The following is a 62,062-nucleotide window of genomic DNA, read 5'->3' as shown; positions in this document are numbered from 1 at the left end:
TATGAAATAGACATCTTTGAGAGTGGGGAAAATTGGTTTTTCTAAAGAAAACTAAGCAGTAGGACTTCTGAGCAATATTACGAACTCATTTGGTGTTTGAGTTTGTCAGCTATAAAACAGAATCATGCCCTGGCTGGTTTGGCTCACTGGTGAGAGGATAGGCCTGAGGACTGCAGGGTCCTGGGTTTGTTTCTGGTCAGGAGCAAGTGGGAGGCAACCAATCGATGTCTCTCTCATATATTTATGTTTCTCTCTCTCTCTTCCACTCCCTCTGAAAAGCAGTGGAAAAAAATATTCTCAGGTGAGGATTAAAAAAACAAACACAAAAAACGAAAAAACAGAATCAACTAGGCATTCCATCACAAAAAAAAAAAAAAAGATTCAGGAAAAAAGAAAGGATTGTAATCCAGTATGTATAGACGTGGTGAGTCATGTGCACAAACTACCATAAGCCAGTCCCCAGGTCAGGCTGGGATTCACAATTTCTGCATCACCCCCAAGAGCTCTTCCCTGACCTTTGGGTTAACAGCTAACCATGTGAAGAGATTGCACTGCTCTAGAGCTCCTTCCACAGGCCCTAGCTCCTCCCACAGGCCCTACCTATTGATTATGTGTGGGTTAAGGTCTCTGTCATAAATTTTATCAAGATCATGGATTTAAAATATTTGAAGATGTTTGACTGTTCAGGTGCAGGCATAGAGAAGACAAGTTGTTGAATTTATCCTGGGTAGGAGTTTTGCCAAACAAGTACAACAGAAGGAGAAAGGACCAAGAGGGTGTTTGCAACAGTATGTTTATGATGATGTATGTGGGCTCAAAACTATATAGAAAGCAAATTTTGGTATGTGAGTGTTGATAGTGGGGATGTGAGGGGAGCCCGGAAAGGAGCCAAAGAATTAGAAGCATTGCTATCAAATAATGGTTGCAGTAGGGTACTTAAGCAAGTGAACTGGCAGTAGAGATGCTGGTGGTCTGAATGAGATATTTGGAATTGAGATTTCAGAGGTTGTGAGTTTCTGGTGATGTCAATATCCAAGGTGAGCCCTTGTAGGGTGAGACATAGGGAACAGAAGGCTGAGGCAGAATGAATGCCCTGTTGCTGGAACTGAGAGGCCAGAGTGCTAGGTTTATTATCCAAGTAGAAGCTTAAGTCAGGGAGTATTAGAGTAAAGAGAGAGACTGTGAGAGAGGAACTAAGTTGTTGAGGGCAGAGTGACAGAAGGCTGGGAAATGATGGCACATAGGAGGGGAGGATGGTGGCACAGCCTTTTGTTTGGCTACCCCCACTCTCCTTTTCCCTCCATTACACCTCTCCTCTTCCCTCACTATCTTCAGCCTCCTCCCCATCTCATTTCTTTTTCCTCTCCTCCCTACCCTCTTATTTTTCTTTGCCCCTCTTATCCTTTCCCCCTTCAGTTCCTATTTCCTTCCTTCCCACAATTTCTACCTTTTCCTTCCCACCACAGAAGAGAGAATAGAGTATCTCAGATTATCATAGCTGAAGAAATCTTATTAATAATTTATTCATATTCTTTCATGAATTCCTTTTTATTGTTTATTGAACTCTATAACTATTTTATTGACCTAGTGACATAGATGTTACTATTATGTTCATTTTGCAAATGAAACCTGAAGCCAAACGTTGTCCAAGGGCATACAGCCATTAACCAGCAGGAGTTGGAATTCAGGGCTTCTGAATTCATGTCTCATGTTACTGTTATTGTTATAGAACTAGGATTCATCTGCCCTAGCCGCAGGCCTGACATTCCCCACCCCTGGTAAATGATCTCTAGGGTCCTACCATCTTCATGTTCTTTGATGAGAAAAGGAACAGTTATACAATTCCTGCTACTAAGCCTCTTGAGGGCATGTCCCTGGTAACTAGCACAGGGATTTGTAAACTTTTTTTTGTAAAGAGCTAAATAATAAATATTTTAGGATTTGTGGGCCATATCTCTGTTGCAACTATTCAACTTTGCCACTGTAGGTACAAAAGCAGACCTAGACAATACATAAATGAATAAGTGTGGTTATATAAAACTTTTTATATATTGAAATTTGAATTACGTATAATTTTCATTTGTCTCAAAATACACTTTCTTTTACTTTTTCATCTATTTAGAAATGCAAAAACCATTTTAGCTTGCAGGCTATACCAAAACAGGTGCTCACAGGCTATAGTTTGCTGACCCCTGACCTGGCAACATGCCTAGTGTGAGAAGTCCAATCCAAGCTCAAAGAAAGGCTCCCAACCCATGCTACTCTAATGCTTGAACTATTTTTTTTTTAATGTATCTTTATTGATTTCAGAGAGAGGAAAGGGAGAGAGAGAGAAACATCAATGATGAGAGAGTCATTGATTGGCTGCCTCCTGCACACCCCCAACTGGGGATCGAGCCCGCAACCCTGGCATGTGCCCTGACCGGGAATCGAACCCCTACTGCCTGGATCTTAGGTTGACGCTCAATCCCTGAGCCATGCCTGGCCAGGGGACGCTTGAACATTTAAGCCCCTTTCTTGTCCATAGTGAAAGGTCTAAATCTTAGCATCTTGATCCTATTTTCTGCCCTCCAAAATCATTTTGTCTTCTTAGCCTTATAATAGTGTTCCTACCCCCTGGAGGTGGCAGAGAAGCAGTGAGTTCTACCTAAATGCAAACAACAGACCTTCAATAATAATATGCCTCAATAAATATATATTGAATAAGTGATGTTACCCAGTAGAGTGCCATTCATTATCTAAACCCATAGACTGAATCCACAGATTACATAAATTGGATGAATATCTATTGGATATCTACTATGTACCAGACATTTCATTTATATTTTTGTGTGTGATGATATTCAAACTTTTTAATAATCAGTATAATCAGAATATCTGTAGAGATTTCTGGGCCAAGATTTGCTATGCTAGACATCAGCCTTCTGATTTTTGGATCATGGGGAGGTCCTTGGTGTCCCAGGAGAGGGGTGAATGGTACACAAAGTGCTCAGGGGAGTAGCTATATATCAACTCATATGAAAAAAAATCAAGATTTTAACCACCAATAGAGTCTTTCCAGTTGTGTGTTGGCTAACCATCAGCCGTGCCTTATAAAATCTTCATAATGCTGTGAAGTTAGTACTGTTACTTTGCAGATGGAGAAACAAAGCCAGGAAGTGGAAATACTTGTTTAAGACCATATAATCAGTAGATAGCAAAGTGAATTTCAAACTCAGCGTGTATGGCTTCAAAATCTGCATTCTTTCTCTACAATACTAACACCTTGTGAGATAAAAAGTTCCATACTCATGAAATCCCTTCAAAGTAAGTTGTATTACAGATGAAAAGACTGATCTCAGAAAGATGTGTAACAAGAGGTATCCTCAAAACCCACTCCTACCCACATGTGTTTGTTTATCATCAAGTACATTAGTCTTTTGGGCATACATTCAGCGCATGCATACTATTCCCAGGATATAGTTAAGTTCCTAGTGAAGTCTGTAGTCGCTTCAGAAATAGGGCCCTGTCACCATTTATTTGTCTTATTGATCATAACTGCCCTTTAAAGATAGATCATCTGTTCCCATACTTTCACTTTCCCATTCTTCACCACACCTCTTTGCTGATATATGCTATTCATTTTTCAGGATTCAACTCAGATTTTACCTCCTCCAGGAAGCTCTCTCTAAATACCCAAGACTGGGTTAGGTGCCCCTCTTTTATGCTTCTACGAACACCACCTCCCCACTTACTCTGCCCTTTGTTACCTTCTGTTGTAGCACTGTGGTGTATTGTGTATCTCCACAATAGATTGAGAGTTCCTTGAAGGAAGGGACTATGCCTCATTACTCTTTATACAGCATGACAATGTATTTATTGTTGTAACATGATTCACTCTTCTAAGGGAGCTCCTGGAAGGAGGTTCCTGGAAGATTTAGACTAGAAATTAAAGAGATGTTACAACTAATACCACAGAAATACAAAATATCATAAGAGACTACTATGAACAATTATACACCAACAAAGTGGACAACCTAGAAGAAATTTATAAATTCATAGAAACATAAAACCTACCAAGACTGAATTATAATGATATAAGAAAATCTGAACAGGTAGATTACTAGCAAGGAGATGGAATCAGTAATCAAAAACCTCCCAATCTGATGTCTTCATTGGTGAATTTTACCAAACATTCAAAGGAGAACTAATACCAATCTTTCTCAACAAAGAAAAAAAAAAAAGAAAAATCAGAGAAGAGGGATCTATTCCAAACACATTTTATAGGCCAGCATTACACTGATACCAAAACCAGACAAGGATGCCACAAAAAAAGAAAACTACAGGGCAATATTGCTGATGAACATAGATATAAAAATCCTCAATAAAATATTAGCAAACTGAATTCAACAATACATTAGAAGGATCCTATACCATGATCTACTTTTATTCAACATAGTATTAGAAGTCTTAGCCAGAGCAATCAGACAAAAAAAAAAAAAAAAAAAAATAGGCATCCAAATTGGAAAGGAAGAAGTAAAACTTTCACTATTTACAGATGACATGTCATTATATATAGGAAACTGTTAGAACTAATAAGTTTCAAACTATGTTACAAAGCTATGGTAATTAAAACAGTATGGTGTTTTCATAAAAACAGACACATAGATCATGAGACAGAGTAGAAAGCCTAGAAATAAACTCATGCATATGTGGTCAGTTAATTTATGACAAAGGAGCTAGTTTCCTTGAATGCAAAATCAGGTTGATGGTACCTTAACTCAGATTAGGAAATACTTTCAGAGAATTTACTGGTGTGTGTTATTTCCTTATTTTAGTCTTTATTCCAAACAATCCAAGCTTTAAAAAATAAGTAAAATAAGTCAACATTACTTAACACATAAATTGTTATTGTTGCTTCTAATGAGAGGCTTAAGAATCTCAAAGGAATTTTATGTAAATTGACAGATTAGCAATCCCCCTTAAAAATATGATGTTCCTTAAAAGTGAAACTATAGTTATTTTTAAAAAGCAGTCAGCTTAGCTCAGAAGTGTAAATATAGGAAGGGAAAGTTGGGTGTTGGAAAAATTTAGTAAATGAGTAGCAGAATTGATAACTGATTCCAACTTCCCTGTTCCTGGTGATAACAATAGGTCTTTAATTCCCACAGCAAGCCTATTAGCAGGCACGTCAGCATTTATAACACTGAACATTTACCCAGTCTAATCATAAAGACCATGCCACGTAGACAGTTACTAAAAAGGAAAGTGAAAAAAATGAAGACAATTGATGTGTTAGGATGTAGAATTTTGGATGATTTTTTTTCATTTGCAATATTTTTCTTATAGCATTGTTTGTGCAAATTTATACATTAAAAAGTGTAACATCCTGGAAATGGTTCACTGTGAAGAAAATTACAGCACTTGCAAATTTGAAAAATAAAACTGGTAGCTTTTCTCTGTTAGGGCCAATAGCCATAACAATTCCATAGTGTCTTGAAATGACATAAATATATATAAACAGGGATTAAAGAATAACATAGTATATATTCAGTCTGTTTAAACTGGCCTGCAATCTAACAGTAACTCATATTTGCTTTGGATAATTACCTATAAAATTGTGCCTGCCTTGTTCTATGCTTGTCACGTCCTTCCAATTCTCCATTCCATCTAGCACAAAGCTTAGTGTGTAGTAGGTCCTTGTTTTAGCATTTGTAGATTTTATTTCACTAAGCTTATTCTTTTTGTAATTTAACAAATCAGTTCCCTTAATTTCTATGAATCTACAGCAATGTGTTACTCATTTATTAACACTGTCAATTCTTAGTACACCTGGAATAATAATATATGGGCAGCTTTTAATTAACTTTTACGTTCTTTATGTATTCAATCTTTTTTATGATAATGTATAATGTATCAAAAAGGAAAATCAATCTTAGATTAAATGGCAGAATTGGAGCCAGATGTCCAAAGCCAGTGCTTGTTACATTATACTATAATTTGAAAATTAATATCTAGAAAATAACCCCTTTAGGCACCTCCAAGCTGAACTAAATATAAGGCTGAGTCATTCCAGTCCTAAAATGAAGTTACTTTTTCTCTTCATTCAATTAAAAAAGCATCTACTCTATGCATAACATCAAATGTATATCCTGCTTAGAAGTCCAATAGTAATAAAATGTTTAATTGAAGTTATTTTTAGTATTTGAGTTATTATTAAGCAACAATAAGATATTTTGTTTTATTGTTGTTCAAAAAAGTAGCATATGCTTCAACTCTCCTCTAACCCCTTCCTTTTAACTTTTTAACGGACTTTACTTTTTAGAAGAGTTTTAGATTTACAGAAAAAAATGAGAATGTAGTACAAACTTCCCTATACACACAGCTTCCCCTATTATTAACATATTTAGTATGGTACACTTGTTACAATTAACAAACCAATATTGGTACAATATTATTAATTAAAGTACTTGGTTTATTTGGATTTTCTTAGTTTTTAATCTAGTTATTTTTCTGTTCCATGATCCTATTCACGATACCACATTACATTTAGTTATATTGTCTTAGGCGCCTCTTGGCTAGCTTCTCAGACTTCCCTTGCTTTTGATAACCTTGACAGTTTTGAGTTCAGGTCAGAGATTTTATAGGATTCCCCAGGATTGGAATTAGTCTGATGTTTTTCTCAGGACTGAGGTTATGCGTTATTGGAAGGAAGACTAGAGATAAAGTGACATTTTTATCACAGCATGAGCGTAGGTACTATCAGCATGACTCGTGACTATTAGTTAGCCTTGATTACGTGGAAGTGAAGTCTGTCGGTCAGATTTCTCCACTGTAAAGTTACTCTCTGGCCCCCTCCATACTGTACACTTTGCAAGGATGTCACTATGCCCAGCCCACACCTAGAGAGTGGGGAATTATGTGGTATGCTCATCCCTCCTTTTTCGTCTAATTCATATAATCTTACATTTCACTTTCCCATATCTTAAAGTAGTTATTAAAAAAACTACAAAAAAGGAAGTGGAATTTCAAATTCTGACTCTGCACTCACAAGCTGTTTGATCTTTTTAAGTTTTCTCCCTTGTTGAACAGGGTTAATACCGCTCTGCTTTGCCTGTTACGACAATTATATAAGATAATGGCGGAGAAGCCCAATTACCAACATTGGTTGTGGAGATAACTATAAATTATGACACCAATATTAATACCATATGCCATATATACACGTATGCCATATATAAATACCATATTCCACTTATATATGAAGAAACTTTTTTTAAATGTTTGTTATGGAGACGAGAGGACGCTTCTTAAGAAAGAAAGCGGAAGAAATCTAGCTCCCTCTCTATTTTGCCGGTTCAAGGAAAGGGTTTCACCCGCCTCTAGCCGCGGAGACACGACCTGAGCAGCGAGCTCTGGCTCCCTCGGCTACGCTCACTTCGTCCCGGCTGGGCTTTTCAGTGCGCGTGTGCAAAGCCCGCCCCAACCCGGAACTTAACCGTTGACGAGGAAAATAAAAAAATGAAGTGTTTTAAATCCTCGGGAACCTGATCCGGGAACGCCAGTGTCGCGCTCACGTCTCCAAAGAGGCGTGGGATTGGTCGAATGCTGCCCTGCGCGGTGTGTTGATTGGCTGGCGCGCCAGGCGCGTCGCAGAGTCTGTACGTCATGCCTCCAGCACCGCCCCTGCACCCTGGTGGGTCGGGTTTCCGACCAGTCAGCAGGCTCGGCGCGGGCTTTGGTTTGACGAGCTGGTGTTTGCCGCCTCAGTTCCCGCGACCCCAACGTCCCTGGGCGGGGTCGGTGGAGGCGTTCTTTGCAGCTGGCCTCTGTTCAAGTTCAGCTAACAGACCCGGACTCGGCGGAGGTTGCAGGGAGTCGAACTTAATGCTTCGGCTTTCACTGAAAAGCCGCTGCAGGGGCCGGCAAAGGACGGTGGGCAACGTTCAGGACCCTGTGTTGACTTCAGCAGTTCAGGAGCCTGGGCCGATGACGTGAAGGGGAACTAGTGGGAGAAATAAGCGGACCACGAATTCCTGGGGAATCATTGTCGCGTAGGTATGTGAAAGAGGTTTTCAGTTGAAATCGTGCCATTTATAGTTGTTTTCACTGTGAAATTTGCTTGAGGACTGAAACCCTGTATACTCGTTCTTGCATTTCTCACAGTATCTAGCACAGACAGCTGCTTAGTAAGGGATCGGTTAATGTTCTAAGTTCGTAGTCTACTGTAAGTTATGTGTAAAGCAAGTGTGATAGTGCTCTGTGTATGAACACGGTCGGAAATAACATCACCGTGGTGTCTAGGAGATGGTTTCATTCACAGAGGAAGTGGTGTTAGAGTTGGGTTGTGAAGCATGATGGGCGTTTACCAGGGCATTCCAAACACAAGGGACAGCCTGCGCAGACGCTCGAACTCGGGGAACCGCTAGTAGTTCAGTTGGACTGGGATGTAGGATGAGTGGATAAGGAATACAGTTGGAAAAGGTGGGCCAGATTGTGATGGTTTTTTATCCTGTATAAGAGCCGTCGACTTTTTAAAGCAGGAGAATAATTAGATCAGATTTATGTAGAAATAACTTTCCAGCAGCGCTGTGGGGACTTTACAGTAAATCTGATGAGTTGAAGTCAGGAACTAAGTGGAGATGGAAAGACAGAAGTTTTATGGGGAAGATGAAGGAGAGGTAAGGATGACTTGGTGGTTTCTATTTGATTCATGATGCCATTGTCCAAGGAGAATATGTTTTGCTAGGTATAGATGTTACGTGGTTTTCGTTTCACTAGCTTTAATTGCTTGCATGATACTGTCAGAATAAACTGTCTCATGTGTATTGTTTTAAAATGAGAAATGGATCAACATTATCTTTTTACCCTAAGTTATAAAGAAAAAAGAGGCATATATGGAGTTTTAAACCTCTTCTGTTTAATGAAAAAAAAAATGGCACTTTATATACTTCCTAGAGTTACAGTGATCAAGAAGCTAAATACTGTTATCCTTGACAACCAAGCATCATAGAAGGGCTTTAGAGTTTAAAACCTGCACCCATAGAAGCTCTGCATGATGTCCAGATACCTCCAGGAGGGACTTTTTAGTCAACCTTACAAGGGCACTTTCGGAAGGATTTTGTTCTTGTAAATATTTTCAGCCTCTGACTTTATTTAAAAAATCTCTTCTAAATGACTTCTATACCTACATTAGTAACTCTTTCCTCCCTTATCTTCACACAGTTCCTTTTGGCTAGAATTGAAATGGAGGGTATAGGGTGTAAAGAACTCGTAAGACAAAAATAAAAGAATATAGGAAATACTGAACTGCAAAGAAAGGACTTTGAGGTCTGTATTTTGCTTTGATAATATTTAGATGGAGATACCCAGTGGACAATTAGAAATATGGGTTTGAAACTCGGAAGAGAGGTGGAAGGTGGAAGTTTGCTGTATACAGTTGGGTGTGGAAGCAGTGGTAGTGGTCAGAGTACTCAGAGAGGGCGGGTGGAGCCAAAAGAGACCACTGACTTTGCACTGACACAAGTCAGTTTTTATTTTCCATCTCCACAAGATTGAATGTTCGTTGACTTCATTATAGACCCAATAAATATCTAGCCCAAATTATTCCTATATGCTGCTTTGTGTGTTTTTTTAATATTTGGGGCTTTTAGTCAAAATCTTATATATTAAATAGCACCTGCCTTACCTAGCTCACTTAATTGATACAGTGATCTTGGGGCAGAATCTGTGCTTTCTTTAATGAATAGATATACTGGTAGGTTTTGCTGCCTAGAATAAATATTAACATTAATTTATAGGCAGAATGACTATAAAGTATGAAAATGATCTGAACCCACAAGCATTTTATCTTATTAATCTATAGACGAAGACACTTTATATAAGTAGCCTAATTTTGTCTTTAATTTGTTAATAAGTGGTTAAATCATGTTTCTTATTTTTTATTTTTTTAACTCATTAGTAATATTCTCTTCTTTAGGATACTGAGCATTTGAAATTGAATAAATCATTCACCAGCTATGATGGAGCCTTCGTATCCTCTTGGAGGGTCCCAGATGAATACCAGGTATAGAAAAATCTTTATACAATTTTTTTTCACAGCTGCTCACATAACTTGGGAAGATAGGTTAGAATAGAAGGAAAAAAATAACCTTTAGAATCAGGAAAATCTGGGTCCATATCCCAGCTCTGCCACTTATTAGGTGGATGACCTTGATCAAGTTAATTAACTTCTCTAAGCCTCAGTTTTCTCATGTGTAAATTGGGGGTGGTAATTTCTTAATAACAAGATTTTTGTGAAGTGTTAAATAAGATTAAAGGGTCTGGCACATAGTAGGCTTGTGGTAAATCTTAGTCTCATTCCCTCCTCTTATTTTAGTTTCATAGAGGATCTTTTTATTGCTGGAAAATAGTACCCAAACTCTTAAGGCTAAACATTTATTTATATCCTAAACAAGTGGGAAAGTGGTTGGGTTCTTTCCCTCTTCTAAACCCTAAATCATTGATGGGAAAAATTTCACACTGGATATACCTAGTTTCCTTTAATGTCCCTAAGCCTTTTCCCACTCATGTGGAATGGGAAGGAGGAGCTTGCCACCTGTCTCCTGATTTCTCAGTCTGTCAATACTAAGAGGACCATGCAAATTGGCCGTGTTATTTGCCTCTTTGGATCGTTTATTGTCGTCCCCCCCCCCCCCCAAAGAACAATTAGTGCTGACAAGTGAAATTTTTTTTCTAAACTCGAATTGCATCCATGAGATACCTTTATTCTCTGTATTGCTTTTCTTTGTGGCAGATGTTCTTAATGAAGACAATGGGAAATGTGATCCAAAGAGGCCATCTTATTTCTTTGGCTTAATTTTGGCCCTTCTGTTCTGCTGCCACTTCTTATTGTCTGAAAATTTGTCAACAGAAGTTCTTCTCTTTGTTAGCTTATTATTGGGTCAAATTTATTCCTTATATTCTAGGTAAAAGAATATATCCATGTGATTTAAACTAATTATTCCTGACATATTCAACTCTAGTATGTGTGTGTGTATGTTTTTTAAAATCCTATTCAACTCTAGTTTTCTGCTTTGTTTCACTGAAAACTCTGGTTTTCAGTAATCTGTGAATTTTAGGGAAGCAATTTTAAATTATTTTGAGTTTATATACTGCTTCGAATATCTGGTAGCCATGAATTTCATTTCCTAAGAAAAAGTTCTTACATACATGCAAAATTTAACACCCAATTTAAAGGTGTTTTTTGTCTCCCCTGCCTCCAATGTCTACTTGTATACCTTAGATTAAGAAAAAGACTAATAACAACATTTATTAAAATCTTGCTGTGCCAGGTGCTTTGCATGCATTCTTCTTTTTAAATATGTTTTTATTGATTTCAGAGAGAGGAAGGGAGAGGGAGAAAGATAGAAACATCAGTGATGGAAGTCATTGATCCGCTGCCTTCTGCACTCCTCCTACTGGGGATCCAGCCTGCAACGCAGGCATGTGCCCTGATGGAGTAGAACCATGATCTCCTGATTCATGGATCAGCACTCAACCACTGAGCCACTCCAGCTGGGTTATATTGACTCATTTAATATTCATTATAACTCTGCCAGGAGATACTGATATTATCCTGTTTAACAGGTGAGGAAACTGAGGCACAAAGACATTAAATAACTGGATCAAATTCACACAGCTAGAAATTTTGAAGCCAGGTTTCAGACCTAAGCAGTTGATCTCCAGACTTTTTTTTTTAATCCTCACCTGAGGATATGTTTATTGATTTTAGAGAGAGAGAAACATCTATCGGTTGCATTGCCTCCTGTATGTGCCCCACTGGGGATTGAACCTGTAAGCTTTTGGTGTACAGGACAATGCTCCAACCAGCTGAGCCACCCAGCCAGGGCACTTTCCAGACTTTTTCCTTTTAACCCCTGCATCATACTGCCTTTCATCAATAGGTAAATAATAAATATATTAGTATTTGTAAAGCTAGTAAATGACAGTTTGTCATTTACTAGCTTTGTAACCATGAACAAATTTCTTAATCAGATTATGTCCTTATTTCAAAACAAGGAGATTAAACATTCTTCCTATGGATATTATGAACTAAAATTAGACAAGGATTTGAAAGCACACAGCTAGGAATGTGGTGGAGCCAGAACTTGAACCTAGGCTCTAAAGTATTACATCACTGAGCTTCTAGAACTATAAGCTTTGAAATCAGCTACACTTACATTCAAATCCCAGCTCTGCTACTTAGTTGCTATATGAAGCTAGGAAAGTTACAGTTTGTTATCAATAAAGTGGACAATAAAATGTTTCTGGAACAATTTTAGTGAGAAATATTGTATGTATGTAAAGCGTCCAGTAGGATGCCTGGTACAAAGTAGGTGATCAGTAAACTGAGGCTAGTATTTTAGTTGAGAAGCCTCATCAGATGATACATGAAAGTAAGAAGGTATTTTTAGTGCATGATGTGATGAATATTCTTTAGTTCAACCGCTTAACAGTCTGCTACTGGGTAAATGCACTGTTGTAGGTAGCTCACTAGCAGAGCTTTCTGCCTTTAATTACATGGGACTCTGGCTAATATTTTCTCCCCAGTCCTTTCTTTCCATTGTCTTTTTCTGATTGTGGTTTTATGTTACTCACTCAAATAAAAACTTTGTGATGGTACTCTGTATGATTTAATATTGAAACTTTGCTTTATACAACCCCTAGGATCTTTGTTTTGAGGAATTATTTATAATGTCCTTTTGATGCTTCAGTAATTAACTTATATGATAGGGCCCAAAATACCAAATTTGGAAACATGAAAAATAAAGACTCTTAAGTTATTGTGTTTTTTATAATTTTATTAGGTAATTATCTAGCAATTTTCTAGAAATTAGTTCTGAAGGACAGATTTTAATTTTAAATTTAAATGTAAATTCATGGCTTATGCTGTTTTTCTGTTATTTAAAGAGGACTTTATAGGATTAATACTCCTGATTCTGTTTTAAAAGCTTGCCTGCATAGAGATTTACATTTGCGTAGGAAAAAAGGACAGAAAAACAACACCTACGACTTGAGTGCTTATTCTCTTGATAGTAGAGTTACAAGTGGTTTGTTCTTAAGTTTGCTTTTCATTGTTCTTTGATTTGCAAATTTTCTTCTAAGGTTTTCTTCAAGCAGGATGGTACCTTTTTACTTCCCTCCATCAAAATGCGCGCTTTGGAACCCAACGCCAATTGGAGATTTCATCTATTTACATCTTAATTACTACAGGTATAAGATGTTTCTCATTTCAGATCAAACCAGTAAAAATGAGTCAAAAGGTTGTATAAGGAAAAATAGATTATTATGTCTATTTTTTTTTTTTTTTTACTTTTCTACTCAGAATCTTTCCTCCTTTCTGTTTCTTAAATAGTTCTTCATGCTTTTGAGAAATAATTTCATGTTTAAAATAGTCTGCAAACCTAAAGTTCTAAATGTTATAAGAATTCCAACAGAAACTAAATAAAAACTGAAAGGGTTTTTCATAATGCTTCAATTCAGCATGATGTCTTTATAGAGCATTAAAAAGATTGAGCTGATTTTGAGTGAGTAGACCATATTAGAAGGAATATATAATATTATGATTATGGCTAGGGTCTTGAAAGAAAGACATAGAAACTTAAGCTTAAAGTAAAAGAAAATAGAGATCCATCAAGATTTTTTTATATAAGGGGGGATTACTTGTTAAAAGCAGAATTCTAAGGATGAATCATAGTAGGGAAAGCTTAGAGTCAGCCTAGGTGCGAGATGGTTTTCTGTAATATAAGAAACGTAGATTTATGCCGTAGTGGTTTAAGGTGCTATAACGAGTCAGACTGCTTAGAGGGTCAAATTCTGATTCTACCATTTCTTATTTATGTGACCTCAGTAAAGTAGCCAAGGATCAGTTTCTTTATTTATAAAATGGGAATAATGATGCTTGTTTCATAGTACTCTTGTAAGGATTAAATGGGACACTCTTTAAAGGATCAGTGTGCATAGTGACTGGAACAGAGGAAGTAGTCAATAAATAGTAGCTATTATAATGGTTTAGAGCAGTATTGAAATCAAGAGGAAAGAATGAAACAAGGTGGTTTTGAAGAAACAGTTTATAGCATTTGATGATCTACTGAATAGAGGAACTAAAGGGAAGATACTAGTCAAAGAATATTTAAAAGAAGGGTGGTATCATTGACAGATACATAGTCCTGGAGAAGTTCAATTAAATATTTGTTAGACCTATTCATTCTTTTCTCCATGTCTCTCAACCTATCTTTTATATTTTATCTTTCTGTGCTACATTTTGAGTAATTTCTTTTGTTCTTCAACTCTACTAATTTTCTTTTTAGCTGTGCTTTAGTTGCCATCTAACCTGTTCATTTAGGTTTTTTAAACGTGGAAGTATACTGTATATATGAAAGACTGTTTATAATATATATGCACAGTTTATAGAATAATAAACATTTGTGTGTCCAGTTAATTATGTAATCCACTGAGTTTTTAATTGATTATATTTTTAACTCTACAAGTTTTCTGTGTTTGTTTGTTTTTCAAGTTGGCTAGTATTTTTAATAGTGTGTTGTTCCTGGCTCATATTTTAGAGTCCCTTTTATATTTCTTTAAACATTCAGGTAATATTTATTTATATTCTATATTCATTAATGCTAGACATTAAGTAATGACTGTTTCAGTCAAACTTTACAAAAGCAGGAGACTGGCCTTATAGTTTCTCAGTCCCTGTTCTGGTTCATAAAAGTAAGCAAATGCCTGGACAACAACTGTAACCTCAGTGTCTGCTTATTGTAGTTCTGATTTCCAGGCACCCCTCGATTTGCCCTGCCTTTGACCCTAGGTTTTCCTAACAGTGATCTTTCTGTGAATTTTTAAAGATGTGAGTTATATTTTAGGCAGCATTTCATGGTAGTAGGGTGTTTTAGGATATCAGATCTAGTACCTTTATAAAAGACTTGTTATTTTTCAGAAATCCAAAGCTTGTCGTAACTGAAAAGACCATCCAACTTGCTTGTCGACATGCTAAGCAGAATAAAAAGAACTTGCCATGTTTTTTACTTGGTTCTCTCACAGTAAATGAAGGTAATATACTTTTAAAAAATTATTTTTGTTACTATAATAGAGTTTATGTTTACTGATTCAGCCAATTATTCTAATGTACTTTGTGCTAATGTTCTTTGCTGTATACCAGTTACAAAAAAGAGTGAAATTTGACGTTACTCATCACAGACTTCACAATCTGGTCAGGTGGAAGAATATATGTATATGCAAGTCATTATTAAATATAAGAGTTTAGTGTGACTATTAGTATGGATACAGTGTTTTGCTATAATGTATGCTTTCTTCATTGGTTTCACATTTTTAGTTGACATTCTATATAATAATTGCTATTTTTGTTCTTATTAGATGAAGAAGGTGTGATATTAACAGTAGATCGCTTTGATCCTGGTCGAGAAGTACCTGGATGTTCTGAAAGAACCCCTACTGCTTCCCTTCCTGGGGACTTTGTGATTCCATGCAAAGTTCATACTAATGGACTTTGTTCAAGAGAAATAATAGTTCACAATGCAGATGACTTTGGTTCAGCTTTTAAGGTGAGATTTGTTGATAACTCGATTATTCTTAACACAAGAATCAAACTGTGTACTATGTTGTATTTTAATAAATCCATATTTACTAAGTATTCATAATAATATGTTGACCTAAGATGCAATTAAATGTGGTTTCTGAGGGCAAAAATCCTGGATAGGTAATATGGGTAGCATTCCAGAAGAAGCAGCAGTGTGACCAGGATAGCAAAGTGCAGTATGTGCTCAGGATGACTAATGGTTTAGATTTTTGCTAGATTTGTGTGCAGTCAGACTGGAATATTAGTTTGGCCAGATTATAGAGAACCTTGTCTACCAGGTTCTCTATATTTGAACTTTGAATTTGAACTTTGTCATATGGGTCATGTAGAGTCACTGAAAGTTTCTGAAAAGAGGAAATATTGTTAAATTGGGGATAGTTAATTTGAAACAGCAGGCTGACCTATGAAGTCAAAATAGTTAGGCCATTGCAGTAGTCAGGTGTGTGTTAAAGAGGGGTGCATTAGCCTGTAGAGTGGTGGCAGATTAGAAACGACGCAGTGAGCAAAAGCAACTAGAGGAAGAACCTACTTGACAATTTGGGGTAATAAGAAAAGAATCAAAGAGAAATGTACTTCAGGTTCTTTGGGACTGAATCAGAGTTAATTTACATCTATTTTTCCCCATGTATTATTTATTAGAACTGACATTCTCCAATAGGAATTTGAAATACTGCTGAAACATCTAAGTTGGAAATAAGTGATGGACCTTAATACAGTCAATCTTATTTGCTTTGACAAAATTATTCCTGTAACTTTCTGGTCACAAGAAGGAAATGAGATCATTGAAATGTTGCAATTCAGAAATTGTTTAATTTTGTTAGTGCAAGATATATTTGTGTATACGCACCAGTGTCAAATAAAACCTTTGGAGATGTGGACAAATTACAAATTTTTTAAATAATTGTATAATGTTGATTCCTCAGGCTCTGCAGCACCATGTATGTAGCAAAGAGTCCTTGGATTGCGGTAAACTGCTTTCCCTACGAGCTCATATCACTTCCAGGGAGAATTTGGACATTGTGGATTTTGACTTACATTGGGCAGCAGTCACTATAGCAAATACCTTTCAATGTGCACCGGTGAAGCCCATCCCCATTATTCCAACAGCTCTGGCAAGAAACTTGAGCAGTAATCTGAACATTTCTCAAGTTCAAGGTACCTATAAATATGGGTAAGTAAAAGGTTTTTTAATCCAAAGTTTTAAATATTGATCACAGTATATTTTCATGATATCCATATAATATGAAATAATTATGTAGTCAGTTTACATGCCAGAGATCTGCAATGCTAGATAAATAACCAAGGAAGATGAAAAATGAAGTTGTTAATTTTTTGCTGAATATAGTTTTCTTTTAAAGAGTTGCGTCAACCATCCCAAGAAAAATTAGCGGTAAAAATTATATTAAAATTGGTTGTATTTTGTGATTTGAAAATACAAGGAGAAATGATTTTCTATAATATCATTTTGTCCCTTGTATTTTGCCTCGGTTTTAGGTCATCATTTTCTTTGTCTTTTTTTTTTTCCCCACTATAACTGACAATGAGCCTAAAAGACGCTTTAGAATTTCTTTATTATTTAATTATGAATAATGGACATTGCAGATAGAGAAAGGATATAAATAATAATAATTTATACTCCTCTTGCTTACCAAATTGTCAGCCACTTGAGGGTGGAGTTTCCTCACATAGCTGGAGCTGTGTCCTCTCCAGCTTCCTATTGCCACGCTTAGTTTCTTAGGCAATGTAAGCCAAATCGCAGGCTTTCTCCTCAGCAGGGCTGCTTCCCCTGAACCCTCGTCTACTTTCTTTAGCCATTGTCTGCTGAGCTACGTTAGACAATGTGAGCACCCTCTGCTTTAAAGTCTAAGCAGTTCACTTCTGGCTTCCTTTCCCACTAGACTCCACCCTAGTTCCTGTTAAGTCTCTAGGGCCAGAAATGTTTTGCCAAGGTACACTCAACTCCCAAGTCTTATTCTCTAAAAAAAGTGCCCCTTCGAAAGAGTATAAGGAGAAAGAAGGCTTTTCTTTTCAGAGGGTCCCTGGAACAGCAAGAACCCATTTTGAGTCCCACATGCTGACCTTTCTGGTTGGACTGGCATTAAAAAAAGTGTTAGTATATTCCAGAATCATGGAGTGGTTAAATGTGATGGTAATAAAAATGTTTGAATTAGTGTAACATTTAATTCCCTTGGAGTAGTAAAGTGATTCTCAACTGGGACATGGGAATTTGTGTTAAAATTAACCAAAAGATTAATTTGTTATCCTTAGTACCCATGTCCATCTACTAGTGAAATATGAATTTACCTTGCTCTAAATTATCCTTCTGTGATCCCTTGGCATGCTACCAGTAACCCAGGATGTTCAATGTTCTAATTATCTGTTCCCCTTGCCCATTATTATCTATAATTATGTATTAAATTTATGACATTTGCCTTTTTCCTTGACCACATTCATTTGTTTACCCTAATATTTGTTAGGATCCATTATGGAATAGGTGTTATGTTAGACACTGGAATTAAATGGATTTTCAAAAGGCATACTTACTGTCTGTTAAATATATTAATGTGTAAACATGATGTGGATAAAGGTAATAAGGGTTTATATACAGTGCACGGGAAAGCAGGAAGGTGTGTCCAAATTGCCTGGGAAAATCATGGAAAACCTGAGCTGGTTCTTTACGAGAACAGGAATTTTTCAGGTAGGCAAAGTAAAAGAGCTTTCAAAACAGGTGTAGGTGTCATTGATGAATCTCCTGCCAACTCAGACTTAATCATCTTGTCACCTGGCCTGATAAATTCATTATCTTTGTGTTTTAGGGTTATTATAGCAATGAAATAATCCTCAGTGGGACTATTAAGACTTTATATCAAAAATGGCATTGTTTTAATTTTTGTATTTTAACACCATAACAATAAAATTAGCTCTCCATAATTCTGTAGTTATTTATATTCTTAAAACTTACTGTTAGTAATAAACATAATAACAAAGTATAAATATAATATAATATCCTTTTAAGGACTAGTGAGTGAGTGAGTTCTATCATGATGGTTCCAAAGTTCTGTGGTAGTGGTTGGAGGATTATAGTACATGAAGGTTGAATATACCTCACCTAATTCAGCCTCCTGTGAGAAGTAACATCTGTAGCAGTCTTGTCAAGTCACCTGCATGCTTGAACACTCACTGTAAAAGGAAATTCACTTCTCCCAGGGAAGCCTGTATGGTTTTGAAATTGTTAGCTTTGATTTTAATACTTTTTTTTTAAATATGTCTTTATTGATTTCAGAGAGAGGAAGGGAGAGAGAGAGAAACATCAATGATGGAAGTCATTGATCGGCTGCCTCCTTCACGCCCGCTACTGGGGATCTAGCCCGCAACCCGGGAATGTGCCCTGACTGGGAATCGAACCGTGATCTCCTGATCAATGCTCAACCGCTGAGCCATGCCAACCAACCATTTTTAATACTTTTGTTTAAAATAAGTTGACATTTTTAGAGCAAAACTTTTTTAAAGGGTGTGTAATTTTCAATGACCATTTTAATAGATTGAATTTAATAGATACTGAATCTCTTTAATCTCCTCCTCTTACTGGACTCCTTTTTTACACTTTGAACTGTTTTCTTTGTGTACATGTGTGAGGGAGAAAATATCCGTTTGAATTATCTCCCCTGCCTAAAATGTGCTTCAGCACTCAGATGATCTCTTTTAAAGGTTAATAAAAAGTACATATTTCAAATTGTTTTTTACATGAATGTTTTCTGTTTAGATATCTTACCATGGATGAAACACGCAAATTGTTACTTTTGCTGGAATCTGATCCCAAGATTTATTCTCTACCATTAGTGGGAATGTAAGTGTTGCATTATTTATGAAAACCTTTTCAGCCACGTATGTATTCAAATGTATATTATAAACATACTATGACTATGTAATTAAAACTTAAATCACCTTATAAAGCCACAAGGGCCAATGATTCTTAAGCTTACTTATTTTAATAGCAGAACCAGTTAAAATAAGATTTTGCCCAATCTTAGAACTTCAATGTATAAAACAGAGAAAGTTAGCTCTTCTGGTTGAAGTTGAAGCATTAAATCCCCGTTTCTTAAACTTTCTTCACTACCTGTTGTCCTTAAGGCACCTTAAAGAACACAAGGCTAGACTAATACTTTAAAATTTACTATCAGGCAATTTTGCAGAAATTCCCCTAAATGTTAATGGCTTTCTGTTTTGAGTTAGTGGTTAATGACATTTAGACAGATTATTCCACGAGAAATTTATGTTCATTCCATATTTATCGAGTGCTTACCATATGCATAGTATTATGTTTGGTTCTGTGTTGGGATTTAAAGTTCCTGAAGAAATTTATAATCAAGGTGATAAAATATTTAAATATCCACACGTAGAAAGATAAATAATAAGGAAGTATATGATTTGCTATGAAATGAGCAATATTGATAGTGAGCACTATCAGTACTTGTGCAGGAGATGATGTTGGACATTTTCTTAGAGAAAGCATTCTTGAGCTGGACCTTTAAGTGTTTGGATCATAAAAGGGAGAACTGGTGGGGACGGAACCCATGTGAGGAAATAGTATGTGCAAAATTAAAAAACGAGAGTACACAAATGTTCTGTGGGTCATGAAATCTACTTAATTCTGTTTGCTATGTTCCTGGTGTTGACTATGGGCTTTTGATACTAAGTGAATATCTTTTTAAATTTTTATTGAATTTATTGGGGTGACATTAGTTAATAAAATTATATGGGTTACAGGTATACAATTCTAAAATCTGTATATTGTATCGTGTGTTCATCACCCCAAGTCAAGTCTCCTTTTATCACCATTTAGCCCCCTTTTATCCTCTTATACTCCCCCCACCCCCCTTTCCCTCTGGTACTCACCATACTGTTATCTATGAATTTGGGTTTTTTGGCTTAATCTCTTCACCTTTTTCACCCAGCCTGCCAACCCCCCTCCTCTCTAACAGCTATCAGTCTGTTCTCTATCTTTGAGTCTGTTTCTATTTTGTTTATTAGTTTATTTTGTTCATTAGTTTCCACATGAGTGAAATCATATGGTACTTGTCTTTCTCACTAAGTGAATATCTATTATTGGCCTTCTGTGTTTGATGCTACCTATATATATTACAGTTTTTAATCCTCTCAGTAACTATAGTTTTGGGCTGCTGACTTCATTCTTCCCCAATTTAGTCTATTTTTTCTAGTCTAGGCTAAATGATTCTAATTGATTCTTGCTTTCACCTCTGTTGTTACCCATTTTCTCTCCCACCATTTTCCTTTCATCTCAGGTGGGGGAAGACAGAAAGAAGCTCTCTGTATATCTATATCTATTCTCCCTCAATTATTATCATGGCCTAGTGTTCATAGATTTTTTATTTATGAGGCCTTTAATGTATTGCTGGTGAAAGCCAAGAATCTTTGCCATATTACTCTAAGAAGTACATAATCTAAAATATATTAAGTATCAATTTGTAAATGACTATAGTTTTTGATTTTTGTTTTTTCTTTTAGATGGCTCTCGGGCATTATACACATCTATAGTCCTCAGGTATGGGCTTGCTGTTTGCGATACATGTTCAGCTCTTCTATTCAAGAAAGGCAAGTGGTATTTTCTCATGTAGTATTTTATTTTGATCTTTTCCTCCATTTGTATTTTATTGATCTTTAAAATTCATGCGAAGCCTTAACCTTTTATAATACTTAAAAGCCAGAAGAACAAGCACATTAGAAAAACAAACTCTACATTAAATGGGAATAACACCAGACAAAGGTGAGAGTGCACTATATTTGGAAAAAGAAGGCATTTACTTGCCTAACTACAGAACTGTAACACAAAAGATACACTTTTTAGGAGTAGGGAAAAACCCTAGAGATCATTTACTCTAGCATTCTATTTTATAAGTAAAGAGATTAATTTTCAGTGAAATGGCTGAAATGAGTTTGAATTTGTTACAAGTGTTTTATTAAGTTACGCAATGATACTACTAGCACTCTAAGGAACATTTGAGAGGAGATGTTTAATTTTCTTCCTGGAACTAAAGCACAAGTATTGGAACTAATAGAGAACTTTATTTCTAACCTCAACTCCTCATTTAATTTTGTTACTTTGTATGTGATACCACTATTTGCCTCTCACCTTCTTCATCTGTTAAATGAAAATTCCAAGGTCTGTTTCTGTCTACCTTGGGTGGCTATAATACACTTTAGAAAAAAAACTTGATTGAAAAGACAGTGCAAATACAGTGTAATAAATCAGACATAAATAAAGGTACACAATAAAAATAATTCTCTCTTCTACCCCATTTCCCCAGACCCTATCCACAGAGAGTCAGTGTTAAACAGTATCTTGTGCTTCCTTCCTGCAACATGCAATGCATAGACAAATATCACCCTCCCCTAGCCTGTAAAAATTAAGTCACAAATGGGAGCATGCCATTCTTCCTTTTCTGTATATTGCTTTTTTCTCTCTATCATTATTCCTTGTAGATCATTACATTTTGGCATGTACAGATTCAACACATATTTTACAACTGAATAGTAAATAATTTGTATTTTAAAAACTAGCCCTTTTTTGTATATGTCTTTGTGTGCATATTCTAGTATATTTGTAGAATAAATTCCTAAAAGTGGTCTTTCTGGTCAAAGTGTAATTTTAAATTTTGATAGATAATTTTAAATTGCCCTTCCAAAACACTGTCAATTTATAGTCCTTCCAACAGTGTTTGAGAGTGCATGTTTTCTCCATCTCCTCACTAACACTGTGGAACAAATATTTATTGAGCATCTACTATGTACCAAGTACTGTTCATGATATTGGGGATAAACAGGAAGCAAAATGAAGACCCTGCAGGTATAGGCAAGCAGGAAATAGAACAAATAAGTAAAATAATATTGTATAAGGTGATGAGTGTTGTGGAGAAAAACAAGCTAGGGAAGAGGATGTGTGTCTGGATGGTAGTGGTAGGTAAAGTGTAACAATTTTAAGTAGTGTAATCAGGCAGACCAAGACTTGAGGTAAGGGAGTAAGCCATGTGGCTGTCTGGGGCAGTTTCAGGCAGAGGATACATTAAGTCCAATGGCCATGTGTGAAACATCACCTTGCATCTTTTTTTTTTAAATCCTCAACCGAGGATATGTTTTTATTGGTTTGACTGAGAGAGAAACATCGATTGGTTGCTTCCCCAACTGAGTTTCAAACCTGCAACTTAGGCATGTGTCCTGACTAGAAATTGAGCCCTCAACCTTTTGGTGTACAGGGCTACATTCCAACCAATTAAGCCACCCGGCCAGGGCTCACCTTGCATCTTTAAGGAATAGCAAGGAAGCCAGTGCGCCTGGACAGGAGTGAGGGGAGGGTGGGGTAGCAAGACCTCAGCGAGGTAATGGTAATGGTCTTTTCAGATGTTTTGTAACCATCTTCTGGGAACTTCCTGTTCATGACTCTTGCCATTACTCTCTTGGATTGTGCATCTTTCACATTGCTTTGAAAGAGCTCACCATCTCTTTCTCACCCTCTGTATAGTCATGTTCCACATAACAACATTTTGGTCAACAATGGACCACATATAGACTAAAATATATCATATAGCCTAGGTGTGTTATATAGCCTAGGTGTGTAGTAGGTTATACCATCTAGGTTTATTTAAGTACACTCAGTGATGTTCACACAACAGTGAAACCATCTAATACTGCATTTCTCATAACATATCCTTATCATTAAGTGGTGCATGACTGTGTGTGTGTGTACATGTGTGTATGTGTGTGTATATATACACACATAATATGTAAAATATATAGAGAAACAATATTTATCAAAATACATGGCAAAAGCACCCCCTCCCCCGGCTTGTCATTTGACTTAACTTTGGTTAATGATATTTTTCCCAAATGACTTTTTTTTTTAAGTCATATGTATAAGTCTTTTTCCTTTCTTGCTTAGAAAGGATTTGCCCACTCCAGGAGTATTTATGAAAATAAAAAAATCTCTTGTGCTTTCTTCAGATGCTTTTAAAGTTCTACTTTTTACCTTTTATTTCAGTTTTACATGACAGTTAGTTTTATTTGCAATAAAACAAATGTTCCTTTTAGTGTATTTGTACAGTTGTTTAATTATCAATGATTGGTCTTGCTTTAAGTTCTTATTGAGAGTAAATGCTCAGGAAAATTAATTTTGAAGCTCTTTCAGTGTGTGTTCAGTCTGAAGCATTAGGGAATTTCTTTGATACCTAAACTCTTTAATTACTGCCAACCCTTTCAAGGGAGGTTTGAACCAGAGAAGAGTCAGCACTACTTAGCGTAGCTTAGGTTGGTACTTGACAGCATTCTGAGCAGTAACCTTGTCTAACCCCAGAGAGAGGAGTTGTGCAGAATAAGCATCCTGCCTCTCCGGCCTTCACTGCTTTGTTTTGTTGGTAGTGTACTGTACCCCCAAATTATATTTTTATTCAGTATTTTACCAAGTAGGGACAACTACTGAAAGTATTTTTAAATAGTTGGTTTTGGTGTATATTTTAAAGTCTCTTGATGACTTTTTGTTATATAGTGGATAATAAAATAAATGTTTACTTTATCAGTGTTTATAATAGTGAAACATTATAAATACCATAATTTTATTATACATTTTTAGAAGTCTGGAGAATCAATAATGGCATATCTACAAATCATAATACTGTTAGTTGCTAAAAAAGAATAAGGGTATCTGAGGTATAATATAGAGTAGTGACGTGAAAAGAAACCCAGGACAGTTAAGTAAGAAATAGCAATTGCAAGTCATGTGTATAGTATGGCCTCATTTTCGTTAAATTGTATAAAGTTTTTTTGTATGCCTAGGAGAAAACCTGGAAGTATATATACTAAACTGGAGAGTGGAGTGGGGTGGTTTTCATTTTCTATTTTATATTCTTGTCTTGTTTGAAATTTTTACAAGGAATTTTTTTTTCATAATAAAATGTATTTAAAAATTAAAAATTGCCCTGGCCGGGTATCTCAGTTGGTTAGAGCATCACCCCACTATGCCAAGGTTTCAGGTTTGATCCCCAGTCAGGGCACATACAAGAAGCAACCAATGAATGCATAAATAAGTGGAGCAACAACAAATCAATGTTTCTCTCTCTCTCTCTTTCCTTCTCCTTCCCTCCTTCCTTCCCTCTCCCCGACCCCTTCCTCTCTCTAAAAAAAAAAAAAAAAATCAATTAAAAAAATAAAAATTAGTAACATTAAAAAGTAAGCATGAATTTGCTCCCCAGTTTTCTTCCAAACATTGGACTGTTTAGTCAGTCTGTTAACTAGATTGGGAGACTGACATAGAGTTCTTCAAGTAGGGTATACTCTTGTTATCCTTAGTAAATTTTAATTAAGTGGCATTTTTTTATCCAGGGTTTTTTCAGAATCTGGACATTTCATTATAGTTCTATATTCTGTGACACATAAGAATCCTGAGTTTTATGAATGCCTACCTTGCGATGGCAGGTTACCTGACCTTCGGTTCCAGCTATTAACCAGCAGGGAAACATTACATTTTTTCAAAGTAAGTGATTTGATTTCATTAATGACTGTTTAGAGTTGCATGTTATCAGTTTAAGCCCAAAGGCCTTTACCCTTTAAAACAGTAACTATTAGGCATTATGTATTTATAATCATCTTACTGAATATTACTTTACTCATTTATGGTTAATTTTGTTTTGTTAACTTTAGGTCATATCTCCAGAACCAAATTATAATACAAGGTCAGAGGTTATCCATAGAGTAGCTTGCTAATGTTTTTCTAAAACCTTTGAACAATATGTCAAGAATTTATATGGTGTATCATTTTATGATATTTAGAGTTAATTTGTAATTCTAGTGTTTTCTTTGCCCTAATTATTATTTTTAAAATATAGGGGTATAACAAATGGTTTCTCACACTTAAAAGTCAGTGTTAATCATATTAATCCCAGGAATCAGAATAGATTGTTGCTATATCTAATAAAATACATAAAAATACATGTGTCACTGTGTAAAATCATTCAAAGACCACTTTTCAGTAAGATGGTTAGTTGTCCTATGTCTCAGACCAATAATAAAAAAATTCTGCATTTTATTACAAAAATGTTGAGTAACTGAGAATCATGTGTTTCACTCAGATCTTCTTTTGTGCCTGATTTCATATTATTTATAGGCTGTATCAGTTCATGACTCAAGGTTTTGCATTTTAATTATAAATATAATTATCTTAAATGAAATCTAATTTATTTCTCTTTTAGAGGCATCATTTGCTCATTTTATTCTTTAGATTGTATCTTCAAAGTTACCATTTTAACTGAATCCCTGGTAATTGAGTGAGTTACATAATACAGGTGATTAATACTTTTCTTTTGTAGCAGGGACATGGACAGTAGAAAAGAGATGGCTACATAAAAATAGAACTACCATGTGATCCAGCAGTGTTACTGCTGGGTATTTATCTAAAGGAAATGAAAATACTAATTCAAAAGGATACGTGTGCCCCTATGTTCATTGCAGCATTATTTACAATAACCCAGACACAGAAGCAACCCTAAGTGTCCGTCAGTGGATGAATGAATAAAGAAAATGTGGTACATATATACACTGGAATATTATTCAGCCATAAAAAATAAAGAAATCTTGCCATTTACAACATGGATGGACCTTGAAGGCATATGCTCAGTGAAATAGAGAAAGATAAATAGCATATGATCTTATTTGTGTGTGGGATCTAAAAAACAAAACATAAATACAGAGAACAGATTGGTGGTTGCCAGGGGTGGAGTTTGCGAGGTGAGAGGAAAGGATGAAAGTCCTGTAAAGGTGCAAACTCCAGCTATAAAGTGAATAGGTTCTGGAGATGTGATGTATAGTACAGTGCCTATAGTTACTGTATTATATACAACTGACCCTGGAACAACGTGGGTTTGAACATGCGTGGGTCCACTTATGTGCAAATTTTTTTTCAGTTGACCAATGCAGTTCACACCCACGCTGTTCAAGGGTCAACTGTGAGGCTGGGACTCTGTGTGTGCTAGAGGGCAACTATTGTTACATGTGTATTTTCAACTGCTCAGGAGGTTGGTGCCCCTAACCCCCATGTTGTTTAGGAGTCAGTTGTATTCGAAAGTTGCTAAGAGAGAGGATCTTAAAAGTTCTCAGCATAAGAAAAAAAAAAATTACTGTGTATAATAGATGTTAACTACACTTACAGTATTTCACAATATATACAAATATCAAATCAGTATGTTGTACACCTGAAACAAATGTTGTGTGTCAATTATGTCTCAATAAAAAATTTTTTAAAAAAAGTTTACAGTTATAGAATCAGAAGTCTCCCTCCCCCCAGTGTTTCAGAGCTACTTTTCATCTAAAGAGAATTCTATGGTGTTTTAAGTCACATCTCAACATATGACCTACTTCATTTCAGAATGTTGAACCTTCTGACAAGAATCCAATACATTTTGAACTGAGTGCTGAAAGCCAAAATGCAGAAACAGAGTTTTTCAACAAAGTTTCTAAGAATCTTTCAATTAAGAGGTAAAAGATACATTTTTATTATCTTTATTTTCATTAGTTTTTGATGAGAAATTAACTCCCCACTTTATTTTATTTTAAATATGTCTATTGATTTCAGAGAGAAGAAGGGAGAGGGAGAGAGAGACAAACATCAATGATGAGAGTCATTAATTGGCTGCCTCTTGCATGCCCCTTATTGGGGATCGAGCCTGAAACCTGGGCATGTGCCTTGACCAGGAATCAAACTTTGATCTACTGGATCACATAGGTCAATGCTCAACCACTGAGCCACGCTGGCCAGGCTCCCCAATTATTTCTGATGAAACTGTTTGGATATCTTTTGTGCCATAGATGTCTTTGCTTTAAATTCATTCCTTCTTACTCAGAAGTTGGATGATAATTTTAATAAAGTGACAGCTCTAATATGGTTCTTATTTGAGTTGATTTTTTACATAGGGGGAAAAAAGTATTTGTCAAGCAGCTATCTTGCTTAGGAAGAAGCATCCTGTTTTTGGTTAGTTTGCCTTTTGCTTGTTTCTTTCCTTCCTTGTAGTTTTAAACCTGGGCCTATCAGATAAACTGCTATACAAAAATAATTCCTCTACCTAAAAAAAGAGTTTGTTTTAAAACTTAAAGGAGATACACTTGGGAAATATTAATTAAACAATGGCTTTTGGGGTCAGTATATACCTTTTGTGGATAAGAAGATATTCCCTTGTACTAGTCAGTTGTCCAGAGAAACAACTGACAGAAAGAGAATGTGTGTGTGTGTGTGTGTGTGTGTGTGTAGAGGTTTTTCTGTTTTTGTTTTGTTTTTATTTTATTTGAGAGAGAGAAACACGGATTTGTTGTTCCACTTATTCATGCATTCATTGGTTGCTTGTATGTCCCCTGACGGGAGATTGAACCTGCAACCTTGGCATTTCAGGACAATGCTCTAACCAACTGAGATACCCAGCCAGGGCTTAAAGGAATTGGCTCACACAATTGTGGAGGCTTGATAAGTCCAAAGTCTGCAGGGTAGGTTTCAGGTTGAGAAGAATTGTAGTTGGAGCCTAAAGGTGGTCTGCTAGCAGAATGCCATCTTCTTGGGGGAGGTCAGTCTTTGTTCTGTTAATGCTTTTAACTAGATGAGGCCCACCCACATTCAGAGTCTGTTGATTGATTGATTGATTGATTGATTTTATTTTATTATTATTATTTTTTAAACATATTTTTATTGATTTCAGAGAGAGGAAAGAGGAGGGAGAGAGAGATAGAAACATCAGTGATGAGAGAGTCATTGATCGAGCCCGCAACCTGGGCATGTGCCCTGACCGGGAATCGAACCCTGATCGCCTGGATCCCAGGTTGACGCTCAACCGCTGAGCCATGCCCGGCCGGGCAGAGTCTATTGATTTAAATATTATTTCCATCTAAACAATACCTTTACAGAAATATCTAGAATAATTTTGACCAAATATCTGGGTTCTGTGGCCTCATCAAGTTGACACATAAAATTACCCCTTCATATACCTATTCTAGCTTTGTCATTTATTCTACTGTGTGCCAGATAATATGCTACGGGCTGGGGATATGGTGATATCAAAAACAGATACAGACATGGTCCCTTCCCTCATGGAACTTATAGTCCAGTGATGGAGTATTGGAATATAGTCCAGGACCAATTCCTTAAAGCCCTGGTGGATATCTCCATATTATTTGAGAGGTCCATTAATTTAATAATTGCCAAATATTTAATAACCTCATTTAAAGGTTGCCTTAGAATGCTGATTTATTATTTGACTCTGTAGTTTAGAAACAGTTGTATTTTTAACTTTCCCTAACACTTGATTTTTTCTGCTCTCAACTTTTTTACTCTAACTTCGGCCTGTCTTTGGCTCCTTCAGTACTATCTGTTTAGTACCTTATGTGAGAAACAAGCAGATATATGGTTCATTATAGATGGTTGCAGTTATTAAGAAAATGGCTTGACCCTTTTTTATAGCATTCATTCATCTGTCCTTAACACTTGATTCTATAAGTGGAAACTATGATACAAATTTAAAGTGGATGCTACTATGCCAACTATTTATAGAGGCAGCATAACATAATTTGAACTCCAGTTATGATATCAGTCATATCTGTTTTTAAATCCTGGTTCTAAACATCAGTATCCCATCTGTAAAATGGGAATTGTGATTGTATCTTTATTAGTTTCCACTTGCTGCTGTAACAAATTACCACAAACTTCCTGACTTAAAACAATACGAATTTATTATCTTAGAGTTCTGGAGGTCAGAAGTCTAAAGTGGATCTTTAGGCCTAAAATCAAAGTGATGGCAAAAAAAAGACAGTGATGCATTCCTTTTGGAAGCTTTAGTGGAGAATCTTTTTAATCCCTTTTCCAGCTTCTAGAAGCCACCTGCATTTCTTGGCTGGAACCCTTACTCCATCTTCAAAGCTAGGAGCATGGTATCTTCAAATCCCTCCCTCCCTCCCTCCCTCCCTCCCTCCCTGTCTCCGTCCCTATCTCTGTCTCTGTCTCCCTCTGTCTCTCTCTCTCTCTCTCTCTCTCTCTCTGACATCTTCTTCTATCTTCACATTTTCTTCTCTGACTCTGACCCTCTGCTTCCATCTTATTAGGACCCTTGTGATTACGTTGGGCTTACCTGGATAATGCAGGATAATTACATCTCAAGATCCTTAACTTAATCACATCTGCAAACTTCCTTTTACCATAAACTATAACACAGTCACAGGTTATAGGGATTAGAAAGATGCCTGAGGTATACTCTTTCCATCTTTGGGCATTTTAAGTTATCCTCAAAACATGTTCAGTCACTAGAAAACTATATTCTTACAGCTTTGCAAAACCACCTTTACTATTTTAAGGCTTTCTTCAAAATTTTATTGACTATTTATGGAAGAAAAAGCCAAATTAAGTAGACACTTGCCATTTCTTTAACATTGTTGAAAAACCTTGTCTATTTTCAACTCTGACCAAGGCTTTAATAAGGATCAGTTATTTTTAGGTTTTAGTAAAATGTTTGTCTTGCCTAAAATACTGATGTTATAACTATACAACCTAAAGTTTTTCCTTTTTTGCCTTGGGTGCTAAAAAAGCTCAGAAATGGAATTTATTGTTCAGTGTCAGAAATTTTGTATGTGTTTATCATAAGTAGGTAGCAGATACTAAATCCTTGCCAAAAACTCAGGTGTACAAAAAAAATGAGAGTTTTTTCTTTTTAAAAGTAATCGAACTTAATATCTATTTTGAGCCCCTACTCATTGTGCTAAGATATAGAAACCCAGTTTCAGTCAATTCATGGTCTACTTTTCCTCTTTCCTCTGGGGCTATGTGTCACTTAGAGAGGACCAATGTGCCCGTCGGCAACATGATTACCATCTCCCGTGCTGCCACATGCTGAGGTGTTTTCATTTGCATCTGGTCTTTGGCTGTAGGTTTGTGCAGGTTCCTGCTGCGATCTCTTTCCCCTGTTCAGGTCACTGGCTCTCTGTGTCGTGTTCATGCTTCACTGAGGTGCATGGGATATCATTCTGTGTCCTCCATGTCATTCTTGGGTGTTGGAGGAGAGCTTTGTGGGGCTGGTACAGACCCTTCTGTTTAAACGCACCATGCAGACGTTCTCATTGTTTCATTGTGGCACCTTAGCACAGAAAGAACTTCATGTTTGCCTCTCTAGACTACCAGGGCTTGGGGCAAAGGTCTCTTGCTCTCAGATCTTCCAGATCTACCTGGGGTTTCTGTTGTTTTTCCTGCTGGGGAGGTAGGATGCAGGACCCTTTCTTAGGGAATCCATTAATGTCATGGCTTTCTCTGCCTTTTCTTTCCTCTTCCCTAACCCATCCTATTGAGACTTTATCTAGTCTAGGGTGCAAAAAAACCTGATGCATATAGTCTTCCAAATTTTGGTCCTAAACTCTAATTTCAGCTTTTGAAACTCAGTACCAGCTCTATGTTCTCTGCTGGGGCATGCCACCTGTGATACAATGAGTACACGTGACTAAATGGGAGGAGGTACCTCAATTAATGTCTCAAAGTATTTTCCCATCACAGATATAAGTACATAGGAAAAATAATTCCTTACTTGATTTTCTTTTTTAACAGTGTTTAATACAGTGAATACATATTTATCACCAGATTATAAAGTTTTTTATTTTCTTTTTGGTTAATCCTTACCCAGGGTATTTTTTTCATTGATTTTTAGGGAGAGTGGAAGAGGGGGTTGGGGAGAGAAACTGAAACATTGATGTAAGGGAGACACATTGCTTGGTTGCCTCCTGCACATGTTCCGACCATAGCTGGGATTGAACATGCAGCCCAGGGACATTCCCTTGACCAAGAATCAAACCGGAGACCTTGGTGCTCGGACCAACACTAACCACTGAGCCAAACAGGCCAGGGCAGATTATAAAGTTTTTGATGGCAGGTGCTTTGTCTTATTTATTTCTACATTCCTCAAAGTGGTTAGACAAAAGATGCTCAGTAACTGTTGATTTCTTGTGACATTAAGAATAACTAGGTTAAGTGTGCCATGATCAGGCAAAGGGGTATTTTATTAAGCATGAGTCTGATTGGGCCAGCTGTCTTTGGCAAGAAACATTGAAAAATAAAATAATTTGTGGTTGTCAGATACTAAGTTAAATGATTCAGATACGACTGTGACTTACTAAAGGACTTTCTTCAACTTCAAAAAGAAATAACAAACACTAGATTACTGAAGACTTTCTCATTTCCCCTCTACTCTTTAGGTCTTCCCAAAAGTTATCTCCAGGGAAAATGCCAGTAAATGATCATGACTCTGGTGTTGAAGATGAAGATTTTTCTCCAAGACCAATTCCCAGTCCTCATCCAGTGAGTCAGAAGGTATCACTGATCTTAAAATGTACTCGCCTTGGTGGTTAGAAACCTAGAAGTCTCTTGATGTTAAAGCACTCCATAATGCAACCTAAAACTTACTGAAGTTTTATTCTAAAATATATCTAGCTATATGTACATGGCTATATCTACATATATTATTCCTCACAGGCATATATAATTATTTTATGTAGTTATATATATGCATATATATACACATACACACACACACATACATGTATCATAAGTACATATAATTATTAGTCCCAAAGAAAATTGAGACACAGATTGGTTAAGTTACTTGGCCCAGGATTACACAGCTAGTAAGTAGTAAAACTGGAATTCTGATTTAGGGAGTTTGGTTTCAGAATCTGGTGCTTTTAACCCATATAGACTCAACATTCTATACTCTGTCACCAAAGTTTGACAGTGGGTCTTATTACCATATTCTGAGAAAACATTCTACTTGCTTTTGGATATTGATTGCTAATAACCCCTGCCATAATTTTTTGATTGCAGTCAACCAGTGGGTTATTTTAGAATTATACCTTAATTGGACTAATGGCTTACTAGAAGAAAAAGGAATAGGAAAGGTTTTTAAAAATCAGTTATCAAATTATAACCAAATTCACCACAGCGAGTATTTTGTTTATTCTTTTCTGCTCTCTTCTAACTCTTTTAGTTGATATCAGTACAAAAAATAACTGAATAATTTCACATAGTGGAAAAATATTCTGAAATATTTATTAGAAGATTCCTTGTTATTTAAGATTCAGAAACATTTTTTGCTACTATATCTGTTGAAGCATTTTGCCTATGATAATTTTTTTGCAGAAAGGGTAAAAAAAAACAAAACTGTATTGTAAAACAGTTTCTCATAGTGTGATCACACTGTTAATCAGTGTTCTGATAAAAGGAGTTCCATCATTATATAAGTTTGTGAGATGCTTTGCAGGTGAGGACCTTGTTTATTTTACTCACAATTATATTCCTGTGCCTATGCCTAGCACATAGAAGATGCCCAGAAAATATTCATCAACTGTCTAGATAAAGAATAAACCCTTTTTAATAAGTAACTGGGTATAATTTGGGAAATACTGGTGTAACAAAAGTGAAGCATATATATTTTTCTAAAAAATACTTCTCTTTCATTTCTTTCCCATTTATAGGTTTCTAAGATCCAACCATCAGTTCCAGAACTTTCACTTGTGTTGGATAGCAATTGCATAGACTCAAACCCTCTGCCTAACCCTTTGGAAATGGTGAATAATGAGAATCCTTCTCTGTTGATTAACCACTCTGAACACTTGGAGCCACTGCAACCCCAGCTTTACAATGAGAGACACAGCCCAGACACTGAAGCTGGAGAGCCCTCCTTGAAAGGGCTTCCAAATCAGTTAAACCAGGACACTACTCCTTTGAGACACTGCAGAGTAAGACAGCCATCTACCTGTAAGAATGAGAACCCCCATATAAGAAACAGTGTTAAACCATCTTCTCTTAATGGGCCATCTCCTGACGCATCTGAAAAGCTTCAAACAATGTCTTCTGGAAATGTACACAAAGAGGAGTATCCTATAAGATCTTCCACATTTCATTCCAGGCATTCTTCTCTTGCCCCGCAGTCCCACCCACACAATTTTATTTTTTCACCTCATAATCTAGGAAAACCAATGGAATTTCAGGTAGCTACTCCCCCATCACCATCTTACTATTCCACAAATGTTTGCAGTTGTTGTCAGCATCATGGCCATATTCAGTATAGTCCAATAAATTCTTGGCAAGGAATGAATACAGTAGGATCCGTTCAAGACCTCCAGTCTGAAGCCCTTCAAAAACATTCATTATTTCACCCAAGCGGATGTCCAGCTCTGTACCATAATGCATGCTGTTCGTGCAGCAGTCCTATAGCCATGAGACCTCAGGGAAGCATGGGGGGTGGTCCTCCCCACAGCGGTATAGAGCCGTCGCCTGTGGCAAGACTACCTTCACATGTGGACTCCTACAATCCACGGCCTTGTGCAGCATGCGTGCACACACCCAAGACTGGGCCAGATGATGGAATGATGGGACTGTCTCCGGATGCATATAGGTTCCTCACAGAACAGGACAGACAGCTGAGACTGCTTCAGGCACAGGTTTGCTGGGAGCTTGCTTAGTTCTGTTAAATTCTTGGTATTAAAGTGGTTTCTTAAAAATAATTCTATTTTATGGAGTAGAATTGTAGAATGTCAGAACTAGAAGGCCTTGGAAACCGAATTCTGGTCTTTGTTTTACATATTAGTAAGATGAGGATTGGAGAGAGAAAATAACTTACCTAATGACACATTGCTAATTGGTTGTAGAATCAGGACTAGAAAACAAGCCTCCTTTTTTCTTTTTCGTGCATATCCTAACCTACAACATAATTGTATTTTTCTTTGATTTTTTTACCTCTAATGAAAAGTATATAAGTTTCTAAACCTTTATAGACCACTAAATACATATAAGGGCTGCACAGTGGATTCTGATACAGCTCTAGTTTATGAACCCATAATATGTGTACTAACCCTTAGAGAAGAGTTTTAGAACCTCTTCAGTGAATCTATACTAGACTTGTTCCACTCATTTTATTCTGAAAGTTTCCTTTCCTGTGGTCTTTATGGCAGCATTCTTAGTCTTTTAATGATATTCTTGCACAGTTGAGTATTTTAAGTATTGTCCTTTTTTGCCTTTCCTCACTGACACCCTTCTTCCACATAGCTACCCCATATCCTCCCTTCCTTTCTTTCCCTCCAGTGCAAATGGAAACAACCCAAAATATACTTCTTCGTATTTTTTTTCCATGACCCTGTAACTTTGCAAATATGTGTATAATGGGCATATGTACATATGTGATTTTTAAAAAAATCTTTGTTTTATAAAATTGGAATCATAGTGTTTACATTTTGCAAAAACAAAACAAAAAAGATAATGATAATTTTAAAATTCTGCCTTCCCCAGCCAGGCGTGGCTCAGCGGTTGAGCGTCAACCTAGGATCCAGTCAATCGGGGTTCAGTTCCCGGTCAGGGCACATGCCCGGGTTGCAGGCTCGATCCCCAGTCGAGGGCATGCAGGGGGCAGCCAATCAATGACTCTCATCATTGATGTTTCTATCTCTCTCCCTCTCTTTTCCTCTCTCTGAAATCAATAGAGATATATTTTAAATAAATAAAATAAAATTCTGCCCAAAAATACTTTAGATATGATACCTGAGAAAAACAGCTTTGCTGTTTTTTTCAAATTAGGCAAATTAATTGAAATTGTAAAATGTAAGTTGGATTTTAACAAATTATTATAAACATTCGGCAAATCTTTTAGTGTAGCTTAATACTTCACATTAAAGTAAAGCTTCTGCCCGGCCGGGCGTGGCTCAGCGGTTGAGCGTCAACCTAGGATCCAGGCCATCAGGATTCTATTCCCGGTCAGGGCACATGCCCGGTTGCGGGCTGCAGCTGATCAATGACTCTCTCATCATTGATGTTTCTACTTCTCTCTGTCCCTCTCCTTTCCTCTCTCTGAAATCAATAAAGATATATTTTTTTAAAAAATAAATAAATAAAGCTTCTCATTTTTTTTCTTTTTAAAAGACTTACAGAGGCTAAAAATCTCAGTTATTTGGGATTTATTTAATTAAAATATAAATTATAGATTACTGGCTCTGATCTAGATTATCTGAATCATTATACTTAGATAATATAAAATATGATACAGAAAATGCTTTATGATAAATACATGTAATATTTTGCTCATGTAAATTTTTAAAAACTTTTTTAGGTAACATTTAAATTTTTTAAAAGTATCATAACACATTTTCTATATAGTGTATATAGAGCTGTCTTATTCTGCATAGGATTTTGTTGTAATGAAGTATAACCAATTTTCTAATTGATCTATTATTTCAGCAGTTTGAAGTTTCTGCTATTGCAAATAATGAATTTGATTTTTAAGTGAAACAGGAGTAAAATGTAGGATTGAATTGTTAACATTTAGGCTTTTCTACATGAGTGTCAATTTATGAATGCTAATCTAAACATTTGTATGTTTTCTATTTTATTTTTTTTTTTAATATGTCTTTATTGATTTCAGAGAGAGAAAGGGAGAGGAAGAGAGAGATAGAAACATCAATGATGAGAGAGTCATTGATCGGCTGCCTCCTGTACACCGCATACTGGGGACTGAGCCCGCAACTCAGGCATGTGCCCTGACCAGGAATCAAACCTCAATCTTGTGGGTCATAGGTTGATGCTCAACCTCTGAGCCACGCTGGCTGGGCTGTTATCACTTTTAAATTTACAAATAGCCCAAAGTGTTTCTTAATAACGAATGTTAGTGATTTAATACATTGAATAAGTTTATGGTATTATCTAGTTGAAATGTAAGAAAATAAATTTCAGTTATTTATAACTGGGGCACTCTGTAATTCATATTTAAATTCAGCTGCCAATTTTGTTGATTACTTCCCTGTCAGTTTAAAGTATGTTTTTAATTGATACAGATTCAGCGTTTATTAGAAGCACAGTCTCTTCAGCCCTGTTCCCCAAAGACAACCACCCCTCAAGACACAGGGCAGACTGGAAGACCGATGGAATTGGTTTCCATGGAAGCACAGTCGTCCCCTGGTTTACACATGAGAAAAAGTGTAAGCATTGCCGTGAGCACAGGTAATTTCTTTCTTTTCTTTTTTTTTCATTTGCAAGGAATTTTTTTAAATGCTTTTTATGTCTACTTTAAAATGTTTTTACATTGAAATTGGTGCATGGTTCAAATAGAACCAAAATACAGGTAATGAGAATGTAACTTTTTAAAGTCTTTGTAAAATAAAACTATACCTGAAAACAGATATGAAACTACACAACATAATACATTGTTTTTGCTACTTTCTCAGGCTGGACCCAGTTTTAATAAGAGAAATCATCTATGGTTTGAGGGATCAGGGAAGGCTTCATCTATGCACTGTTAATTGAAAATGGGCCTTGAAGGGTATGTAGGATTTTAGTAGGTGGAATTCACAGATTAGGTAGAGAAAATAGTACGGGCTCAGTGAAGAAACACAAGGCTCTGAGTTGTTCAATACCCTACATTACAATGTTATGGAGAGCCTTTTTTACATCTTTCACAAAGGACTATCTACTTTATTTGGAGGCCTTAAAACAATCAGTAATGTAAATGACATGTTTGCTTACATGTTTACTCACCACCACCATGAGATCTTCAAGATCAACTTTGTGTCCCCAGGGTCTAACAAGATGTCTAGTATATAGGGTAGTGATTGATAAGAATGAAGAAGAGTCATGTAAGATATTGATACTAATTGGATGTAGCAGTTGAGGAAGAGGGAGATTCAAAAGTTACTCTAGCTAAATGCATTGTGATATCTTGGATTGGATTATGGAACAGAAAAAGAACATTAGTGGAAAAACTGCTGAAACCCAAATAAAGTCTACCGTATGAATTAATAGTAATGTACCAATGTTGGTCTCTTGATTTTGAAAAATATATAATGGTAATGTGATTTTTAATGTTTAGTTGAATACAAGATTAAATCATGCTTTTATTAATTTATTTTCATAAAATTATCCAAGTTGGCCCTCAAAGGAGAATCTATTTTGACTTGGATTTACTTTTTGGTTTTAACTATTTCTTTAAAATCATTTTATATCGCCGTATTTCCCAAATTGTAGAATGTATACCACTGAGGTTCAAAAGTTGGCTTGGGGTGGTATATAGGTGAATATTTTATACTTTGGCGATATATTTATTCTTAGGAATCCTGGAAAAATATAATGCTTCAGATCTGTGATTTCTTGGAAATGATGAAACTATGTAAAAAGAAAGTGAGTTGACAAAAATAGCAAGCAAGTAATAATACATGCAAATAGTTCTGCAAATAATTGTGCAACTGATCCATAAAGTTTGGAAACATTTGATTTTTAAATACATGCCTGAAACATCCCTAATACAACTTTATAAATATTGTATTTTTCCCAGCCAGCATGGCTCAGCGGTTGAACATTGACCTATGATCCAGGAGATTGAGGCTTGATTCCTCATCAGGGCACATGCCTGGGTTTTGGGCTGGATCCCCAGCAAGGGGCACGCAGGAGGCAGCCGATCAATGACTCCCTCATCATTGATGTTTCTATCTTTCTCTCTCCCCCTCCCTTCCTCTCTCTGAAATCAATAAAGGCTTATTAAATACATATATATATATTGCATTTAAGTATCAAAATCAGAGAGCCTAGGGATTTGTATTTTACATATTTTCTCCTGTTTTTCAGAACAGCAGTTTTACACACACACACACACACAATTGCATTAAAAATCTTAATATGTAAACCACATCATTTGAGAACTGCACCTCTTGAAGAATCAGGGCCCAGAATGTCTCCTCTCCTTTTGTACCCCAGTTTTCTATCTTTTCCCCTTCCACTTAACTGACATTTCTGAGGAAATATAATCTGAAAACAGTTTTAGGTAACTGTGTTAAAATAATTTAACTAGTCTTACTTAACAAAGGTTTGTCAGAGAATTACTTTTGTAGTGGAATATTTGTTTCAGTATCTGTTAAAACATTTAATCTCCAGGTGCTAGCTTGTTTTGGAATGCAACAGGTGATCATCAGAAGCCTGACTCTCAGTTGAAGCAAGATGATACTAAGATTTCCAGTGAGGACATGAATTTTTCTGTTGTTATTAATAATGAAGTCACTAGTCCTCCAAGTAGTGCATCTTCATTAAAAGCAGTTGATATTCCGAGTTTTGAAGAGAGCAACATTGCTGTGGAAGAAGAATTTAATCAGCCACTTTCTGTATCCAAGTAAGGCACCTTTGATTCAATATTCATCCTACTTTTTTTTTTTTAAATTCTAAGATTCTTTTGGTGATCTAACTCATGTGCATGCTAACTCATGCATACATCTATATCTACATTTATTTCCATATGTATCTATCTGTACTTGAAAATCCTTGACTTCATACCAATCCTCTGATTCCAATCCTACATGTCTTTTTCTTATTTAAAACGTCTGTCCGCAGCAGTGAGAAACCTGGCTCTTGTTATGTACACTATACTTAGTTGTTGGATCCTAGCATACACATAAAGTAGTTTCAGAATTACTAAGAATTCTGAATTTACTAGAGTATATTTGTTTACAGTTTTTATCTTTAGCCTTACAATATCCAATGAAAATACCTTTTTTCATAGTTACTTCGGTTAGTTTTTCTTCCCCGTTCCCTTATGTGGTTGCGTTGTTTGCAGTGCCATTAGATGTTACTGTTTGTATTCCATCTTGAGGTCCCTCCATATTCTGGTTGACTTCATTTGTTTTGTCAGTATGTGAAACAAATTCTCCTTTTTCCACCTCTTTTCCCACCCTATCTCTTTGGTTACTGGCTTATCCTTCCTGTATTTCTTTTGTACAAATGAGCACATATATCTGTATTTTATGTTCTTTCTTTCTTACAGGAAGTGTAGAAAAGTAGCATGCCTTAGGTACTCTCCTAAACTCTTCTCTTTTCATTTGGCAGTGTATATTGGAAATCACTCCAAATAGATTCCTAGAGATCGTCTTCATTTTTAATAGCTGTATAATATCCCATTGTGTGGATGTACCATAGTTTAACAAAACATTCTCCTATTTATGAGCATTTAGACTGTTTCCAATATTTTTCAACTATAAACAAAACTACAGCGAATTACTTTGTTCATGTGTATTTTTGAATTGTTTTAGAAGGGGAATTCCTGCATCCAAAGTTACTTGCATATGTAGTTTTGTTAAGTATTATCAAATTTCCCTGCAGAAGGGTTGTACCAGTTTGCATTCTCATCAGCAGTGTATGACATTATCTGTCCCCCCAACAGCCATGCCAAAAAAATATGTTGTCATATTTTTTTTTAAATTGTTTTACCTGTCTGATTAGTGATAAATGGCATCTTGGTATTGTTTTAATTTTCATTTTTAAACTTATAAATGAGTTGAATCATTTTTTCATGTTGAGAGTCATTTTGATATATTTGTGAATTATCTGCTTGCCTTTCTTGTACCATTTTCTATTAGAGTTTTGTCCTTTACCCCTCAATTTTTAAGTGCTCTTTATATATTAGAGATGTTAGCTGATTGTGATATATGTTGTGAATATTTTCTTCCAGTCTATCAGTTGTCTTTTGACCTTGTTTGATGTTTTTTTGCCATGTAATGATTTTTTACTTTAGGTAGTCAAATTTATTGACTTTTTTCTTAGAATTTAAGATTCATTTCAGCTAATTTTTATTGAGGTTCTCATGTACCAAATGAGTGTTTGGTGCTTCATATCAAGTTAAAATCAAACAATATGGAAAAAATTGAAAATAAGCTGAGTTTTAAAGAAGTATGATTAGAAAAATCATACCATATCTGTAAAATGAAATATTATGTAAAGATTAAAACTTATTCTTAAAAATACTTAACAAAAGGGGAAGATACTCATGATATAACATTAGGTTTTTAAAAGCAGCTTCCAAAGCTATAATACAGTTTTTCAGAAAAAATACATATTTATAGAAAAAAAGCATAGATCCAAATACATGAAATGTTAACAGTGGTTATCACTAGGTATTAAATTACCTGTGACTTTTATTTTCTTTATACTTTTTATAACTTTAAGCAGTCATCTAACTCTAACCCCTGTGCCTCAGTTTCCTCATCTGTCAAATAGGGATAAAATGTAGTATCTATCCCATAGGTCTTTTTGGTAAGGATTATATGAGATGGTGTACTTTAAACAGTGCCTGGCCCTTTCTGCCAGCTAATATTTATTATGACTTTTCTCTATTTTCTGCAATAACCACAGATTACTCTTCTTACAAGAAATGTTTTAAAATAATGCTTCCCATTGCCATTTTTAATGTACATATTCCAATTTTGAAAGTAATAAATGCTTATTGTACAAAATTTGAAAAATACATGAAAGCATAAAAAAGAAAAATACCACCAAGTATGTAATGTGATTATAAATGGCAGCTTAGGAACTCATTTGACAAGGATCTTAACTATGTTTTAAAACTTGAAGTAAACAAATAATATATTAAAAATTTTTAGAGTATCTAAAAAATGCTAGATAAGCCTTTAGTATCTTTAAACTCTAAAAATTTTTATTGCATCAGGTTCAGGAGAAATCAACAGGTTGTTTTCCAAATTTCCAAGAAAGTTGTCTAAATATATTATAAATACTATAACTCAAAAAGATATCATGACCCAGCTTATATCAGCCTATCAAGAGTAGATGCTTATCACTAAGAACTGAAAATACAAACCAGAATGCTGCCTGAGTCTTACCTCTTTCTTCCAGAGTTATTGCACTTCAAATATATGTGAACTTGAGAACTAACACTTACATTATATATATCCTTTCAAGCAGCTCTTCCCCAGTTGTCAGAAAAGAACCTGATGTGCCTGTGGTCTTTCCCAATTCCCTGGTGGCAGAGCGCGCAAGCATGTGCTTACAGAGTGGACCAACAGAGGGTGCTAGTAACAACTCTGAAACTTCAGGGGAACCAAAAATTGAGCAAGTAATGCAACCCTTGCCTCATCAAAATACAGATAACCAGAAAATATACCAGGATTTATTGGTAAGAAAATGTAAAGCATTTCATCTCCTGTGAGATGGTTATTTAGTCTAGGATGTACTAATCAGGCCTTTTCTATCTTTAAGCTGATTGGGACCTTGATATAAAAAGATTTTCTACACATTAATGATATATCATTTCTTTCTTTTAGCTTTTCATAAATTATAATAACCTAAATTCAGTAATTTATGGTAAGCTTGCCAGTTATTAGGTACTTAGATGGCCAGGATAAAAAGCCTTATTTTAAAAACATAAATGTTGATATTAGACCACATTTAGACTGAAGTTAGTACCATAAAAAACAAGCAAGAGTTTGCAGGAAGTTTGAACATTGGAAAGAAGTAGAATATTTATGATAATATTTACTGATTTCAGTTTGGGCAAGCAGGATTTTGTTGAGTACTTAGCCTATTCTAAGAAAGTGAACTAAGTAAAGTAGATAATATAAAAGATGAAGATCACAGTCTCTGCTCTTGAGAACCTAGGGGAAATAACACATGGATACCAGTAGCAAACACAGGGCAGGTGGAGAAGTGCTGTAAGCAAAGGCAGCACAAACTAAAAAGGGATAATTCTGATTGGAGGAAATAGTTGTCTTGGAAAAGTTCGAATGTGAACTGGGTCATGAAGGTCACATAACCCTGGCTGTCACTTCCATCCAAATTGTAGACTTTGGAACATTCGGTTTCTTCATTGCAATCAAAGGCTAATTACGCCTATTTCACAGGCCTTTAAGTATTCCTCAGTGAACACATTTATTATTTGCCTGCTACGTGCTAGACTGCACCTGTGTGCTCATCGAATGAAATATGCTTTAATGCCAGGAGGACAGAGATAGCATTCATTCTCACTCAGAGTGAGAAAAGAAAGGAGTCAGATTCTGAAGGTCATAGAGATCTACGAAAGGTATAACTGGAACGTCATTTTTCAAATGAGAGCATGATTTAAAACTTTTGTTAAAGAATTTACTGTAGCCCGACCGGGCGTGGCTCAGTGGTTGAGCATCGACCTAGGATCTAAGTGATCAGGGTTCGATTCCCGGTCAGGGCACATGCCCGGGTTGTGGGCTGCAGCCGATCAATGACTCTCAAATCATTGATGTTTCTATCTCCCTCTCTCCCTCTCCTTTCCTCTCTCTGAAATCAATAAAGATATATTAAAAAAAAAAAGAAAGAAACAGTAAAAATTAAAAAAAAAAAAAAGAATTTACTGTAAGTCCTGAAAACACTTGAAACACTACTCTCAATCTATTGGTTTTATTAAAATGAACAAGTTCTGAACAGACATTCTTTTTTCTTTTTTTTAAAATCAGGACAGAAACTTTATTCACAGATGTTGAGAATTTACTTTTGAGATATGTTGATGCAAGAAAATGGAAGTTTATTATTATTTCCCTCCCTTTGAATCATTTTTATTTCATTTTTAAATTTATTTGGGTGACATTGGTTAATAAGATTATATAGGTTTCAAGTGTACATTCCTATGATACATGATCTGTGTATTCCATTGTGTGCCCACCACCCATGAAGAGACATTCTAAGTTTCCTCTAGGGCCTGATGGAATCATTCATTAGGATGGGCTGCTTTTATTTAAAAACCTGTAATACTTTCAAATGTTCTTGATACTTCAGATGCTATTTTACTTGTTTGTGGCCTTATTTATACTATTATTTACATTTTTGTTTTCTAAGATTGTTAACAGTCATTTTTCAAGTATGTCTTTTTCCTTTTCATCAGGGTCAAGTGAACCACCTATTAAGTAACTCCTCCAAAGAAACTGAGCAACCATCTACCAAAGCAGTAATTATTAGCCATGAATGCACCAGAACCCCAAAAGTTTACCATGCAAAGAAAAAAAACCATGATTCAGGCCTGGTGGACAAAGATTGTGTTCTTAATGCAACCCTTAAGCAACTAAGAAACCTTGGTGTAAAAATTGATTCTCCCACTAAAGTGAAGAAAAATGCACATAAAGTGGATCACGCCAGGTAATTTTAAACTTTGTTTCAAAGGGTGAATAAGTTTTAAATGTATTGCCCCAGTCTCATGAGAACAGGTATAAGCTTGCCACTCAGTTCAATTGATTTATCATTTGTTCAGGGCCTGCTAAATGTCTGATGAATAAGAAATCATATTCTTCATTTTAGTAGGAGAGGGGGTTACATAAGTAATTACAGAGATACTGTGGGATGTCTCCTGGGTAAAGATGCCAATGAAAAGCTCTGGGAGTCTTGGGGAAAGAAAAATGAGCTTTTATTCATTCTGGTGTCTGGAAAGTCTTCCTGGAGGGATAGTGTCTGCCAGCTTCTGGATATAGGCAGTTGTACCATCTGAAAGGCAAGAGTATGGTCATGTGGGCCTTACCTGTTGCTCACCAGTTCCAACTTGTATGTTCTGTTCAGATTCCTCTTCATCGAAGATGACCTTAGCACATACTTATTTTTAAAGAGGGTAAAATCTGTAAATTACATTGTTCGGGTTAGCATGTTTTCTGTTAATTATTTTTGTTGCTGTATTTTAGTTACAAAAGTAATAGTCTCATGATTTAAAAAATATATCAAATAATACACAAGAATATCAGATACAGTATACGAGCCCCCCTACTCCTCAAACTTCTCAGTCTGACTCTTCCAAGGTTACTTCTCTGGTTTGTTTTATATTCTTCTAGAAATGTTCAAGTATATACATGTGTGATGAGTGTGATGATTTCGGTTTTCTTGCTTAACGTTTATAGCTTACTTTTCTTTATAGGCACAAGCAGTTCTTTCTCATGCATTTAAACAGCTGCATAAAACTCTGTGGTACCCATGTACTATAATATAGTGAGCCCTAGTCATCTATTAATGACCTTTTAGTCTGAATCTCTTATTTCTTATCTCAAACAATGCTAAGTGAACATCGTTCTACTACTTTTACAAGTATCTTTGCGGGATAGATTCCTACAGGTAGGCAGGATCAAAGGATACATGCATGTGAGGTTTTGGTAGATATTGTCATTGCCCGCCAAAATAGTTGTACCAGTTTATTTTCCTGCCAACAGGGTAGGGGAGTGAGGTTAGCATTTGTACAACTGGATATAGGCAGTTGTACCATCTGAAAGGCAAGAGTATGGTCATGTGGGCCTTACCTGTTGCTCACCAGTTCCAACTTGTGAGACTATAGACAGAGACTATATAGCATTGGTCGGAACGCACAGATCACTGCTATTTATGTGGAACCCTTACGTTTAGCATGGCTGCCTATAGGCAGTAGTTTTTAAGTAACCTGTTTCTTCACAGTGGCCACCCTATTTTAATGTTTCTAGTGTGAAACATAGAAATTAACACATTTTAGTATATAATAAACTTACTGAATTACAAGTTTTTATTTGCTTTTTCAAATGATTTACATTAATATCTATAGATATATATTTTTAGTATGCACAAGTTCTCTGATTTAATATGCAAACTGCTTATAATTTTAGGAAATATGCAAAGAAAGTAGAAAAGGACTGTATATTCAGCAGATATTATCATTATAATACATCCTAAAAGAACAATGTCTAGATAAATTGGTAGTATCTCTCTCATCTTTTTCTGACAGTCTCCAAAGCATTAAAGGTTGAGGAAGAATTCCTTACAAAGGCCAGCATTATTGAGCATGCTTTCCCATCGCTTGGTGATGGCATCACTGGTTTCAGGGAATATTAATGATGAGAATGAAAATACCTGATAGTTACTTGGGTTTTGTAGGGGTAAGGACACACATGGTGGCAGGCACATACAAAACAGATGAATTTCTTCATTGAATGATATGGAAAGTCATAGCCTGTTCTGTGACTAGAGTATACTGTTTACCACAACAAATAGTACACAAAAGACTCTAATTTTTAAGGAACAGAAAAACTGATAGCAAAATATAAGTTGCTGAATACAGTATAATGGAACGGTGGGCATAGAGCCTGATCTCAGCTTGCCAGTCACTAGCTGTTCAACTTAAGGAGATTCCTCAATTTTCTCAATGGTAAAATAAAGATAATAATAGTATCTGCTTCTTTTATTCATTTGGTAAATATTTTTTGAGTGCCTGCTACCAGGCACCAAGGGATACTGCAGTGGGAGACAGAAACAGACAAAAATTCCTGGGCTTTCATGAGGGAGCTAGACAATAAATAAGAAATGTGAGTTAGGTATTTATGGAAAGCCATAAGTGCTAAGGAGAAAATAGGAAAGTAGGGGAAGGGAAATGGGAGGTATTGGAGTAGACAATAAAGTTGAGATGTTTGATATGGATGACTTACCTGAGAAAGGTTTCTGTGGGATTAAATAAGATAGTGTTTAGCAAAGTGCTGGCACATAAAAGGACATCCATAAAAATTAGCAGCTATTATTTATATATGATATAAAGGGGAAAGTAAGTCAACAAGTTAACATTAATGAGATAACACAGCCAAAGTGAGTTGAAGGTTATACCTAATGAAAGAAAATCAACACACACACATTAGTCCATAGACAGAGACTGGTTGATGTTTTTATTCATTATAGATAGAATCTCTTCAACTATGAAAAATTTAATATTCTGAGCTATTTGCCAGAGCTTGTAATTTTATCAAGTGTGTTTTATTTTTGTTTACGCTTTTTTACTTTACCAATATTTACTTTACCCAATGACTTTTACAGTTTGGAGCCTGTATTTTGTCTTAAAATCATGACTGTTGTTTAAATTTAGGAAAATTAATTTGTGTTCCTCTTTCAGTCTGTGAATCATAGATTGCCTTCTAGATTACCATATTTATCCCTTGAATGTATCTGGATCATCAAGACTTAGCACTCAGCTAAAAAGTACCATGAGGCTTAAAGCTGAAGACCTTTTGTTACTGTCGTAGAATGGAACACATTTAGAATAACACTATTTGGTACTCAAAATAAGATAAATGATGGCCTACTCCATTGTGTCTTTCAGTGTGTTGGCGTGTATCAGCCCTGAAGCAGTGATCTCTGGATTAAACTACATGTCATTTGCTAATGTTGGCATGAGTGGCTTAAGCCCTAACAGTGTGGATTTGAGCATGGAGGCAAATGCTATAGCTCTGAAATATTTAAATGAAAATCAGCTGTCACAACTGTCTTTCACTCGATCAAACCAAAATAACGGTGACTCATCCTTTAGCCTTCTACATATTAATACAGACAGGAACACAGTGGGGCTTAGTTTAATTTCACCAAACAACATGTCATTTGCAACCAAAAAATATTTGAAGAGATATGGACTCATACAAAGCAGTGAAAGTAGTGAAGATGAAGAGGAGCCTCCAAAGAACACAGAAAACAAGAGTGAACAGTTATTGAATCAAAACCTCACATCCGTACCTGAGCAACTTGATTGTCAGAAGGAGCCTTCTAGGAATGCCTGTGAAATAATTAATTGTAATAACTGTGAATCCTTGGGCACCCCCACAGATATGTCAGTACTGAGAAATATTACAAATGAAGTTGGTCAGCCAAAAGCAGCACAGCGGTTCAATGAAAACCCAGCTTGCTTATTAAAGAACCTTAAATCAAGTCCTGCAGTGAACCTCCGAACTGGAAAAGCAGAGTTTACCCAACATCCTGACAAAGAAAATGAAAGGGACACTCCATTTTTTCCTGAAAGTTTGAAACCTTCTGAAACTTTAAAGCAAATGAATAGTATGAATTCTGTAGGCACCTTCTTAGATGTAAAGCGTCTCAGACAGTTGCCCAAATTATTTTAAACCTTTAACTTGTTGCCCTCCTGATATGAGGACAGGGTATCTTCTGAAGACACTTAGAGAAGCCAGAGCCTTTTGGTAGTTTGAGGATTCCTAATTATTCTAGGGCTCACCCTGTTTTTTGGTAACAACTGATTTCAAAAAGCTGAGCAAGTGACCTGATTGTCTATAAGATGGCTGGCTAGTAGTATGGCTAAGTTCTCTTTGTTAGAGAGCTTTCAGTGTCACTGAAACCTTTTTAAAAAACAAACCCTGAGAATAGTTGTTTCAACAAATTTAGGTAAACACACTATCCAACCCTGGATCTGAGCTGCGCTTTATACTGTACATTTTGAAAAGTAAGTATTTTCCTAGCATGTTTCATCTCTGCATCTAGCCAGTATCACCTAAAAGAGCATAAAGTCATCATGACCTTGACTAAATTAGCTAAATCAACCCTTACTGAATTTAAGGGAGAAGTTTTGTTTTTAAAAAATAATTTAAGATCTTTTTATTCAAGGAGTGTATATGTCCTCTTAAGATCTATATTTGTTAAATCCTGTGGAAGTAAAACTTTTGCTATATAGTGAATTGAAGTAATGTAACATGTTCAACATATAGCACAATCATAGAATAAGAAAATTACTGGGTATGAGTGTTTTATAAACTTTGTCTTTCAAATGCTTTAATTTTTTGATAGAACTAAAATATCTATTAAATTTAATAAAAATGTCTAGATTGACTGTTCTCCTTTGTCCTCTGCTATAGCATATCCTTCCCCTCTTTAAAAAAACTTTAGACCCTAGAAATTTACAAAAGTAGTACAGAATTCGGGTGTACCCTGCACCCAGTGACCTCCAATGATAAGTAATATCTTAGATGACCATGATAAATTATTTAAATCAAGAAATTGGCATTGGGTATAGTATTAGTAACTTTTCAGGTTTCACAGACCTTTCAGGTTTCACAAGTTTCTACACCCACTCATTGATTGACCTTTTGGTATATAGCTGTATGAAATTTTATCACTATTATAGCTTTACATAACCGCCACCACAGTCAGCATACAGAAAGAACTGTTCCATCACCCCAAAGAAACTAGTTCTACCCTCCTTCCAACCCTAACCCCTAACAATAAGTGGTCTGTTTTCTATCACTAGAATTTTGTCATTTTGAGAATCTTAATATAAGTGGATTCATAGTATGCAGCTTTTTGAAATTGGTTTTCATTCAGCATAATGTCCTTGAGATCTGTCCAAGTTTTTGAATGTATCAATAGTTGCTTCCCTTCCACCCCCACCTTCTTAAATATTAAGTTTTAAATTATTTCTGAATATAAATGAAAAAAATCCTCATTCATTTGAGATTTAACTTCTGCTGAAGTTAAATTAAGGTGTCATTGCCTTATATAAAGTGTGATGTATAAACTGGAAAGAAATGGACTTTGGATCTCAAATACTTTCCAACCCAACATGGTGGCTCTGCTGTTCCCCACTGGAGCCAGGGGACCATTTGTGCATCTTTTCCTTCAGTGTTGCTCTTTCAGGTTAAAATTAAGATGAGTAAATGGCAAAGACGATTCTGTGTTTCCCTTTGTTTCCATAGGCATTGTTTGAGGCTTTAGTTAATTTAATAAGTAGCATGAAAGTCCATTTATGGACTTCATTGGAGTAAAATGTTAACAGAATTGTCAGTGCCACTGTTTAACAGAGCACTGTGTGTTCTGTTTAACTTTTAGCCCTCAGTGTTTCACCCAAGAGAATGTAGGTACAATTTATATTGCACATTACTGGAAAAAAACAGGGAATGTTAGTGAATTAAATAACAGTATCAGCTATACCACTATCACTGGGAACCCACTAAACTAAAGCAGCTCTCTATCTGAACAATAAAAATTGAATCTGAGGCTTTTTAGGCAAAATCGAATTCCATCACTTCTCTTACCACGTCTAATTTAAGGCCTCTGAGAGGACTCTTAAGCAGTTTGGAGAGTGAATTTAGACTGCAGATTAATTCAACAAAACATGTCTCTCTTTCTACTAAATACATGTCCAGAGAAAAGGGACCATCACAGAAGCCTACTCTAGAAAGTTCTCTAAGAAGAGTGTTTTACTATGGGAAGTTACTTGGCAAACTAGGCATTTCTGAGAAAAGCATTAGTACTGGGAAAATTGGACTAAAAGATGAGATGATTCCCTCTCAGTGACATTTCTCTAAATGTTTTTCTTTCATCCAGTCCCCAGCATACTGTTTATAGATATGGGTACATTACTATAAATGAAATAAGGAAACGATGGAACTTCTGTCATCCAGAAACATACCCACTGGTCTGGGTCCTGGCCACTTGGCATCACCCCCCCATACCCACCCAACAAATGTCCCCTCACTCAACCTCTGAGCTCCTCAGCGACTAATTACTCCATGCTCACTTGTCCTCTGCCTTGCCCTGCCTGTGCTAGAGCCCTGCAGAAGTGGGTGTAGACAGGTTAGACATGAGCCTTGCCCTTTGCCAGCTGTAAAGACGGGAAAACAGATATACCTGGAAATAGTCACACAACAGTATATGAAGAAAAGCCAAAACCAGTGATCCAGACTGAGGAGCCCGGCAGTGCAATGATAGCTCCCATCTCTTTCGGACTCACCATGTGCTCACACGGCGCTGTGCAGAGCTTAATGTATGTTAGTTCACTTAAGCCTCCCGGCTGACCACAACTGGTGATTGTCATCCTCACAGATGAGGAACAGCCTTAAGGAAGTAACTTACCCAAGTTGCTATAAAAGATTCAAGTATAACTCCAGAGCTCAAGCTCTTATTAAGCCACTGGGAAAACAACTTCTCCGAGGTCTGAGGAATTCAGGAAGAGCTTCCTACAAAAAACATCTTTAACTGAAGGAATGACTTTGAACATTACAGTCAATGCTGTCTTCAAATATACACTGCTCTCCAAGCTGCCCTGCTCTATCTCCCTCAAGAAGGAGTCCCCTTGCCCTTTAGTCAAGACCAGAAATGACTATTTTTTTACCCATGAGTCCTGAAGGAGGCAACCCCAGCTATCTATTTAATGTTAAAATGTTCACTTCAATGATTTTCATTGTGGTAACCTCCTCCTGAGTCTACTGTAAGGGCTCCAGGAAATTGGAGGAACAAAAGATTTTTCTGTGCCTTTTTTTTAAACATTTAATATATATATATGTATTGTTGATTTCAGAGAGAGGAAGGGAGAGGGAGAAAGAGAGAGAAACATCAATGATGAGAGAATCATTGATCAGCTGCCTCCTGTACGCCCCCAAATGGGGATCGAGCCCGCAACCCGGGCATGTGCCCTGACCCAGAATCGAACCGCCATCTCCTGGATCCCAGGTTGACGCTCAACTGCTGAGCCACGGCTGGCCAGCCTGTGCCTTTATTTTCTAGACATTACTCCTAAGGGCAAGACCTTTGCTAGCCTCCTAGATGAGACAGGCCTTTATGCCTGCAAAATAAATGCAGTGATAATGTCTTAGGTTGGCAGACGGCTTCACACTTTTCAAAGTGTGCTTTCCTGCACAGTTCCTCATATTAACGCAAGACCCGACTGAAGGATGTATGGCAGTGTCATTAACCCCTTTTTCAGATGATGAGACAGACATCAATAAGGTATAACTGGGCCAAGGTCCCACATTTATAGTTAATCTAGTGTCCTTCCATAGCTTCTAGCCCAGCAGCAGCCACTCCCTCCATGCTTCCGGTCCCCACCAGCATCTGTTTTACTCCTAGTCATTCAACAGGTATCTAATGTTGGTTCTGCTGGGCTCAGCTGGGTGCTGAGCATGAGGTGATGAACAAGATTTGCCTGTAGGAATTCTATCTAATGGGGGACAGGCATGCAAACATTAGCAATGCAGAGAGGTCGGTGCTTTTAATAAACATGGTGTTTTAATGTAACATGGGAGAATAGATTAAGAGAAGCTTGGAGGAGGGTTATTCTGACCAATCTGGGGTTTTCCAGAATCTTGCAGGAGCAATAGGAAAGAGAAGGGGAAGAGGTGATAGTTCTGAGAGAGGGAACAGCTTGTTGGAAAGCATGGAGGTAGGAATAGGCACAGCATTGGAGGAGGGGGTTGGGGACAGGAAACCAAAGATAGATAAAGGGGTAAAATATACAAGTAGAAAGAACCCTGAATTAGAAGTCAGCAGCAGTCGGGTTCCTCTGGCCACTCTGCCCCAAATTCTGTGACATTGGGCAAGTCACCTCATATCACTAGGCTTTTGTTCCCCAATTTTTGAGGTGAAGGGTGAGCCATGTATCTCTGACATACTGTGATTATATGAACAATGATTTAGAAATAGGGTGTGAGAAGTGGTTTGCAAGTCCAGAGGAGGGGAAGGCTTCTGTAAAAGATCATTGGAGTTGGGCCTTGAAGGATTTCCACAGGAATAGATGAGGAAAAGGAGATTTCCTACTTTTTATAACGCTTAATGTATTTCACAATTTAAAAAGAGAATTCAATTTTCCCCACCAAAATGTTGAGTAATAGTATCTGTTGAAAGGGATACCAACATGCCTTTTTCCAGCTCTGAATTACACATTCCCTGTTTTTAAGGAGTTCAAAGTCCAGCCTGGAAGAAAACATCAAACCCAAGGAAGGGGGCTTTAGGGTTTGCAAGCAGGGGTGATGTCCCTTATCTCCTCTCTGCTTCCCCAACCGGAACTGTCTGGGTCACAGGGAACATCCTCAGAGGAAATCCTGCTTTCCCACTTCCTGGTCAGAGACTGATCCCCAGGAAAAGGACAGGTTAGGGGAGAGCCCTGTGTCCTGTCTCTTCACGGGAGGTCTGGGACCAGGAGGGCAAGAGGGACTAATTAAAAGCATAATGGAAACGATGACATCAGGTATCCAAGGCTGCAGGGCCCTCGGAAATCACTTGGTCCTCATTGTACGAATGAGGACACTGGGGCCCAAAGAAGAGGAGGGACTTGTTCAAGTCCACACAAAACTCGGGACTGTCATATGCCACAGTATTTGAGTCAGTAAGTTAGGTATCAAGCAATTACATCTAGGCCCACCCTGTTCCCCTTCATCTCATAAAGGAAAGAAAAGGCACTCCTACTCTGTCTCTGTGATAAGCAGGCCCGTCTTCCAGGGGCTTGGTGGGGTACACAGACACCCAGATATGCATGGTCAGCACCATACTGGAGGGCTGTTTAGAGGAAGAACTGGAGGCAGGAACTTCTTTTTTGCTGGAAGTTCTCCATACTCCTTTGTGTCTTGCCTCTTTCACCGAGAATAATGTTTTTTAGATTATTCCATATTCTTGCATCAGTAGTTTCATTCTTTTTTAATGCTGAGTAGTGTTCTAGCGCAAGAATGCACCACAACTTGTTTATCCACTCAACTGTTGACAGGCATTTGGATTGCTTCTAGTTTTTAGCTGCTATGGATATTTGTGTACAAGAGTTCTGGTGGGTATATATTTTTCAATTCTTCCAAGTAACTGTGTGTTTATAAACCCTATGTTGATAAACAACTGCCAAAGCCTTCTTCCAAGCGGTCGAGTCAGTTTTGTATTCCCTTCAACAACACAAGAGAATTCCAGTTGCTCCACATCCTCGCCAATACTTGGTATCATTAGTCTTTTGTGTCATAGTTATCACCAGTTTTAGTTTGCATTTCTTAATGCAAGCTTGAGCATCTTTTTATGATATTTTGGGGTTGTTTGTTTATCTCTTATAGAGTCCCAAAGGATTCAAACCAGGACATATCACAGTGCTATTCAAAGTGTCCAAGACTTTGAAGAAGTTTTCCCAACATACCAAATATTTCATTACAGCCAGTGGGAATGGAGACGCTGATGTGGGTGAGTGACCTTGGGTGCGATGAGCCCCTTTCCTCATCTCTAAGGTTGGGGTCACACTAGCAGCCTGACAGGTTTAGTGTGGATGAAATGACAGAACAGAACAGCGAGAGGTGTGGGCAGCACACAGCAGGTGCTCGATACCTATAGTCCGAGCCCACAAGTATTTACATGTACAACGGGCCGGGGCCCTGTCTCAGTGACGGCCGGGAACTGTTTGCTAGCCAGGGAGCTGGGGGCCACAAACATGTTCTGTCTCCTTTTCCGACAGCTTCAGGAGCAAAACCATCGATGACAGAGCTGCCTGGGCTTCTCTGCTTGAGAGGATAGATGAACTTAGGCACTATCTGCTCCAGAAATCTGGGGAGCAGCTTTGGTTTTCTCTATGCTCCTGCAAGAAGTGTGGGTTAGGGGAAGGGAAATGCTTCAAAGCATTAGGAAGCACAGTGCTTTCTTAATGCATGCAGTTATTTTATGCTGACCATTGCTACAGATGAGGGTTATAAACTAGAGCAATGGTTCTCAGATTTTTGTGTGCATAAGAAATCACCTGGACATCAGATTTCTGGGCCTGGCTCCCAGAGTTTCTGATTCGCAGGCCTGCTTGGGCCTGAAAATTGGCTTTTCTAACAAGTTCCAGGTGAGGCTGATGGTCCACTTTGAGAATCACTGAATTCGAGTGAAATTCTTTCCATCCCTGAGAATCAGGACTACAGTGCTGGGGTTTGGAAGCACAGAGGTGACTCTCCCCACATTTCATGCTTAGAGTCCTGGGCTCAGTCTGCTTACCGATGGGGCAAGTGTTCTTCCGGGGCAGGGAATGGGGACAAAAATGGAGACATTGGTCATATGGAAGGGGAAACAATGACATCTCCTCAAATCAGAGTTTTTACCATCAGAAATAACCCTAAGAACACTATGATATGTGGACAATTATCACCTCCTGCCTGTAGATGAGGAAAGTGAAACTTGAGATGAAGTAACTTTCCTAGAAACATACAGCTGCAAGTGGGGGAGCAGGGATGGGAACTGGGGCTGCCTGCCTACTGTACTTATTCTGATGCCCTTATAGCAGCATAGCCTGAAGCCAGACTGCCCTGGGTATGAATTCTGGCTCGACCACTTACCCAGCTGGGTGTTCTCTGGAAGTTGCTCAACCTCTCTGTGCTTTAGTTGGCTACCTACAAAATGGAGGTAGCAGCTCTCCCTACTTCCCTGGGTGGTTGTCAGATTAACTGAATCAGTATGTATGAAGTGGTGAGGTCAGTACTAGCACACAGCTGTCCCATATAAATGCACCTATTGAAAATAAACCTGGCTGACCACCAGAGCGCACACACTGCACATCCCTCCAGAGGACAAGCTCAGGATTTGAGAAAGCTCAAAGGTCAGGGTAGGCAGAAACACCTGAAAGCCTCGAATCTGGAGTTTAGGGAGAACCCAGCCTTGGGTGGGGGTGGGGGACAGGTCAGACAGTGATGACAATGCCTCAGGCCCATATCTTGGCTGGGCTGTTCTCTCCAGGCTCCAGAACCAGACTCCAGACCAACCAGTCTGGGTCCCAACCTCCCCTCTCCCTTGACACCCCAACCGAGGAGCTCCGGGTTTCCTGCCCGCCAAGGCCCCCCTCGCGGCAGGCGGAGGAGGGCTGGCATTTCCTGGCGGGGCCAGGAGCGGCGTCACCGGGTCCTGGACGCTGGGACAGCGCGCTGACCGACAGGCACCAGATGCTATTTCGGGCGGCGCCCAGCTCAGCTCGCAGTTTCCGTTTTTCCACTGACGGGTCGGAAACGGGGGAGGGGGAGGGTGTAGACGTCAAGAGCCCCCAGCCCCAGCTCCAGGACAGGTCGAGACCAGCTGGCAGACGCCAATAAAGGGGGATGATGAATGTCACCTCCCTGGACACTGCAGCAGGACTGACAAAGTCTTGAGTCCCTGTGTCTTCCCCAAGCTCTTGGACAGGGTCTTTACCCTCTAAGTCAAAACAACAGCCTGTTGGTGCCTCAAAGGCACCTGAAGTCAGGGATTCATACCAAATGCAGAATCCTTCCCCTGTGTCCCTCGGCCTCCGGGCGACCATCTAAGGAAAGAAGAACCAGAAACCCTGAGGGTTCCTGGATTTCTGCTTCCTCCTCACCCCCCAAATTCTTACAAACCCAGTTTTGTATCCTAAATACATATCTTCATCTGCCTCTTGCCATCTCTTCTGCCAGCATCCCAGACCACGCACCCTGGACCACTCCATGGGCCTCAGAACTGGTCTCCCCACGTCCTTTCCACCCCCACACACCTCTTCTTCACCTTGTAGCCAAAGACATTCTAGAAATGCAAATCTGATCCTCTGTAGGACCCTACACCTGCCCTCAAACCGAATAAACAAAATGGTTCTCTCAAAATCCTTTAACGTGTCCATAGGCTTGCTCAAGCCACACCAGACTCTTTTCTGTTCCTTTCATGGACCTGAAGCCCTTCTGCTTTAGCCCTTGACCCACCTGGAAGACTCTCGGTGCCCGCTCTTCTACCCACCTCTCAGATCCCACTCTTAGATCAGAGGCCAGGCATCATTTCTCAGGGAAGCATTCCCTGGCTGGGCTCTCTGATATGGGAGTAACCAGCCCCCCTTTTTTTTGCAGGGGCTGAGAGACATGAAATGACTTGCTGCTAAATTTGCTTCAAACCCGTGCTCCACCACTCACTAGATATGTAACAGTGGGAAAATTACTTTGATTCTCTGTGCCTCAGTTTCCTCCTTTGCAAATTGAGGTTAATATTAGCACCAACCCTCTTAGGATTGTTTATGAGAACTAAATGAGTTAATATTTGTAGCGTGCTTAAAACAGTGGTTCAGTGGCAACATTAAAATGTTTAAATTATTATAGGAGGAGGGATGTTCCTGGGCTCTGGGCTCAGCCTGAAACACAGTAGAATGGACATTTTAATCTCTCCACCGACACCAGTTCTGCCTCCATAGAGTCCCTGGTGTGAGCTCAGTCCCTGGCATTTCAGGCAAGCAGGCTCCATTTTAGAGCAGAAAAGAGCCAGCCAGGGCTGAAGGAGGTGGGATATCAGGGAGGAGCTGCCCAGTGAAGTCTGGGTGTCTAGGACAATGGAGAAAGAATAAATAGGGTTACAGGGAAGGGTTGGGAGTGATGGTTTTGGTGTCCTGGTCTTCAGAGGCAGGGACAGAGTGCTGGGATGGGAGTCCCTGAAGAAAGGTGCCTGGCAGGCCAAGGGAGAGACTGAGGTGCGGAGCCCGTTTTGTTTTTTTTTTCTCCAAGAGGCCTCTGGATCAGAAATGGGGCTGGACCCGCCGGGTCCTAGACAGCGCACCCGACTCCCTGCGCGGCGCGTTCCGGAGCCCATCGCAGCTACACGCCGCCCGTCCCCACTCCCTCCAGTGAAATTGCCAAATTAAAATGAATCATTTGGCCCATAATGGCCGAGGCGCTTATCGAGGGCGAGCGGACCCGCGGCAATGCCTTATCTCCGCGGCGCACACGGCCCCGGCGCGCCCGGGCCCATGCTAACGAGGCCTGGGACGTGAGCGGGATTAGAGCGAGCTGGTGCCCGAGCCGGTGCGGCGCGCGCGCGGGGGGCGGGGGCGCGGGGCGGGGGCGCGGGGCGGGGGAGGGCCTCCGCGCTCAGGACCGGGCCTCAAAATGGCCACACGCGTCCCCCCGTAGCTGCAAAACGTGAGCATTCCGGCCTCTTTCTAGGGGAAAGCCACCCCCGGCCTGCTGAGGAATTCCCCGTGAATTCCCGCGCCTAGGCGAGCTCTCCGCTCCTCTTCCCTCGGTTTCTTTCGATGGGGGGCATTTTCCACGGTCGCCGCCGCGCTCGCCGCCGCCGTCCCCCCTCCCGCCTCGGAGACTCTCTTCCTTCCTTCCCCTTTTCCTTACGCAACATACAGAAATGCGCGAGGCGGTGGTTGGTTTTCATTTCTTCCCCGCGGTTGTGTGCGTGCGGTGGGATTGTGCGAATGCGCGTGTGAGCGGCGGGCAGGGCCGGCTTCTTCCGAGCGCGGTCATCTCGGCGCTCGGCCGTGGGGTCGGAGCGGGAAGGTGTCTGCGCTGTTTGGGCGCGTGGACTTGGGCCCTTCGAGGGCTTTCTGCGTGTTCATCGTTGTGCCTAGAATTGTTAGTTTGGCTTCTCGACGCGGGACTGGTTCTCTGTGTGGGGTTGCGTGGCCTTTGCGATTGTGCCAGGGAGGTTCCGTTGTTGTGTTGGGCGTGTGTGATCTCGACTAGGTGGGTTTGTGTGTCCGGGAGCGACTGCGCTGGACTGATTTCGTTGTGTCGTGTCGGACAGCGTGCGGGCCTGCCCACGTCGGTTTGCGGCGCAGAGCGGAGCTGTGTTTACTCTGCTTCCCTCCCATGGGGACGGGCCGTGTGTGGTCCTGTCCCCCGGGTTGTGTGCTGTGTGCTTGTGTCCTTTAGAAGCGCATTTGCACATCGCTGGTGGGTAGCGGGAAAGGCGAGCGAGAGGTGGAAGCGCAAGTTGAGGAGGCGGCGTGGAGGCGGGGAGAGGGGTTTCATATTTTATTGCAATTTATGATGTCTTCGGAAGCCACGGTTGGCTTTGATGGGCAGCCCGAGCCCGAGAGGTGGCTGCTGTGTCCGGGAGGCCAGTCTGCGCCACGGTGTTGCGGGGATTTGCTAATGAGTGGGAGGCTCTTCCAGGCTCCGAGCTGAGCTGCGCTCCCCAGGCCCGCGCCTTCCAGCCGGCGGCGGTGGCCTTGGGCTCCCGCCCGCCTCGGCTTTGTCCACTTCTGGTCCGTTTCGTGGGAAGGGCGGCTGAAGTCTCCCGGGGAGGCCCCGGAAGACAATGGGCACGTTCTCCAGGCCTCGCGCCTCGGGTGGGACCCTCGGGGCCATCTCCAAGGAACATTTCCCCACCCCGTCCCTGGTGAGCGACAGCCCCGCGTGGGTCGGGTGCCGGTCGCATCGGTGTCCCGGTCTGGGCTCCCAGGGACGGGGTCAGTGCTGCCCTAGCTCCAGAAGAAATGGTTTTGTTTTTCCAGTTATTGTGGTTTCTCTGGTCATCGACACCATCTTATTTTAATTAAAAGAATCGTCCAGGAGCGAAGCGGCTTTTCCCTTTCAGCTTCTTTGGATCCGTAACAAAGCAGCGCTGCCCCCCCCCCCCCAGCAGCGCCCTGGTTTTCTCAGTCGCTGGGTTTAGGGCAGGGAGGGAAAATGGAGAGGAACGGACACGGAGGCTCGGCCTCAGATGCAGAGAATGAGTGGGTGCCCCCCCCCCGTGTGGATTAGAAGGGGAGAAAGGAAAGCTCCCGCCTTGGACTGGAACCGCGGGGAAGAACTGTTCCTGCATTTCCACCAAAGTCGGGGCAAAAAGATGGGAGGCCTTGGCAATTAACCCGAAACTTCCACGAATGATCATAAACTGGACGATTTCGGCAAAACAAACGAAGCCCTCTGGAGGAGGGGAGGGGAAGCCAGCTAAATCTCCACACCTCTGCACCCCGGGAAGCATGGGGGGCTTGTTCGTACCCTCCTTTCCTTTGCCCTGGTTATTGCCGTGAGGAGTTAGGAGAATTCCCGTCTTCTCTGCCGGCCTGAACACCAAAAATTCGAAATTCGTTGTGTAGGGACCGTTGAGGGGAGGCGGTGGTTATTTCCTTTGTTTTCTTAAAATTGAATTTATTGGGGGGGGTGACATTGGTTAATAAAACCATACAGGTTTCAAGTGTACAATTCAATAAAACATCGTCTGCATCGTGAGTCGTGCGTCGTGCGCTGATCGCCCCAAAGTAGAGTCCCTTTTCCTTCCTTTCTTCCCTCCCTTCTTCCCTCCTTCTTTCTTAATCAATTGCAAGAAAAGAAGGGTCCTGGATAGACCAAATACCCCCCACCCGCCGTTCCTGACTCCATTCCTGCAGGAAAACAGTCTTTGAATTGGGTTCTGGTTTCGCTTTGGGCTGGAGATGGGCAGGTGGGGGTCATGGAGAGAATGGGGGACTCGGGGGTTCTGCCCCACCGACCAGGGTCTGAACACTGGATTCCGATTTTCCGACAGACGTCGCCCCCTAAAGCGCCCCCCCCACCCCCCGGGCCGGGCTGCGGACGCCTCGGCGGTGTGGCCACAGCCCGGCTGACCCGGTTCCCGAGCCCGCCGCGTAGACGCGCCGGCGGGGAGAGCACAGCCTGGGCCGCGCGGAGCCCGGGCGTCGGGGTCGGAGGGTGCGGGAGGTTCCGGGCGGACTGCGGGGGGCTGTTGTTGTGGTTGGGCTAAATAGTTGTTCCTGATTGGTCAGGTGTAGGGCTCCTTTTTACGGGGTGGGGGTGGGGGCTGCGAACACCTGCAGGTGGGGGGCGGAAAGCGGTTTGTGATTCCTGGGGCTGGTTGTTGAGGACGTGAGGTAATTCCCAGCCATTGACCCCCATTTCTCTCTCTCCCTCCCTCTCGCCCTCCCTCTTTCTCTCCACCCCCATCTTTCCTGGAAACTCGATTTGGGCGCGGCAGACCGCCCAGGACCACGCCGCGGCCTCGCTGCCGGCCTCTCGGCGAGAGGGGGGGAAGCCCGGACCCCCGCGCTCGGCCCGCACCCGGGCGCCCGCGCCTCTCCCGCGGAGGAGCGGAGTCCTGTTCAGAGGGGCCGGTCTCGCCAAATATGCCCCAGGTGAGTTTGGGGGGGACGCTGTCTGTGGAAGTGGTGTCCAGGAAGGCCTTGGGTCCCGGCTGGGTGGGGGAGGCTCAGGACGGAGGACAGTCCAGCCCAGATGGGGCGAAAAGGGCAGGACGAGCCCAGAGCCGGGACCCGGGGCCCGGGGCCCGCCTCGGCCGCGCGCGGTGGCCTCTGACTCCGGGGCGTCCAGAAGGACCCTTTCCTTCTTCGACTCTCAGCAAAAACAGCTGGTTTTGTTGTTGGTTTGTTTTCTACCGCGGGTAAAACCAGAACCTTAGTCCCCAGGCTGCTCCAGCGGTCCTGTGGACGTTCCCCAAGGAAGGCTCCGAGCTCGGGGCGGCTGTGTCCGGGTGGTGCGGCAGCCTGCGCCCCGAGATCCGGCCGCAGGAAGAAGGCCCCGCCGCCCTGGCTGCGCGGCCGAGCCGGGCTTACCGCCTAGGGCGGGGCGCGCGGGGTCCCTCCACTCCCCGGCCGGGGGGGAAGTGGTTCTGTTTACTGGCGGTGCCCGGGGCTCCCCCAGGGGGTCCTGCGGGTGTGGGTGCGGGGTGAGGACTGGAAGCCGGGTCTAAGGCGGAGTCCCCAGGCACCGCAGAGGCTGTTTTCATATAAGAAATTTTCCATTTTGGATTTGGGAGCTGCCTGAGACCCGGTGCCTCCCCCGCCCCCACCCCCACCCCAGGAGCCCCAGGGATCCCCCGACTGGTTGGGGCGCATGGAAACGTTCTGGCGGTTGGCAACAGGAGATGAAAATCCGGTGTTGGGTGCTGCGAGCTGGGTCTGCGCTGCACAAAGACAGAGGAATTGTAATGGTCGAATTCGCCAGTGCCATTCAGTTTGAAACCACCTCCCCCTTCCTTCATTTTCCGCAAATAAAAACAAATACACAAAAATCACTCTGGCTTTCTTTTTAGTAATCTTAAACGAAGCCAAGTGATGGGGTTTAGTCGCTGAAAACTGACAACCAAATTTGCTTGTGAGGCCTCCTGTGGCATCTTCTGGGGCCTAGGCTTCTGGCCTGGGTGATACTGGTTGCAGAAGTGCCCGCTGGGTTTTCCTGAGGTCCTGGGAGGGGCGGGGTGTGGTCCGCCACAGACCCTGGGGACCAGTCCTAGGTTTTCCACAAGGAGCCTGGGAGATACAGATATTTATAGGCATCTGGAGAGGGCTTTTGGGGCCAGGGTCAACTCATCTCCAATGTCCTCCCCTTGCCCCTCTGGGATCCGCTCCTACGCTGGCAGGAGGGGGGGACCCTGGAATTAATCAGAGTGTATAAATGTGTCATGAGGAGAGCTTGAGCTCAGTCCAGCAACTGCAGTGCACACGGTTTGTCACTCGGTTAGAAACGGGCTGAAGCACGTGTCCCTGGGCGCACCACGCATTGGGACAGTAAGGTAGGGAGCCAGCACCCTGGGGCGTGTGTGTTTTGTCACCGAATGGCATGTTTCTGGTGCATTTCACTGCTGCAGGGGACCCAGGAGGACCTACAGGTAAACCTTGGGTACATTTCTAGTGGCCGCAGTGTCTTGGCAGTTCCATTCTGTGGATACGGATCTATTGTTTCCCCCATGATCGTAAACTCGCTTCCAGGGAAGCATTGTGGACCCCACTGCCTTTGCAGCTGGTATACTCCACCTCGCAGGGAATTTTGTTGTTTCTGGGCCGGGCGTCAGGGCTGGCGGCAGACCCAGGAAAGGAGTGCAGTCTGAATGGCGGTTCTCCACGGGCCTGTGTGTCTGGTGACAATTGAGCCAAGCAGAGGAGGTTTCAAAAACTCTGGTCTCTCTTCTGAGGTGGGAGGATGGTGCCCAGGCCCCCTCCGGTCTTGAGCAGGGACGAGGCTGTGGCAAAATGGAAGCTCAATGGCTGCCGTGAGTGATGAGATGGACTCTGCCTGGGGCTGGCTTGGATCTTTATGTATTTATATTTTCTGCTATAAAGTACCCCAATTATATAATCCTGAGAACAGAAATCTTATTTTGAACATCTTATGAAGCCTGTTGAGTTGATTATATTTTTATTTTTAATAAAACAACTTAAAGATATTCACAACCTCTGGGCCCAGAGTCTCGTGGGGTTTTTGTTGTTGCTGTTTTAGTGGCTGAGGGGGCCTGGCTCCACTGGCATTAAAGCAGGGTGATGGAAGAAATTGGAGTGCTCTGTGGGGCAGTGGAACCTCTGTGGTATCCTGGAGCATGGCCCTGGAGGAGAGGACTGTCCTGGGCTCCAGGGGTATATATGGGAGGGCATA

General features: G+C 39.4%; 2 protein-coding genes across 5 annotated transcripts in view; both read left to right on the top strand.

Moving 5' to 3' along the window:
* The first annotated feature begins 7,721 nt into the window (after nt 1-7,721).
* STIL (STIL centriolar assembly protein) lies at nt 7,722-48,078 on the top strand. 3 transcript variants are annotated; one of them, XM_081145615.1, is made up of 17 exons: nt 7,722-8,037; nt 9,959-10,045; nt 13,126-13,233; nt 14,963-15,075; nt 15,400-15,587; nt 16,546-16,793; nt 19,386-19,469; nt 21,149-21,235; nt 25,013-25,163; nt 27,051-27,160; nt 31,895-31,997; nt 33,170-34,138; nt 36,518-36,683; nt 38,607-38,838; nt 41,415-41,628; nt 43,363-43,613; nt 46,567-48,078. In XM_081145615.1, exons 2-17 carry the CDS (start codon nt 9,999-10,001, stop codon nt 47,354-47,356), a joined length of 3,861 nt encoding a protein of 1,286 aa, XP_081001741.1. In that variant the 5' UTR covers nt 7,722-8,037; nt 9,959-9,998; the 3' UTR covers nt 47,357-48,078. The 3 variants fall into 3 exon arrangements, with proteins under 3 accessions (XP_081001741.1, XP_081001740.1, XP_081001739.1); XM_081145614.1 differs by having other exon boundaries at nt 31,895-32,009; nt 41,418-41,628; XM_081145613.1 differs by having other exon boundaries at nt 31,895-32,009.
* An 11,455-nt stretch (nt 48,079-59,533) lies between these two features.
* TAL1 (TAL bHLH transcription factor 1, erythroid differentiation factor) overlaps nt 59,534-62,062 on the top strand; it is a 12,458-nt gene continuing 9,929 nt past the window's right edge. Inside the window, exon 1 of one of the 2 annotated variants that reach the window (XM_081145146.1) lies at nt 59,534-59,808. The gene's annotated coding sequence lies outside the window, so the exon portion shown is untranslated. Of the gene's footprint in view, nt 59,809-61,129; nt 61,206-62,062 lie in introns of those variants that run through there. The other variant, XM_081145147.1, reaches the window with a different exon arrangement.

Source organism: Miniopterus schreibersii (genome assembly GCF_964146895.1).
Source record: "Miniopterus schreibersii genome assembly, chromosome: 8".
NCBI classification, from domain to species: Eukaryota; Metazoa; Chordata; class Mammalia; order Chiroptera; family Miniopteridae; genus Miniopterus; species Miniopterus schreibersii.
Note: the sequence above shows the minus strand (reverse complement) of the source record. Positions and strands in the feature narration are given on the sequence as shown.

Bases quoted from the DNA above. Each gene is read 5' to 3' on its own strand.
- STIL (XM_081145613.1), top strand. From the start codon at position 9,999: ATGATGGAGCCTTCGTATCCTCTTGGAGGGTCCCAGATGAATACCAG. The intron at 10,046-13,125 runs GTATAGAAAAAT...TTTTCTTCTAAG, and splicing joins GGGTCCCAGATGAATACCAG to GTTTTCTTCAAGCAGGATGG. The intron at 43,614-46,566 runs GTAATTTTAAAC...TGTGTCTTTCAG, and splicing joins CATAAAGTGGATCACGCCAG to TGTGTTGGCGTGTATCAGCC.